This window comes from Arachis hypogaea, chromosome 11 (assembly GCF_003086295.3).
Source record: "Arachis hypogaea cultivar Tifrunner chromosome 11, arahy.Tifrunner.gnm2.J5K5, whole genome shotgun sequence".
Lineage (NCBI taxonomy): Eukaryota > Viridiplantae > Streptophyta > Magnoliopsida > Fabales > Fabaceae > Arachis > Arachis hypogaea.
The window spans coordinates 43,976,898-44,048,986 of record NC_092046.1 but is presented as its reverse complement, the minus strand read 5'-3'; the positions used below and the strand labels follow the sequence as shown (position 1 = coordinate 44,048,986).

General features: G+C 33.1%; 4 protein-coding genes, 1 long non-coding RNA gene and 1 other non-coding gene across 6 annotated transcripts in view; 3 read left to right on the top strand and 3 right to left on the bottom strand.

The window, feature by feature from the left end:
- Nucleotides 1-2,428: 2,428 nt before the first annotated feature.
- Nucleotides 2,429-2,536, bottom strand: LOC112724561 (small nucleolar RNA R71). The gene has a single exon (XR_003163718.1). It is a non-coding gene; the product is annotated as a small nucleolar RNA R71 (small nucleolar RNA).
- A 5,910-nt stretch (nt 2,537-8,446) lies between these two features.
- Nucleotides 8,447-9,481, bottom strand: LOC140176101 (protein FAR1-RELATED SEQUENCE 5-like). The gene is made up of 3 exons (XM_072205975.1): nt 9,425-9,481; nt 8,592-9,325; nt 8,447-8,495 (listed from the first exon to the last, which is right to left on the bottom strand). Exons 1-3 carry the CDS (start codon nt 9,479-9,481, stop codon nt 8,447-8,449), a joined length of 840 nt encoding a protein of 279 aa, XP_072062076.1.
- A 12,720-nt stretch (nt 9,482-22,201) lies between these two features.
- On the bottom strand, nt 22,202-25,608 carry LOC112720772 (ubiquitin carboxyl-terminal hydrolase 3). The gene is made up of 9 exons (XM_025771849.3): nt 25,514-25,608; nt 25,300-25,431; nt 25,144-25,182; nt 24,874-24,979; nt 24,712-24,770; nt 24,510-24,584; nt 23,742-23,790; nt 23,403-23,479; nt 22,202-22,837 (listed from the first exon to the last, which is right to left on the bottom strand). Exons 1-9 carry the CDS (start codon nt 25,586-25,588, stop codon nt 22,736-22,738), a joined length of 714 nt encoding a protein of 237 aa, XP_025627634.1. The 5' UTR covers nt 25,589-25,608; the 3' UTR covers nt 22,202-22,735.
- Nucleotides 25,609-47,069: 21,461 nt separating this feature from the next.
- Nucleotides 47,070-48,476, top strand: LOC112721307 (protein FAR1-RELATED SEQUENCE 5-like). Its single transcript, XM_072205974.1, has one exon. The coding sequence runs from the start codon at nt 47,070-47,072 to the stop codon at nt 48,474-48,476; it is 1,407 nt and encodes a 468-aa protein (XP_072062075.1).
- Nucleotides 48,477-61,557: 13,081 nt separating this feature from the next.
- Nucleotides 61,558-64,051, top strand: LOC140176520 (uncharacterized). The gene is made up of 4 exons (XR_011868130.1): nt 61,558-61,827; nt 62,823-63,022; nt 63,132-63,183; nt 63,592-64,051. It is a non-coding gene; the product is annotated as an uncharacterized lncRNA (long non-coding RNA).
- Nucleotides 64,052-71,450: 7,399 nt separating this feature from the next.
- The window catches only part of LOC112721306 (protein FAR1-RELATED SEQUENCE 5-like), a 1,027-nt gene continuing 388 nt past the window's right edge, over nt 71,451-72,089 (top strand). Inside the window, exons 1-2 of the mRNA XM_025772377.1 lie at nt 71,451-71,807; nt 71,895-72,040. Of these exons, the coding sequence (XP_025628162.1) occupies nt 71,451-71,807; nt 71,895-72,040 (503 nt within the window). The remainder of the gene's footprint in view (nt 71,808-71,894; nt 72,041-72,089) is intronic.

The following is a 72,089-nucleotide window of genomic DNA, read 5'->3' as shown; positions in this document are numbered from 1 at the left end:
TGTTGCTCAGATTGGGTAATTTTCTTTTCGTTTTCTTTTCAAAAATTTTTCAAAAATATTTTTCAAAAATTTCTCTTTTGTTTTCAAAAAAAAATAAAAATGTTTTCAAAAAAATTTTTATTCAAAGTTTTTAAGAATGAATTCTAGTGTTTCATGATGATTTGTTGAATCCTGGCTGGCTGTAAGCCATGTCTAATCTTTTGGACTGGGGTTTCAACTTACCATCACAAAAGAAGAGATTCTCACACACTTAGTTATTCTATACTTGAAAAGTATCCATATCTGCTGAAGCTTGGCTGGCCATTGGCCATGTCTAGTGTTTTGGACTGGAGCTTTCTTTGAAAGCTTGGCTGGCTAGTGAGCCATGTCTAATTCCTGGACTGAAGCTTTAGACTAACATGGCAAGATTCCTGGAATTCATATTAAAAATTTTGGAATCCTTATTTTTCTTTTTCATATAATTTTCGAAAAATATAACATAAAAATCCAAAAAAATTAGAAAATCATAAAAATCAAAAATATTTTTCTGATTCTTGTTTGAGTCTTGAGTCATATCATAAGTTTGGTGTCAATTGCATATGCATCTTGCATTTTTCGAAAATATCATGCATTCATAGTGTTCTTCATGATCTTCAAGTTGTTCTTGGTAAGTCTTCTTGTTTGATCTTGATGATTTTTTGTTTTGTGTCTTTTCATGTTTATCATATGCATTTTTGAATTCTTAGTGCCTAAGCATTAAAGAATTCTAAGTTTGGTGTCTTGCATATTTTCTTTGCATAAAAAATTTTTCAAAAATGTGTCCTTGATGTTCATCATGATCTTCATAGTGTTCTTGGTGTTCATCTTGACATTCATAGCATTCTTGCATGCATCACATGTTTTGATCTAAAAATTTCATGCATTGCATCTTTTTAGTGTTTTTCTCTTGCATCATAAAAATTCAAAAATCAAAAAAAATATATCTTTCCTCTTTTCTCTCATCAAATTCGAAAATTTGGATTAACTTTTTCAAAAATTTTTAAAATCAAGTTGTTTCTTATGAGTCAAACCAAATTTTCAATTTGAAAATCTTATCTTTTTCAAAATCTTTTTCAAAAATCAAATCTTTTTCAAAATTATTAGTTATTTTCGAAAATTTCAAAAAAATATTTTTCAAAAATCTTTTTCTTATTTTTATACCAAATTTTCGAAAATAACATAATCAATTAATGTTTTGATTCAAAAATTTGAAGTTTGTTACTTGCTTGTTAAGAAAGATTCAAACTTTAAGTTCTAGAATCATATCTTGTGATTTCTTATGAATCAAGTCATTAATTGTGATTTTAAAAATCAAATCTTTTTCAAAACTAATTTCAATCATATCTTTTCAAAAATATCTTCTTATCTTATCTTTTTCAAAAATATCTTTTCAAAATATCTTTTCTAACTTCCTAACTTCTTATCTTTTCAAAATTTGTTTCAACTAACTAACTAACTTTTTGTTTGTTTCTTAACTTTTTCAAAACCACCTAACTAACTCTCTCTTTCTCATTTTCGAAAATATCTTCCCCCTTTTTCAAAAATTTCTTTTTAATTAACTAATTATTTTTATTTTTTATTTTTGATTTCAAAAATTTTCAAAAATTACTAACATTTTTCAAAAACCATTTTCAAAAATCACTAACTCTTTTTCAAAAATATTTTCGAAAATTTCCCCTCCCCCATCTTAGTCTATTTATTCATTCATATCCTAACATCTCATTTCACCTCCTTCCATCCTTACAGTTGTGTTTCTTCCTTTACATCACATTCTTTATCTCCACATCTTTTCTTCCACTCACACAGGGATCCTTATACTGTGGTATAAAGGATCTCCATTATTATTATTATTTTTCTGTGCCTTCTTCTTTGTCATATGAGCAGGAGCAAGGATAAGAACATTCTTGTGGAAGCAGATCCAGAACCTGAAAGGACTCTGAAGAGAAAATTAAGAGAAGCTAAAATACAACAATCCAGAGATAACCTTTCAAAAATTTTCGAACAGGCAGAGGAGATGGCAGCCGAAAATAATAATAATGTAAGGAAGATGCTTGGTGACTTTACTGCACCTAATTCCAATTTACATGGAAGAAGCATCTCCATTCCTGCCATTGGAGCAAACAACTTTGAGCTTAAACCTCAATTAGTTTCTCTAATGCAGCAGAACTGCAAGTTTCATGGACTTCCATCTGAAGATCCTTTTCAGTTCTTAACTGAATTCTTGCAGATATGTGATACTGTTAAGACTAATGGAGTAGATCCTGAAGTCTACAGGCTCATGCTTTTCCCTTTTGCTGTAAGAGACAGAGCTAGATTATGGTTGGATTCTCAACCCAAAGACAGCCTGAACTCTTGGGATAAGCTGGTCACGGCTTTCTTAGCCAAGTACTTTCCTCCTCAAAAGCTGAGCAAGCTTAGAGCTGATGTTCAAACCTTCAGACAGAAAGAAGGTGAATCCCTCTATGAAGCTTGGGAAAGATACAAACAGTTGACCAAAAAGTGTCCTTCTGACATGCTTTCAGAATGGACCATCCTGGATATATTCTATGATGGTTTATCTGAGCTATCAAAGATGTCACTGGACACTTCTGCAGGTGGATCCATTCACCTAAAGAAAACGCCTGCAGAAGCTCAAGAACTCATTGACATGGTTGCTAATAACCAGTTCATGTACACTTCTGAAAGGAATCCTGTGAATAATGGGACGCCTATGAAGAAGGGAGTTCTTGAAGTTGATACTCTGAATGCCATATTGGCTCAGAATAAAATATTGACTCAGCAAGTCAATATGATCTCTCAGAGTCTGCATGGAATGCAAGCTGCATCCAACAGTACTCAAGAGGCTTCTCCTGAAGAAGAAGCTTATGATCCTGAGCACCCTGCAATAGCAGAGGTAAATTACTTAGGTGAACCTTATGGAAACACCTATAACTCAACATGGAGAAATCATCCAAATTTCTCATGGAAGGATCAAAAGCCCCAACAAGGCTTTAATAATGGTGGAAGAAACAGGTTTAGCAATAGCAAGCCTTTTCCATCATCAACTCAGCAACAGACAGAGAACTCTGAACAAAATGCTTCTAATTTAGCAAGTCTAGTCTCTGATCTATCCAAGGCCACTGTAAGTTTCATGAATGAAACAAGATCTTCCATTAGAAATCTGGAAGCACAAGTGGGCCAGCTGAGTAAAAGGATCACTGAAATCCCTCCTAGTACTCTCCCAAGCAATACAGAAGAGAATCCAAAAGGAGAGTGCAAGGCCATTGACATAAGCGCCATGGCCGAACCTGTGAGGAGAGGAGAGGACGTGAATCCCAAGGAGGAAGACCTCCAGGGACGTCCAGTGATCAATAAGGAGCTTCCCTCTGGGGAACCAAAGGACTCTGAGGCTCATCCAGAGACCATAGAGATTCCATTGAACCTCCTTATGCCCTTCATGAGCTCTGATGAGTATTCCTCTTCTGAAGAGAATGAGGATGTTACTGAGGAGCAAACTGCCAAATTTCTTGGTGCAATCATGAAGCTGAATGCCAAATTATTTGGCATTGATGCTTGGGAAGTTGAACCTCCCTTGTTCATCAATGAACTAAGTGATCTGGATCAACTGACATTGCCTCAGAAGAGACAGGATCCTGGAAAGTTCATAATACCCTGCACCATAGGCACCATGATCTTTAAAGCTCTCTGTGACCTTGGTTCAGGAATAAACCTCATGCCCCTCTCTGTGATAGAGAAACTGGGAATCTATGGGGTGCAAGCTGCTAAAATCTCACTAGAGATGGCAGACAGCTCAAGAAAACAGGCTTATGGACAAGTAGAAGATGTATTAGTAAAGGTTGAGGGCCTTTACATACCTACTGATTTCATAGTCCTGGATACTGGAAAGGAAGAGGATGAATCCATCATCCTAGGAAGACCTTTCCTGGCCACAGCAAGAGCTGTGATTGATGTTGACAGAGGTGAAATAGTCCTTCAATGGAATGAGAACTCCCTTGTATTCAAAACTCAAGGATCTCCCTCTGCAACCATGGAGAGGAAGCATGAAAAGCTTCTCTCAAAGCAGAGTCAACCAGAGCCCCCACAGTCAAACTCTAAGTTTGGTGTTGGGAGGCCACAACCAAACTCTAAGTTTGGTGTTGAACTCCCATATCCAAACTCTAAGTTTGGTGTTGGAGAGTCTCAACAAAGCTCTGCACATCTGTGAGGCTCCATGAGAGCCCACTGTCAAGCTATTGACATTAAAGAAGCGCTTGTTGGGAGGCAACCCAATGTTTATCTAATTCTTATTTTTGTTGTTTTTCATGTTTTCTTAGGTTCATGATCATGTGGAGTCACAAAATAAACAAAAAAATCAAAAACGGAATCAAAAACAGCAGAAGAAAAATCACACCCTGGAGGAGCATCTGCCTGGCGTTCAAACGCCAGAACAGAGCATAGTTCTGGCGCTGAACGCCCAGAATGGGAGCATCCTGGTGCTGAACGCCCAGAACAAGCATGGTTCTGGCGTTCAACGCCAGAAATGGCAGCAAAGGGGCGTTGAACACCCAAAATGGGCACCAACCTGGCGCTGAACGCCCAGAGTTGTGTGCAAGGGCATTTTACATGCCTAAATTGGTGCAGGGATGTAAATGCCTTGACACCTCAGGATCTGTGGACCCCACAGGATCATCTCAGGATCTGTGGACCCCACAGGATCCCCACCTACCTCATCATCTCTCTTTCCATTCATGATCATCCCTTCTACTTTCCATTTACCACTCACATCCATACACCCACTACCTTCAAAATTCAACATCTCTCTCCCACCCAATCCCACCCATATGGCCGAATACACACTCCCATCCATCTCCTCCATATCTTCTTCTTATTCTTCTATTCTTTCTTCTTTTGCTCGAGGGCGAGCAACATTCTAAGTTTGGTGTGGTAAAAGCATAGCTTTTTTGTTTTTTTTTTCATAACCATTGATGGCACCTAAGGCCAGAGAAACCTCTAGAAAGAGGAAAGGGAAGACAAAAGCTTCCATCAAGGGTCTATAGCTCAGTGGTAGAACATTTGACTGCAAATCAAGAGATCCCTGAGATACCTCAGGGGATACATTTTCTTCCACACCATTATTGGAAGCAACTAAGGGTGGAACATCAAGAGCACTCCATCATCCTGCATGAAATAAGAGAAGATCAAAAGGCAATGAGGGAGGAGCAACAAAGACAAGGAAGAGACATAGAAGAGCTCAAGGACATCATTGGTTCCTCAAGAAGGAAACGCCACCATTACTAAGGTGGATTCATTCCTTGTTCTTATTTCTTCTGTTTTTCGTTTTCTATGTTATGTGCTTATCTGTGTTTGTGTCTTCATTACATGATCATTAGTAGTTAGTAACTATGTCTTAAAGTTATAAATGTCCTATGAATCCATCACCTCTCTTAAATGAAAAATGTTTTAATTCAAAAGAACAAGAAGTACATGAGTTTCGAATTTATCCTTGAACTTAGTATTATTATATTGATGTGGTGGCAATGCTTCTTGTTTTCTGAATGTATGCTTGAACAGTGCATAAGTCTTTTGAAGTTGTTGTTTAAGAATGTTAAATATGTTGGCTCTTGAAAGAATGATGACTAGGAGACATGTTATTTGATAATCTGAAAAATAAAAAAAAATGATTCTTGAAGCAAGAAAAAGCAGCAAAGAACAAAGCTTGCAGAAAAAAAAATATAGGCAAAAAAAAAATAGAAAGAAAAAGAAAAAGCAAGCAGAAAAAGCCAATAACCCTTAAAACCAAAAGGCAAGGGCAAATAAAAAGGATCCCAAGGCTTTGAGCATCAGTGGATAGGAGGGCCTAAAGGAATAAAATCCTGGTCTAAGCGGCTAAACCAAGCTGTCCCTAACCATGTGCTTGTGGCGTGTAGGTGTCAAGTGAAAACTTGAGACTGAGCGGTTAAAGTCAAGGTCCAAAGCAAAAACAAAGAGTGTGCTTAAGAACCCTGGACACCTCTAATTGGGGACTTTAGCAAAGCTGAGTCACAATCTGAAAAGGTTCACCCAATTATGTGTCTATGGCATTTATGTATCCGGTGGTAATACTGGAAAACAAAGTGCTTAGGGCCACGGCCAAGACTCATAAAGAAGCTGTGTTCAAGAATCATCATACTGAACTAGGAGAGTCAATAATACCATTCAAAATCTGAAGTTCCTATAGATGCCAATCATTCTAAACTTCAATGGATAAAGTGAGATGCCAAAACTATTCAAGAGGCAAAAAGCTATAAGTCCCGCTCATATGATTGAAGCTCTGTTTCATTGATAGTTTGGAATTTATAGTATATTCTCTTCTTTTTATCCTATTTGATTTTCAGTTGCTTGGGGACAAGCAACAATTTAAGTTTGGTGTTGTGATGAGCGGATAATTTATACGCTTTTTGGCATTGTTTTTAGTATGTTTTTAGTAGGATCTAGTCACTTTTAGGGATGTTTTCATTAGTTTTTATGTTAAATTCACATTTCTGGACTTTACTATGAGTTTGTGTGTTTTTCTGTGATTTCAGGTATTTTCTGGCTGAAATTGAGGGACTTGAGCAGAAATCAGATTCAGAGGTTGAAAAAGGACTGCTGATGCTGTTGGATTCTGACCTCCCTGCACTCAAAGTGGATTTTCTGGAGCTACAGAACTCGAAATGGCGCGCTTCCAATTGCGTTGGAAAGTAGACATCTAGGGCTTTCCAGAAATATATAATCGTCCATACTTTGGCCAAGAATTGACGACGTAAACTGGCGTTCAACACCAGCCTTCTGTCCAAATCTGGCGTCCAGCGCCAGAAAAGGATCCAAAACCAGAGTTGAACGCCCAAACTGGCACAGAAACTGGCGTTCAACTCCACAAATGGCCTCTGCACGTGGAACACTTAAGCTCAGCCCAAACACACACCAAGTGGGCCCCGAAAGTGGATTTATGCATCAATTACTTACTCATGTAAACCCTAGTGACTAGTTTATTATAAATAGGACCTTTTACTAGTCTTTTTGACCATCTTTGGTCTCAGTTTTAATCTATTGTTCATCTTAGGAGACTATTGATCACGTTTTAGGGGGCTGGCCATCTCGGCCATGCCTGGACCTTCACTTATGTATTTTCAACGGTAGAGTTTCTACACTCCATAGATTAAGGTGTGGAGCTCTGCTGTTCCTCAAAGATTAATGCAAAGTACTACTGTTTTCTATTCAATTCTTCTTATTTCTCTTCTAAGATATCCATTCGCACCCAAGAACGTGATGAAGGTGATGATTATGTGTGACGCTCATCATCCTTCTCCCCTATGAACGCGTGCCTGACAAACACTTCTGTTCTACATGAATTAAGCTAGAATGAATATCTCTTAGATCTCCCAACCGGAATCTTCGTGGCGTAAGCTAGAATGATGGCGGCATTCAAGAGAATCTGGAAAGTCTAAACCTTGTCCGTGGTATTCCGAGTAGGATTCAATGATTGAATGACTGTGACGAGCTCCTAACTCGCGATTGCAGGGCGTTAGTGACAGACGCAAAAGGGTAGTAAATCCTATTCCAGCATGATCGAGAACCAACAGATGAATAGCCGTGCCGTGACAGGGTGCGTGAGCATATTATTCACTGAGAGGATAAGATGAAGCCATTGACAAGGGTGATGCCTCCAGACGATTAGCCGTGCCATGACAGGGCATTGGATCATTTTCCCGAGAGATGACCGAAAGTAGCCATTGACAGTGGTGATGTATCACATAAAGCCAACCATGGAAAGGAGTAAGACTGATTGGATGAAGACAGCAGGAAAGCAGAGGTTCAGAGGAACGAAAAGCATCTCCATTCGCTTATCTGAAATTCCTACCAATGATTTACATAAGTATTCCTATCCCTATCTTATTATATTAAATTCGAAAACACCATTATCACTTTATATCTGCCTGACTGAGATTTACAAGGTGACCATAGCTTGCTTCATACCAACAATCTCCGTGGGATTCGACCCTTACTCACGTAAGGTATTACTTGGACGACCCAGTGCATTTGCTGGTTAGTTGAACGGAGTTGTGTCCACACATAGAGCCACAATGAGGATTCAATACAATTATATATTGTTAATCACACACAAGTACAAAAAACGTGGAACACAATTTCGTCCACCAGTCCTCTTAATTGAAATCTCTAAATTGGTTCACTTCTGCCACGCATCAGGTAACCCCCAAGCTTGCTCGGTAACTTCTTCGTAATATGCTAGATGCACCATCGGTGGCGTGTGTCGGGTAATGTATTCCTGATCGCACGGAAAATGGACCGACATTGATCGGTTATGATACGCTGCGGAGCAGATCCCATGCACTTCACCCATTGGCTGAAAACCCACTCATAACTTGTGATTTCCTCATTCCCCAACAAAGCACAACCGATGAGGGTTGACTTACCATGGTGGTTGACCCCCAACGAACGACACAAACGATAATCCATGCCTACCGGAAAAACCAACCAGACATAAGAAATGCCGATCATGATTAGATAGAGTTTAAACAAATAAAGTGCACAACACCAATTGAACTACTTCTTACCTGTTTGTACTGTAGGTGCTATCAACTGACACGTCTCCGTAGTATTCATACGACGCCCTACATTTTGCATCCACCCATACTGCACTCTTAAATTTACACTCCTCGTCCAACTTCACTGCGTAAAAGAAGTTCGGATTGATGTCCTTCATTCTCATGAAGTAGCTCATCATCTCCCTAACATCCGCATTCACATTGCTAGTTCGGAGCCTTACTGTTATATAGTTTCTTAAATCCTTCTCTGAGAATCCCAAGTTAGAGGGGCCTCCAGCCTCATTTGACAAAGCAAGGAATGTCTTATTTGGTCGAATCTCAGCCTCATCATTATCCTCGATCACGTACTTTGCATGCATGGTCAACTGCCTATACTCATGGTAGTGCACTGTCTTTCTCGCTGAACAGGGGTGTGAGTGCGCCAAGTCAACCTTGAACAAAACCCAGTCTTGGATGTCTTTATCAAACTTGACATATATCCTTGCCTTGTACCCAGCAGCTGAAATTGTATTCTTTCGCGTTGGTGCTTTAACACGAGACTCGCGGTACCCGTCGCGATTACAGCGTATAGCTTGGTTAATGGGAGCCTTTGTGATCTTGTCATATGTTGTCGTCCTTATCTTAGTTGCAAATCCAACTTTCTTTGCATAGGTAACATAAAAGTCATGAGCCATCTGTAACTGAGCAAACCGCATTCCAACTCTTGGTATCTCGTCTTCTTGTAGGCAACCATGATCTGGTAACTATATTTTATATCAATCCGAAAGAAAAAATAATTACCATTAGTTATCAAATCAAACATGCACATTATGACTACACAAAATTAAACTAGATTCCAAAACCTCATCACCAAACTCCATCTCTTCACTTCCAACCTCGGTAACATACGACAGTTGCATGGCCTATAATTCTGAAACAAACAAAGTAACCAAAAGGGTAAAGATCCTTATCAAAACTCATTTAAATAAAATCTAAAACACAATCACCAAAAACACAGCAACAGCTACAAATCATGCCAACAGAATTATTTATTTCATTTTATCTATTATTTAAGGGCATGCACCACCATTTAGTTGCTTCTTTTTTCATTCAATGACAATCATGTAGAATTAGATACAAAACATCTTTTCTACACATAAAAAATATAAATAAAATATATAAATAAAAAAATATGCAGGCAAGCATAGTGTGCAAGTATCATATACGTACAAAATACTCATATAAGGATACCATGCCATATAAAACACAACCATATAAACCACACAAACCCCATATCCATATAAACCACATAATATGCAGAAAGTATGTGAGCATATAAAAAAAATATATGCAAATATCATATAAAGATACCATGCCATTACAAAGCACTAAAATAAGCATGTCATGATTAACATGCAGGAAATCCAAGTACCATACACTTTAATTTAGTCCTGTTTTTCAACCCCTGTATCACCTTATAATTGCTTTTTTAATTCATTGAATGACCATCATGTAGTAACAATATACGCATACCATACATTACAATGCATACCAACTAACTAATTTAGGCTATTTCAACATTCATATAAAATATATGGCCATCTGCATGACAAATAGACATATAATATGATGGTTAGCATATAAAACATGCCATATAATATGCAGGCAGCATACATTCATATACAAAAATAAGTATAAAATATGCTTCCTGCACATAAGTATACCATACCTTTAAAAACAATCATATACGCATGAAATGATTAATTAATTTATTCCAATTCTGCATGGATATAATCATACCATTCAATATAAAACAATCACACATTTAGTTCAATAACAATTGATTAATCACATATGGATACTGCTTTTATGATAAAAACAAACACCTTATTTACAATGTGACATAAAATCTGAATTTTCAAAAAATAAACATCCATGGCAGAATTTGTTCCTCAAAATTGCTCATCTTGTTCGACTTCTCAACGTCGACGACGACATCGTCGGATATGTTTTGAGGTTGGTCTGATGAAACCACTGTAACGGCAGACATATCACAGCCTAGGGGTTCAACGATATCGCACTCCATTAATGTATCTTTGTCTGGTGGTGTGCATGATGACCTTCGCTTGAAACGCGTTCGCCTTGAGATGTGGCCATTGGGAAGAAGGTCTTCCGGCTGCAAATACTCCTTGCTGCAGGTCTGGGTTGCTGCGCTAGCGCGAAGACCCCGCAAACCACCTGGACGCAGTTCGAACGACAGGGCGGTGGGAAGCGAGGTAGACGGCAGTCAATGATCTTGCAGGTCTGAGGCGGCGAGATTCTCGGATTAGTGGAGAGAATGGAGGTCACGCTGTTTTGTTAGAGGCAGTTTCTTTTTCTGATTCTATAACTGACGATAATCCTAATTTGTTTCAAAATTCAAATTAGAAAGAAATCAAAATTAATTAATTACCCATAATTTAATCTTAATTTCAATTAAATCCCTATTGTATGTATTATATAATAGGGATATTGTCTCCTCATAAATCAAAATATGTTACCAATATCATTATGATCCTAAATAAAATTTTTTCATAAAATTAAAAATGTCTTTTTCATCAAAATAGTAATAAAACCAATAACTGCTAGTAGTGTGAGAATGACCTAACGCAATCAGACTATGATTTTTTTTATCAAAACAAACTTGATTATTGGAAGAGCAAGAGTAATTTTAAGACAAAATTAGAGTATAATTTTTCTATCAAAGCACTAAACAACTAACTTGGAGTGTAAGTGATTCTAACATAAATTATATATCTTTTTTCTTGTCAAAATACTCATAAATCACTTTTTTAAAGAGCAAGAGTAACCATAACATGATATTAGAATATGTTTAATTTTTTTGTCAGAGCACTACTCTCCCATTAATTGATAATGCAGGAACAATTTTAACATATAATTAGAGTCTCATTTTTTTTTTATCTAAACACTAATAGTGACTAATAACTAGTACAATAATAGTGACTCTGATAATAAATTAGAATTTAACTTTTTGTCAAAACACCTATTGGGTACTAATCGGCAGAACAAGAATGATCCTAACATGAAATCAGAGTATGATTTTTTGTATATCAAACCGCAAATCAACAAATGATTGACCGTGTAAAAATGACTAACTTAAATTTGAAGTTTGGATTTTTTTTTTTAATCAAAATATTAATCCACCAATAGCTGGCTTATCAAGAATAACTCTAACATGATATTAGAGTTACACGTTTTTCAAATTATTATTATTATTATTATTATTATTATTATTATTATTATTAAGATAACTACTTTCAATATCAGAAATATAGATATGAGAAATACTAGAGAGTCAATAAAATTTATTATTTTTGGTCAATAATTAGTCAACAATGTTTAAAAATGTGAGCTAAAAATATATCATAATTTTTCTTATTTTTCTAAACGTTTGTGATAATGTATAACACTCAGAACAGAAATAAAAAAACATAGCAAAAATTGAACTGATGACTAAAAATACTAGCCAAAAATAATAAATTCTGCTAGATCTTAAGTTTTTTTGTGTTTTTTTCCTATAGATATATTATGACATGATATAATATTTGGAAAATAAAAATAGTATATTATTTATTATTTAAACTAATTAAAGGCTACGCTTATATTTGATGAAAAATGGTAAAAACAAATGTTTTCACTTCAAAGTAAGGTAATACATGTAATGTAGCAAGGCAAACAAAAATATAAAATGATTTTCTTACATGAATTGATCTTGATTATATATTATGGGATTAGTAAAATAGTAATATATGTTCTAAAAATATATTTTAAAACTGTTAGTTAAAAAACTTATTAAAAAATTATAAAATATAAGTTTAGAAAAAATTATTATACATTTATTTAAAAAATTTAAAATTTTTATTAATAATAATTTTCATATATATTTATATAACATATATTAGTTAAATTCATAAATATTATTGCAGCCTTGGTTTAAATTCGTGTTCGTAACTGTGAGTATTTTCTGAGACAAACAAATTGATGCTTGTATTTTTATTTATATTCTTTTCATAGTTTTGGGTGCCGGGTTACTAAACCTTCAAGAAGCTTGTTATTATGCTAAAAACTTAAAATACAATCTATATACAATATGCTTTGCCTTTTCATTTTGATCCCAATCTAATCAAGTAGTTCATATTGAAGTTAACCAATTGGACAAAGTATTCTCCAACTTTTTATGTCCACAAATTTTTGTTTTTTAAAGACGGCTTGGGCTATCCACTGTCCTAGATATTACATCAAAAGCTCAACAGATTCGCCCACATACACACACAACTATATAGGTTTTTATGTTCTACTACATACATTAAACTCATGTTTCAAACCCGAATGCAACTGCATCGAAGCCAATAAAATCTATCATTTGTACCGAACCTCGTGTGAAGGTCTACAAATTGCTAAACATGTATAAGTTTTTTAACGTACCATTATTGTGGCCCAAAAGTTGGATACTATAATCCAACATGTCATCATATTAAAAATAATTTTCAACTAACTTATATTAGTTGAGTGGTCAATTTATTTATCCATTTTAGCAAGTATTAGGGTTTAAATCTCACTTTGTGTATATAGTAACTTATTGGCAAGCAGCAAACTCTAAATAGAGCTTAGATTCACAACAGATTAGTAATTGACCTGTCAAGTTAAAAGATACTACTGTAAACAATAAAATTTTTTTTTTCATAAAAATATTCATCATTACATTATAGCTAAACCTTCTGTTAATCAACTAATTAAAACAACTCCACACCACTTGGGGTGAAAGCAATAATCCTATTTACGGATATCCAACCCAACCCGATCCCAACATAGTCAGGTTGAACACGAGCAGGTTTACTCGCGTGTCGGATAAGGTGTGGGTTGAGATTTAACCCTATCCGACCAATCCGCACCCTATATATATATATATATATATATATATATATATATATATATATATATATGGTGAATTCTAGTATGACTATATTTTGGTGGGTATGCAAGTGCTGTTAAAATTAAAGTTATATATTTTTTTAAATTTTGGTAACACTTTTTTGAAGTAACACTATTCAAAATATTGTTTAACAATAAAAAAACGTTACTTTAATTTTAGCCACCGTTTTTAAAACACTATAGTCATGGTAGTCACCATAAGGATTTGAATCCTCTAAAGTTTGAATTTTACTTTAGAGAGTAAAGTGTGATCTCTCACTATTGATTTCATAGGTAGGACCAAGAATAAATATGAAAGAGAAACTATTCAAGGATAGAAGATCACACTTTACTCTCTAAAGTGAAATTCAAACTTTAGAGGATCCAAATCCTCACCATAACATAGTCATACTAGAATGACCATATATATAACTCTGATACTGGAATGTCTTTCATCCGCTCCCTCTCACGATGTCTCACCATTAGGGGTTCTAGCTCCTCAAACTCCAATACTAAATCTAACTCTCTTATTGAGAAAGTGACTCAACTTGAGGAGCTCTCTCCAAAACATAATATCTTCAAAGAAGAAGTCAACTTCAAAGATATTAATCAAGCTATAGACAATTGGGAGATACTAAATATCCCCTAGGACGAGCTATATATTCCAGAAGAAACCAAATGAACCGCCAAATTAGATTACATAATTAAGACTGCCGAAAAATAATATTCCTTTAGGACCAGAATCTGGTGAGAAATTCCATCTCCTAAACAAACAATCCACACAAAAACATACTCGAAGGTATAAATACATTCACATAGGAGGTGTCCAAGTGACAGTCGAACCATTCATCATCAAAGAATGTTTAAATGCTTCTATACTCATGTGCCTAAGAGATATTAAGCATAAAAACTTCGACGACTCTCTTATAGGGATAGTTGAAACCATCTTAGCGGACACGGTCCGATATACTTAAATTGTTTTCCAAACAAAAGTGTGAGTCTCTTAGATAGAAATATCTTGGATTCTTTATTTCTCAATATCGGACTTCATGGTTCTAGACATGAAAGAAGGGTTTGTACCTATTGCCTTAATGTATAGAATTCAGTATAAGGTCATGAACACTTGTAATTCTAGAGTCCTATTAAAAACAAGTTATAGGAAAACAACTTTGTTTGTTACAGATATGACAAAAGCAAATGTTACCATACCACAACTTATCAAATGAGATGAAATTGATCTCCCTGAATCTTGAGCCATAGACAGAGCTATACCCACTCTACCTAGACAAGCGTCCCAATTCCAAGAGATTAAATAAAATGAAATTGGTCAAGTTGAAATCTTTGATGGAAGAAATTCATTCTCTTTGAAGTCAGAAGCAAGTTTTACCTTCATATCTAACTTCGCCTCGGCCAAAAGATTTTTTTTGTCTCTTTTCAATCTTCTTTTAGAAACCCACAAATTAGAACTACCAACTCTAAAATCAATCTTACAGAATTACAAACTAATTCAAACATTCTCATACTTATTTACCAAAAAGAAGAGGATATAGACCAACAGTCTATCAAATCCCCAACCTATTCTTCTTTGAATGATGATGTCAATGTTAACTAAAGAATTTTCGATCGATGAAGAAGCCTTATGTAAAAGCATTTATTCTGAAGAATGGAAACTTCAGAAAAAATGGTACTTACGGATTTTTAAGGCACCACAAATCTTAGATTTTAGGAAAAAAGATTATAACTTCCCCCAACATGTTAAAAAGCATATTCCGTTCTTTGAATGGTTTCATGCATATAATATCAAAAATAACATCGAGTATCCTTTCAAAGCTAACATGAGCACTACACCATCTACGAATGTCATAACAACCTGGCAAGTAAAAGATGGAAAATTAGTTAAATCTGAATTTTTTTCAACAGGACAATTTATCCTTACAAACGATGCAAAACATATCCCAATTATGGCTTTGCCTTTCAAACTAAAAACCTTGATGAACCCATTGGGTCTAAAGACAAAAAATATTATAGAATAGGCCAACTATACAAACAAATACTTGCAAACCTTGGGCTAGAAATTCAGGTCTAGAAACTTCAGTTCAGACGGAACCTCCTCATCTAAACCTCTAGAAAAAATTTTATTCAAACCTTTCAAGATTAGCCAAAAGGCTAAACAAAACCTTCAAACTTTCATACTAGAGCAAAATTTAGAAAAATCTAAAGTTTTACAAAAAATCAACCATCTTCTCAACTAAATTACTATCTCTGAAATTTCTCAAACTATGAAATCTTCCACAAAAGTCACTAGGAGAAGGCTTATAATTTTTTCTTGGCTTCTATTGTTTTGGGGTAAGATTGGGCCACTGTTTGTTTTGATGATACTATTTAGTTTTTTGTTTGTTATAGGTGGGTAAGCTGAATTGCTCACAAAACAAACCAAGGTCTCTTTTTTTTTTGGCCTTTTCGCGGGCTAGTTGCCTTTGAATTTTGTCATCTTGACTAATCTTTAAGGTCACATTTTGGACATAGGAGATTAATTGATCATAACTTAAGGAATCGTATAAAATGATTCTATTTGGAGTTAGGCTTCGAATTTAGTCCCTTACTTTATCTCCTAGAGATTTTGGAAGTCTGGGTAAAAATTTTTCTTTTCGAAATGGTTGTTAGCTATCTTCCCTTCTATAAACTCTTTTTAAGAAGGTATCTTTATATCATATAAATTCAGACAAGATTTTGCATTTAAGATTAGATAATTATTTAACATATTGATCCTTCCATGAAGATGGATCTCTAATGAAATGGTTTGCTATGGTGAAGATTAAAGTACTGATAGCATCGGGGATAGTTTTTCCATTCTCGTTAAGAATATATTCACCATCATTATTTATTTTAATAGTTGGAAAGATTGAAGATTTTTGTTCTTCCACCATCCTCTAAGTTGTCTTGAGAAACCTAAAACAATAACATTTGCTATTGCTTCTTCAGAACTTTCGTAGATAGTTTGATACGAAGTACAAATCATTGTCATATGTTATAACATATGCATGATATTGTACTCAGTTTTGCCATCTATGTTCTATCATAAATGTTGTTGCCATTGAAATTGTTGAAACCTAACTCTCTATTTTCAAGAGCCAAGTCAGGGGTTGTTGTTTGGAGATAATGTTGTGAAAAGGGTTTAGTAAGGCTTTTCTACTTTGTAATGGAGGTTGTCATGATAGGGTTGCCTTTTGGTGAGTCTAGGCTTCTCTTAGAGTCTTGTGACCCCTCTTGGATGACATTAATGGATGCTTTAGCTGATTACCTAGTGACTCTTGTGGAAGATTCAGTAATTTGAGGAGTTTTACCGATAGTCATTTGGCTGAGACGATGGTTGATTTTTTTTTTTTTTTGTAAATTTCGGATTTCCCTAAATTTTGTTTTACTACAGAAGTCTAAAGGTTTTGTTTAGCCTTTTAGCTAATCTTGAAAGGTTTGAATAAAGATTTTTCTAGAGGTTTAGATGAAGAGGCTTCGTGTGAGCTGAAGTTTCTAGATCTGAATTTCTGGCCCAAGATTTGTATCTATTTATTTGTGTAGTTGGACTCTTCCATAATATTTTTTATGTCTTTAGGCCCAATAGGTTCATCAAAGTTTTAGTTTTGAAAGGCAAAGCTGTAATTGGGTTATGTTTCAGATTGTTTGTAAGGATAAATTGTCTTGTTGGAAAAAAATTAAGATTTAACTAATTTTCTATCTTTTACTTGCCAGGTTGTTATGACATTCGTAGATGGTGTAGTGCTCATGTCAGCTTTAAAAGGATACTCGATGTTATTTTTGATAATATATACATGAAATCATTCGAAGAACGAAATATACTTTTTGACATGTTAGAGAAAGTTATAATATTTTTTCTTAAAAATCTAAGATTTGTGGTGCCTTGAAAGTCTGTAAGTACCATTCGTTCTGAAGTTTTCATTCTTCAGAATTAATGTTCTTACATAAGGCTTCTTTATCGATCACAAATTCTTCAGTTGACAAAGACGTCATCGTTCAAAGAAGAATAGGTTGGAAATTGGATAAACTGCTGGTCTATATCCTTTTTTTTTTTTTGGTAAATGGGTCTAGAAATATTTGAATTAGTTTGTAATCTTGTAAGATTGATTTCAGAGTTGGTAGTTCTAATTTGTGGGTTTCTAAAAGGAGATTGAGAAGAGACTGAAAAAGATATAGCTGAGACAAAGTCGGATCTAAAGGTAGAACCTGCTTCTGACCTCGAAGAGAATGATTTTCTTCTATCAAAAAAGATTTCAACTCGAACAGTTTCATCTTGTTTAATCTCTTGGAATTGGAGCGCTTGTCTAGATAGAGTGGGTATAGTTCTATGTATGACCTAAGATTCAGGGAGATCAATTTCATCCCATTTGATAAGTTGTAGTATGGTGACATTTGCCTTTGTCATGTCTGTAAGAAGTATGTACAAAGAAAACCTAGCAGATAATAAATAATAAATAATTCCAACTTCATGTGAATCAGAATTAGCCTAATGTTATTAAGAATACTCCTACTTTTTCATTAGACTCTGATACTAAATAACCCGAGGTGGATCTAGGAGAAAAAAGGGGAGTTTTGTGTAAGTTATGTTAACAAATTTTTTTATGATATGAAAGTATACAGATGATAATGCAGAAAAGTAATATTTGAAAACTAAAGCATAGAAAGAAAGTTAGATATGGTAGTAATCCGCTCACAACTAGCTTGAGAGAAGAGAACAAGACTGGAGCCGCGGTAAGGACTAGTCAGAAAGGGAGGAGAGAAGTTATTGAAATTGAAAGAATTATTAAAGAAGGAAAAGCTTATGAAGAATCTCAAAGCCTCTCTTTCTAATTGCTCTCTCTAAAGTTGGTGTATCTAAAAACTCTACCTTAGAATGTTGCTGAAGCGTGCTTTTATAGACCTAAGGATTACTATTTCTACAGTACAGGTAATATTGACCTAAACTATAGCTACAATACAGGTTGACAAGTTATAAGTTATTGTATAGATAGTACACTTTTCATTTCGTAAATTATTCCTACAGTATCTATAACACCTAATCTTCTTCTAGGTTAATTTCAAAATAGTCGTCTTCATTTCTTATTATAATCACTTGAAGATGTTGTTGAAGAATTAGGATTTTGTTTCCCTTCTTGGTCTTCTTGTGCTTGGAGCAGCTATAGGATTTGCTACAAATTTTTTTGTAAATGATTCTTTGGATTGAGACCCTACTAGAGTTGCTACAATCTGGGCCTTCTAATTGAGAAAAATAGATGTTTTATGGTCAATTTTCTTGACAAATTTAGGATGTTCTTTGAACCATTTCCTAACTTCATCTGGATGAGCTATAGTTGAATCGAATTGGGACCACTATTTGATGTATGCATTTCTTTGGAGCATTGGTGGTGTCCTTGGTTGATCTTGTTTGCCATATCTGTATTGCCAAGAGAATACATATGCTAATGCAAATGTAGAAAAGAATTTTATGTTGGCAGGGACACAAGTTTCCTGCTGATCGAATTTGTTTTTGAAAATTTTGAACCCCTCATCGACAAGTGGAGGCAAAATTTCTAGTAGTGGGCCGAAATAGTCCTACCATTAAGAAAATCAGTTTGAAAAGTAATAATTGATATTTCTTTTGAAGTAAACAAGCCAAGAGTTTGTTTTGTTTATTTTGAAACCGAAAAACCCTTGTCCACGCATCTATGTAATCCCAATAAGAGTATCCAATTGGGTTAAATGTCTGAGAAATTTTTTTAATATTTTTTGGATTTTTTTCAAATTGAGTTGGGTAAGGACTTTTAATATTTGGATTGTGTAGTGAATTGTGTTTGTGGAGTTTTTGGGATTTTTATAGTGTTTGATTAAAAATGGATTAGAATCTACGAGTATAAATTCATAGAATTGTTTGATTTTGTTAGGGGCTGTTGGTTTGAAATGTAACCCTGGTAGGAAGACATTGGTGATTATCTTATAAGGTGATTTTTCTCAAAATTCTGGTTCAATTAAGAAAATGGAGGAGAATTTGTTTTTTGGAAGGTATGTGGTTTGAGGTTTTGGAGGTTGGATATGAATATTTGGGAGCTATGTTTAGGTAAGAGATTGAGGATAACTTGGTTTTGGTAATTGTTTTGTCTTTTGAGTCTTGACAAATTATTTGTTGGTTTGCTACTTGGGTACTAAGTTTGTGATGTCAATCTCTTCATCTGAACTGTCACATAGGTCAGTCCAAGATTTGTCAATGCAGCATCTTGTAAAGCTAATAAGGTTTGAATTGGAATAACATAGTCTGCTTTTGTTTATCTAGTTATTTGAGTGGTTTGTTGTTGAGTTGATGACTCAACTATATCTTTGAGTTGGGTAGATGACCCAGTTGGCTGTTGGGTTGATAGTGTGGGTTGGTGAGTCGATGACCCTGTTGGGATACTTGACCCCGATCGTTTAATTAATCCTGGTAGGACTAAACATATGCCTCTGCCTCTCGACGATGTTATTGTTACCTTTTTAGGCATTTCGTGTCTATCCTTACAAGTATTGACATGTCTTAGAAGTTATAAAAAAAAACAGATTATCCCTTTCACGCTCATGTCACGGCGTGGTACTATAGAACTGAAAATCCATGATCCCAATTGCTACAGGAATTCCGTTTAGTTGACCTGTTCCAGAGCAACTAGAAAGAGATTCTTTAACCAGAAAGAATTCAGTTCAGATGTAGGATACCTATCCAGAAGTTTTCGCAACTCAATCAAGCCGTACATACGACTTTCATCAAATACGGCTTTCTACAGAATTCTATATGTATCCATATGTATCTATGAGATCGAGTATGAAAAAAGTCCTCTTTATTGAAAAAAAAATTGTAAGAAAAAGACCTTTCCCTTCGTTAGAAATTCTAAAAAGTCTATTCTAAAAAAGAGTCGTAAAGTAATAAAAAAAGGGGTTAAAATCTACACATTAATTTATTTTTGCGATCTTTTGTGAAATAGACCGATTTTATATCACCCTCTATATATATATATATATATAATGTGCTAGTGTAAATGTCAAACTATAAACTTTTCACCTATATAAAAAATCTACAACCACTAAGTTAAGATCTTCATTTAGAAATTTAACACTTCTATTCAAATAAAAGTCAAATCTATTTAACAATATATAAATACTAAATTACAATTCCAATATCTCATTTGAGTATTGAATATTACATTTTTTTATGACCCACAAATAAGATTGGATACCCACAAATTGAGAGCAGATAAAGTTAGAGTTAGAACTTTATAAACCTGCGGATAAAGTAGGATTAACTTTTAGTGAAAAAATCAACCCGCAGTTAAGGTTAGAACTAGATTTACCCTAGCCATTGCCACCCGTATACAACACTAGCTCACTTTTACCGAAAATAGGACTAACCTTGAGAAAACTAACAACACATGTCAACCAATGGACAGTTTCTTCATACGAAGATGCACATATCATCTTCATAGTAGAGTGCACCACTATCCAAACTCTAAAATATTTAGATTACATGTAGATTCAAGAATGTGTAGTTAAGTTTCTCAAGAATTAGTTTCCACCTTGAGCCCTTTTCTTTTAGATATTCTTGCATGAGAACATACAATTGTTCACCTAACCAATTTTGTTCTGCACTTCCTGTTATATTTGTGTTATTGTAGTTAGAAACTAACTGTTGATATAGAACTTAGTTATACTTAGGCCAGCTATCATAGGCTTTAGAATTAGTTAGTAACTAACCCTTCCATATATAAAGTGTGTGTTTGGATTTCATTTTGTAAACGGGAGTTTGCATAAAATTGATTTTGTAAACTTGATTTTGATGAAAAGTAAGTTTGTGTTAAAGTGATTTATGTTTGGTAATCTTTATATCAAAATGGATTATAGTAAAATAAATATTGTTTAGATTACACTACTCAAAATTACTTTTAGATAAAAAATTACTAAAATAGACATCAAGTTAAATAATTTTTTTATATTATTTTATCATTTTAATTTAGATATTTAAATAAATATTATTAATTAATTTTATAATAAAATTAATATTTACTTATTAAAATAAAAATAATATATAAAAATTGACAAAATATATTTTTATATCAAAATATACTTTATTAAATTATATTACGTATAATTTTTTTAATACTCTCAGTACTCTTTTATTTAATACTATTTTAAACTATAAATTTTAATTATTCATGACTTTATTCTTAGTTATAATTAGTTTTTTATTTATTTTGTTCTTTTTAATAGGATCAATAATTTATATTATAATAAAATTATAATAATAAATTAATATACAAAAATTACACTTACAAATTTTAATAAAGCCAAACAAAAATATTTTTTTATACAAAATCAAAAGTAAAAATTTAATAAAAAAATATAATTATATATTTGAAATATTTGAATTCTAAAAAGACTACAAGCAAGGAAGTAAAGGATAGAATTGATAAAACAAAATAAATTCAATCCTAACGTAATTATCTAAACGTAGAAGCTACAATTTCTAACTTCTTATAAACGCACGTTAAGAACGTAAAATCACGTTGGCATTTAAAGAAAAAAAAAAAGCATCCGAACAAAAAAGGAAGCGTTTAATGCACTCAAACGTGCTTCTCTTCCTTCTAACGCAAAACCAAACATAGTCAAAGTAGTTGTAGCTTAATAAAGGTGAGATTCACCATAGTAACTTTATGCTGAAGCAATCTAAATTCTTTGATTTAAAGAGCTCTCTCACACACAATGTGTTCTAGTTCTCCCTTGCTACACTCAACTTAAGCTCGAACCGCCATTTTCCACACATAATTTGCATGAAGTGTCCCTATATGAAGTTACAATATATAGGCTGTTACTGGTTGACAATCACAAATACATTGAAGAAGTGAGGTTAGCAGTTATGGTTGAGCTGGAGGTCCATGATTCTTGGAGGTCGTCTACACGTGCCACATAACGAGATCAATTTTGGAGAGGAATCATTTAAAGCAGCCAAAGCCAAGCTTCAGTCAAAGTGGTTGGAGAGTATTAACTAGAGAGACTAGGCTTGGTAGATCACTCAAATGAAAAATAAAAATCTCGGCGCACGCAAGCCAAGTGAACAAGGAGCTGCATAGGGATCATACTGCAAATAACTTTAAAAAATGCTTCATTACGAACCCAAAAATCCCAAATTGACAGCCTCAATTTTGTCCATCTGCGGATTTCTTTGATATTGCAATGACATTGAAGTTCAAGGATTCTGGATTTTTCTGGATCATGCTTTGGATGACTTTAGCTGCATCCTGTTGTAATTTTATTTTTTTTTATATAATGTTAGATATTGTGTAAAAATCAAGCAAGCAATGCAGATATGTAAGAACTAAAGGTAACAAACTTCGCAAGTTAAGACATGATTAAATAAGAAAATGGACTCGGCACAAACACTCCAACTTTATAGGGAAGAAAAATAATTACACAGGGACAAAGAAATCAGCATTTTACAAGCATGTATGTGCTGAACGAACACTGAGCAACAATGTATAGAAAGAATGTTGGCTTCCTAGAAAATATTGCCAAAGGGACGATGCTATTGGAGGCTTCCCTTGAAAGATTTCGAAACTCAAATTTGAAGCACAAACCAAAACATTTCTCCTATAACATGGATTCCTAAAACAAGGTGAAAAAGCATAAACAACTTCCCCGCAATAGAAACATCAACAAAATGTTTTTCATGCAGTGTTTAACTCGGTCTTATTCCTTTTCCATTATACGAACTTGCAAACTGAATCAGGTCCTTTTTTCAGAATGCATGTCTTTAAGGAACAATACAGTTATTGCCTGTACAATTTCACATGCATAGATTCTTACCTTCAACAATGTACTTGGTGAGGATGGGCCATGAGATATTGGTCCCGACTTTCTTCCATCAAGCTCATAGAGTTCACCTGCATATGAAACAATTATACAGAAATCAATAAACCAAAATGCAGGAAAATGCAAAAGGAACGAAAGAAAAAAAAAAAAAAAAAACCTAATTTACGTAGGATCAGAATTGCTCTGAGACAGGACCCATACTGGCTGCCTCCCATAATTTAAATACAATCACGCTTGCTGTTAACTTGCAATTTACCATTGTATCTTCATACTGTTTTGAATTTAACAAATACAGCAGAAGAAAGTAATAAATCAACTAGACAAAGAATTTACCGTCCACGCAAACAAAGCAGATGAAATGAGTGTCCACATTGTCTGATGCCTGCAGTACAAATTTTTTAAACGCAACAACAATGGTGAGATGGAGTAATAAAATAATTGAAATAAACCCCCTTTTATTGGGGATGTTGGCGTGAGCAACTGTATTATCAAAGAATCATACTGTCAATTCCACCCATGGCAGTAAAACATCATGGGGTGGTTGAATGGAAATTATATTATCAAAGATCAATCCACATTTCTAGCATACACATTACCTTCAAACCAAAATAAACTCAACTTCACGGTTCACTAGTTTTTCATTTTTTTTAATTCTTATTTTATTTTTTTTGTTTTAAGGATTCAAGGGCTTCAAATTCTCTACTAGAATCTACAGCTTCTCTGAAATTAACGCAGAGTATAACAAGGATCTTTAGTACTTCCTATAGTGAGAACAAAAAGCACTTATCAGAAATCCTAGAGAAGTAGATTCTACGTTTTGACCTACTCATTGATAACTTCAGTATGTGAAAAAGTTCCATTTATCATACACCATCCCGTATGCCGTCCAAATCAGGTAATTTGTATCCACTGTGCTCCATTGCATAAACAACGTTTCATTGCAAGATGCATTAACTATTTCTTCATAGAATACAAAATGCAGAATCTTTTGATGAGACAGCGTAGGTGGTCCTTATCTTATTAAATATGCGTCACTAATTTATCAATATCATACTCCACATTAACCATGACCCGTGTATTATCAATTTAATGAAAAACTACCTCTGTATCACCAGCACTTGCTGCCACTGAATGAGCAACTTCCATCTCTCTGTCATTCTCGAGAAATACACCACGCTGAAACACATAAATGTCCGAAAATGGCAAATGAGCATTATATTTCGATAACCATTAGTGTCAATCTCTATTATTTGTGCAATTTGAGAAAGAAAGAAAGGAAGCATTGGCAGGAAGAAATAATAACCTGCATTGGGTCCATGCTTGCAGTAGTTTTGAAGAACTTGTCAAAGAACGACTCCTCAACTAGCATACAACAAAATCAACAGAAAACAAATGAGAAAGAACAGTAGATCAATGCACCAATAATCCTATAACTAGGCAACTACTGTGAACGAAGTAAGCTTACCAAGCTTGATCTCAGAAGTTATGTTTCCAAGAGCATGAAGAAGCCCTATTGTACCACAAGCATTACCCACAGTTTGCTTCATAAAATACACTTTATTGCTATTTTCCTACACCGGAACAGCAGCTACATAATCAGTGACCTAATATATCATACATTTACATTCTAACCAATATTCAGATTCTTTGGTTCCATTATCCAATTTTGCGAAAAGAAATTCTCAAAGAACAGAAGGAAAAAGGAATAATCACACCAAGAGATATGTCCACTTACCCTTTTTTTATTTTCCTGTTGCAACCTCTCTTCTTCGGTCTGATAAAATGAGAAGCAGCAAAAATGAACAAGATTATAGTATAGAATCCCTTTTTTTAACTTAATGGCACAGAATTCAGCTCAAATAATGTTTTTTGAAAGAAAAAAAAAGTGAACCTTAGAGGTGAGTGGATAAAGGAAAAGGACGGCAAGAACAGGGCTGGGAACCATTTGAAGAAGGTCATCGTCTAAGCCATAAACATCGCAGGATTCAGCTTCGTCTGGTGGAAGCCCAAGACCCCATAGGAACTGAAATTCATGCAATTAACTCAAACTTTTTCCTCTTTTGAAGAAGAAACACAGAGAGAGAGAACAGATTAGCTGAGGTAACCTGATTGATCACGTCAGGATTAGCTTCAAGAGGAAGCCACCTCTTGGCAGAGGGTCTTTCGTCCAAGGTAGCCATTTCTTGCTTTCCTTTCCAGGAGAAAGACACGCACTATATATACTAACTCAAGTTCAATAACCCTTATTGGGCCTAGGGAGTGTGGGTTTGGGTGGGTTTTGGGTTTGGATCCTTCAGGTGTGGGCCGGGTTTGCCCGTTTCTCACCATGTCCAAAAAAAAAAAAGACTCCAACGAAGAAGTTGGTAAAAACTAAAAAGTAAGAAATCGAGATTCGAGACTCTAATTATCTTTAAATCAATATAGTAAAATTTATGCATAATTTTGGGCCTCGATTCAATGCTCCTATATGTTCTAGAGCACTGAAAAGTGAAAACTTCGTATGAAAAGTTCGCATCGAATTCGATGGTTGCAAGAACGTTTGGACTATTAAATAGTTTCATAATAAAATATATTTTTTAAATTTTTTTAATAACTGTTAAATAGTCTTTATTTAATTTTAAAGACAAATTACAATAATAAGTCAATGGGAGCAAAATTTTACAAGAATAAGTCAAAATAAAAACTGCTTCGTGAATCCACTAATGCACGTTTATATGTAGTTCGAACCAGCTAAATTCGAATTCCATTTCTATATACACAAACACACGCACACACTAATTCAAACTAGCTGGGCTCGAATTATACACGAACACACACTAATTCGAATCAGCTGGGTTCGAACAGTAATTCATGGTATAATTCGAATTATGTTGTTAAAAAATTAATAATTTATTAAAAAATTTATTAAAAAAACTAAAAAGTAAGAAATCGAGATTCGAGACTCTAATTATCTTTAAATCAATATAGTAAAATTTATGCATAATTTTGGCCTCGATTCAATGCTCCTATATGTTCTAGAGCACTGAAAAATGAAAACTTCGTATGAAAAGTTCGCATCGAATTCGATGGTTCCAGAACGTTTGGATCATTAAATAGTTTTATAATAAAATATATTTTTTAAATTTTTTTAATAACTGTTAAATAGTCTTTATTTAATTTTAAGGGCAAATTACAATAATAAGCCAATGAGAGCAAAATTTTACAGGAATAAGCCAAAACAAAAACTGCTTCATGAATCCAACAATGCACGTTTATATGTAGTTCGAACCAGCTAAATTCGAATTCTATTTCTACATACACAAACACACGCACACACTAATTCGAACCAGCTGGGCTCGAATTATACACAAACACACGCACACACTAATTCTAATCAGCTGGTCGAACTCGAATTATATTGTTAAAAAATTAATAATTTATTTAAAAATTTATTAAAAAAATTAATAATTTAAAAATTAAAAAATATATATTTTATTTCATACGTTAAAAAAAACTAACAAAATATTTAATTACGAGACTTCTTTAAAATATTAACGAGCTATCAATTCGAATTCTATACAATACTTTTCTGTCCATTTTTAATAGCTCATGAATATTTTTTAATAAAATTTTTTAAATTATACTACAAAAAATATTTTATCTTATGCAAAACAATTTTAAAAAAATGGCTTAAAAAATGTTAGGAGTACTATAAAAATTTGTAATGTTATAATAACTTGGGTAAATACATGCATGTACTCAAATTTTAAATAAAATACTTTACATAGTCAATAATAATTTAGAAATGAAAGAAAATATTTTATTCCATACAAAATAATTAAAAGATATATTTTATTCTATATAAAATAATTTTAAAAAATGGCTTAAAAGATGTTATGAGTACTATAAAAGTTTGTAATATTCCAGTGATTTAGGTAAATACATGATAAAAATATTTTTTCTTTAATTTCTAAATTATTAGTGACTATGTAGAATATTTCTTTAATGTCCTAAGTCATTAGGACATTACAAATTTTTATAATACTTCTAACATCTTTTAAGCCATTTTTTAAATTATTTTGCATAGAATAAAATATTTTTTTGTGGTATAATTTAAATAAATTTATTAAAAAATATTCATGATAATTTTTTAATAAAATTATTTAAATTATATGGTGAGATATTACATTATTCGAATTACGCATGGGAAGTTCGAATCACTAATTCAAATTATATGGTGAGCAATTCGAATTCTATATAATACTCTTCTGCCCATTCTTGATAGTTCATGAATATTTTTTAATAAATTTATTTAAATTATACCACAAAAAAATATTTTATTCTATGCAAAATAATTTTAAAAAAGGCTTAAAATATGTTAGGAGTACTATAAAAATTTGTAATATCCCAATGACTTATGAGATTAAAGAAATACAATAAATAGTCAATAATAATTTAGAAATTAAAGAAAAAATATTTTTATCATGTATTTACCTAAATCACTAGAATATTACAAATTTTTATAGTACTCATAACATCTTTTAAGCCATTTTTTAAAATTATTTTGTATCGAATAAAATATATTTTTTAATTATTTTGTATGGAATAAAATATTTTCTTTCATTTCTAAATTATTATTGACTATGTAGAGTATTTTATTTAAAATTTGAGTACATGCATGTATTTACCTAAGTTATTAGAACATTAAAAATTTTTATAGTACTCCTAACATTTTTTAAGCTATTTTTTTAAAATTGTTTTGCATAGGATAAAATATTTTTTGCAGTATAATTTAAATAAATTTATTTAAAAAATTTATTAAAAAATATTCATGAGCTATTAAAAATGGACAGAAAAGTATTGTATGGAATTCGAATTGATAGCTCATTAATATTTTAAAGAAGTCTCGTAATTAAATATTTTGTTAGTTTTTTTTAACGTATGAAATAAAATATATATTTTTTTAATTTTTAAATTATTAATTTTTTTAATAAATTATTAATTTTTTAACAGCATAATTCGAATTATACCATGAATTACTGTGTGTAATTCGAACCAAGCTGGTTCGAATTAGTTAGTGTGTGCGTATGTTTGTGTATAATTCGAACCAAGCTGGTTCGAATTATGTAAAAATGGAGTTTGAATTTAGCTGGTTCGAACTACATATAAACGTACATTGGTGGATTCATGAAGCATTTTTCGTTTTGGCTGATTCCTGTAAAATTTTGCTCTCATTGGCTTATTATTGTGATTTGTCCTAATTTTAATTACAAATTAGTCCTTTATATATTATTTAATTATAAAATCTATTTTTTATTTTATAAATTATTATTTTATCATTATCTATCATGTTTATTGAGAATAAAAACTAAAACAATAACAAATTAGATATTCCATTAATTGTAATAAATATTTTGCAATTTTAATCGATCATAATTTTATCATTAATCTAGTTACATACGTATTGGGTTGAAAAAATATATCGTGTTTTTTAGAAATTCAATCGATTAGATGCACAAATCAATCGATTGAAATTCAAACTTCCCAAAATTCAATCTATTGAATTTTGTAAGGCATGTGAGGTTTTTCTTATCCAATCAATTGGTCATATTACCCAATCGATTGAAATCATTAAAGCAATTGGGTTTAGTTAATTCAATCGATTGGTTTTGTTATTATTTTATCCATATTATTTTATCGGTAAATTCATCTCCAAAATCTTGTTCAGATTCATATTATTTTATCCATCATATCTTAGTCACATACTAGCTCTTCTTGTTGGTTAATATCATCGTCCTCATAGTATTACTCATCAATCTCAATGTCCGTAAATATACCTGACATCTTCAAAATTTACCAATGAAAAAAATTTCAGTACACTTCCTATAACACTAAAATCATTTTTACTTATCATTTAAAAAAATATCATTTTCTAAAATTCTATTTTTCAACTTTAATTTTTCAAATATGATTATTTTTATTTAGGGCGAGTTAGCCGCATTCTATATTTTTTATAGAGTTCGCCTGACCTCACGAACTCTATAATTTTTATAGAGTTTGCCTAAACTCGACAAATTTCACTCGAATTTTTTTCAAAACCAACGAAACTCAAATTTTTGCCATTATCATCGTCTACAAGAGTACACAAAAATACATCAATAACAAGCATGACTTTTTCAACATTAATGGCAACCATTATCAAATAAAAATACTATCTAGAATAAACTAGTAAAATGGTATCCCTGCACGCTCTAGTCGAAATCCTCCATTCATATATTTTCTTTTGCACAACCATTATCATCGTCTATAGAAATACACAGATACACGGGAATAAGGCATATTTAACCAAGATTTTTTCTCATTATAAATTAAAAAAAAAAACTATTATTTCTCCAATATTTTTGTGTACTCCTATGTACTCTAGAGACGATGATAATGGTTGTCATTGTCTATTGTGAAGTTTAAGAACTTGAGTTAGCCATTTTTTTGAATTTGAAGTGAAGTTCGTCAGGGTTAGCCAAATTCTATAAAAATTATAGTGCGGCGAACTTACTTTGCATAAAAAAAACTCGTATTTGGGGATTAAAATTGAAAAATGAGGTTTTCGAAAATAATAATTTAATGAGGGGTAACAGAACCAATTGATTGAATTAACTAAACCTAAATTGCTTTGATGATTTCAATCGATTGGGTAATATGACCAATCGATTGAATAAGAAAAATCCCACATGCCTTGCAAAAAATTCAATCGATTGAAGTTTGGGAAGCTTGAATTTCAATCGATTGGTTTGTGCATCCAATCGATTGAATTTTTAACAAACACGATTTTTCTAACCTAATACGTATGTAATTGGATCAATGATAAAATTATGATCGATTAAGATTGTAAAATATTTATTACGATTAATGGAAGATCTAATTTATTATTGTTTTAGTTTTTGATTCTCAATAAATATAATAGATGAATAATAAAAAAATAATTTATAAAATAAAAAATAAATTTTATAATTAAATAATATATAAAGGACTAATTTATAATTAAAATTAAATAAAGACTATTTAACCGTTATTAAAAAATTTAAAAAATATGTTTTGTTATAGAACCATTTAATGGTCCAAACGTTTCTGGGCCATTGAATCTTTTGCCTGAAAAGTTGAAAAAAAGTTATTATTTTTTATATTTTAAATTTATTTGGGGCAAAAGCTAGTGTACTCCAGATAAAGTAGAGAGTGCAGCACTCTTTAAGAGTTAACCTACTATCAAAATTTATCAGATAAATTAAATTTATTTATTATTTTTTTATTGTCATGGGCTGAACAAACAATTGACACAGACAAAAAAACTAATCCCCTCTTTCAAACACCAGAAAAGTACTCAAAAATTTGGAACTCCTTTATTACTCTGTTATTAGCGATGTGATGTCTTCAAACATCTTTACTGCTGGCGGTGCTTCCACTATCGTTGGCCAGCGATATATTTAAACGTTCTTGAACCCACTCCCTTTCACTTTTGCCATGAATGACCTTTCAAGCTCGAAAAATCGCTGCCATGGAAGAGGACCGTTGTTGGCTGACTAACTACAAACGTAAAAACTGATCCTAGAGAAGAATCCTTGTCTCCGTGAAAGCGCCATGACTCCATTAATTTTAAAATACTAATTTACACTTATAAATTATTTAAAATTCTTTGATTGCATTAAAATTTAAAAATATTAATTTAATATTAAAATAAAATTTAATCTTTAAAAAAATTAAAATACTCATTTTGAATAAAAATTAAAATACTCTTTTGAGAATAAATATTTTTAATTATATTAAAATTATAAATTTAAACTTAAAAAAAAAACTAAAATACGCTTGTAATTAACTTTTATAAAAACACAACAACGTCTGAATGTTACTAAAAATACTAAAGTAATTTTATAAGAACTAATTCGTATTATTTAATTATATTAGAAATTAAAAATTTAAAAACTAATATTGGAAATAATAAAATACTCATTTAAAATTAAAGTTATTTAATTATGTTTAAAATTTTGTATTATAATTTTAAAATATTAAAATATTCCTTTACAAAAGAATATATTTAACTATTTTTGTTTGTTTTATTCTTTATATTTATTTTAATAAAAAAGATATTAAGATATAACTCAATCTTATACACATTTTACACTAAATATAACACAAAGAATTCTTCATTGCGGCATCAGTTTTGACAGCTGGTTCTAATGATCCCTATGGTGTTCTAGGTGTCTATCTCAGTTCAAATGATCAACATAGAATGGCTCAGTTTGCTTAATTAACTTCAGTCACGCAACAGTTTGATGGTAAGGTTGTGTTAATGGGTGATTTTAATGCTATTTCTAGTCAATTGGAGAAAGCAGGTGGGGGTGCTAAATCTCCTTCTTCTATCGAAACCTTTAACAGTTTTATTGATGATAATTCTCTTATTGATATTGGTATGGTCGGAAGACCATTCACTTGGTCAAATAGACGGAGGGGTGATGAGTTGATACAGGAAAGACTGGACCGATTCTTGGTAGGAGTTGATTGGCAGCAACTCTATCCCAATGCAACGGTTCTTAGACTGTCAGAATCAGGCTCGGATCACTCCCCTCTTCTCTTAGACTCTAATCCGAGAACTGAAAGATCTAAACGCCGATTCAAATTCCAAGAAAGATGGTGTTCCAATGATGAAATAAGGCATATTGTTAGAGAGGTTTGGCACGAACAGATTGATGGTTTAGCCATGTATATCCTAACTCAAAAACTAAAGCATTGTCGACATAAGATTGTCAGATGGCAGCAAGAATACATATCTAATTCGAAGGTGGAGATTGATTTACTACAGTCTGAATTAGAGGAACTTCGTTTAGCAGGAATTCATGAAGGCGACATCATTTCAGAAATAGAGGACAAACTTGAAAAAGCATTGCAAAATGAGGAATCTTATTGGAAAGATAAGTCTAGAGTCAAATGGCTCAAATCTGGCGATCAGAATACAGCTTTCTTCCATCAGAAATTTAGAAATCAAACCCAAAGGAATAGAATTTGGCAACTAACTGGCAGTGACGGTGAAGTGGCTACTTCAAATGCTGGTATTGCTTCTGTGGCTGAATCTTATTTCAAGGACATCTTTTCCTCCACTTGTCATGAGAACCCTGAACCTTTGTTTACTGATTTTGAACCTAAGGTTACAGCTCACATGAACCGTAGGCTTCAAAGACCGGTGACTATGGAGGAAGTGAAACGTGCAACATTTAGCATTCATCCCCAAAGTGCTCCAGGAGATGATGGTATGACAGCAAAATTTTTTCAAAGCTTCTGGAACATACTTAGTGGTGATGTGTTTCGAGCAGTTAAGAGCTTCTTTTCAGGGGACAGAATTTTGAAGGGTTTTAATCACACTCAGATCTGTCTTATTCCCAAGATTTCTGATGCTAAAGATATGACTCAGGTAAGACCAATAAGCCTATCTTCAGTCTTTTACAAGATTATCTCCAAAGTATTTGTACATAGACTTCAGGGTATGATGAATATACTAATTAGCCCTATGCAGAGTGCTTTTATTAAAGGCAGATTAATCTCTGATAATATCCTAATTGCTCACGAGTGTATGCATTACTTGAAGAACAAAAAAAGGGGACTCGAAAATGAAATGGCGCTAAAACTAGATATGAGTAAGGCATATGATAGGGTGGAATGGCACTTTCTTTGGTTTATATTGGAGAAGTTTGGTTTTGACTCCCGGTGGATCATGTGGATTCGAGAATTAGTGACAACTGTTTCTTATTCTGTTATTGTGGAAGGACAACCTTATGGTTTCTTCAAACCAAATAGAGGTATTCGACAAGGAGATCCTCTATCTCCCTATCTTTTTCTTTTCTGTGCAGAAGGTCTCTCCTTCTTGCTACACAAGGCAGAATAAAACAGACTAATTCAGGGTCTTCAGATACATAGGCGATGTCCCAAGGTCAACCACCTCCTCTTTGCTGATGATTCCATCTTATTCTGTAAGGCTAATCCTGAAGCATGTTCAAATATCCTGCATTTATTGAATTCTTATGAAAGCATCAGTGGCCAGAGGGTAAATCTTAATAAATCTGCTGTATTCTTTAGCCACAACACTCCCTCCACTACTCGTACACTACTGGCTAACTCTATGAATATTAATCATATTGGGGCTCAGGATAAATACCTTGGTTTGCCTTCTACAGTCTCTAAATCGAAAAAGGCTTCTTTTAGTATGATCAAAGAAAAGGTTCGGAAAAGAATCCATGGGTGGAAGTGCAATCTTTTATCGTCAGGTGGTAGACACGTATTGCTTAAGGCAGTGGGAGAAGCTATTCCTATTTATACATTGTCTTGCTTCAAGTTGCCTGATGGTTTAATCTCGGAAATTCACTCTCTACTTTCTCAGTTCTGGTGGGGACAAAAAGGTTCTGAAAGGCAGATGGCTTGGATTAGCTGGGACACTATGACTCGCTCACGAAAAGAAGGAGGCCTTGGATTTAAAGATCTCAGAATCCAAAATCTGGCACTTTTAGGCAAACAGTTTTGGCGACTTGTAACACAACCTACTTCCTTATTATCCAAAATCCTAAGAGGTAAATACTTTAGCAATGGTAATGCTATAACGGCAGAAATTGGAGTCTTACCTTCTTGGAGATTGAGGAGCATACTAGAAGGCCGAAAGATTGTTGAAAAAGGTCTTAATTGGGCTGTGGGTACTGGAGAGAATATCCGAACCTTTGAGGATCCTTGGATGCCTCCTCCGTATCCTTTAAAGATTTCTGACATGCCAAATAAACAAGCTATCTCTAAGTTGGTTCCAAGAGTTAAAGATCTAATTACTGAAGATAGGAATTGGAATTAGAATCTTATTCAAGAATTATTTCCCTAAGACGTTGCAAACAGGATTTTGTCAGTTAAAATTCAGCAGAGTAGGGACAAATTGCAATGGGATTTGAACAAATCCAAACAATATGATACAGCTTCAGGTTACAGAATTGGCTATTTATTTTACCATCCGCCTCTGGAGCTTTGCCCTAATTATATGCAACAGAAAAAGCCGTGGATTGATCTATGAAAGTTGAACTTGCCTCACAAAATTAAGCTATTTATCTGGAAAGCTCTCCATGGCCGGCTCCCGGTGCTTACTCAGATTCATCACCGCATCCCATCTATATCACCAATATGCCGCTGCTGTCATGAAGCAACCGAAACAGTCACTCATTGTTTGATCGATTGCTCTAGAATTAAAGATGTATGGTCTCAGAGTTATTTTCGTAACTGTCTTCCCCCTCAAAGTCCTAACGACTTTTGGACATGGTGGATTGCATCAACAGAGATGCTTAACCCGTTGAAGAATGCTGACCATAATCCTCAATTACTTGCCATCATTTGCTGGAACTGCTGGAAAGCTCGCAACCAGTTGATTTTTGAAGGTTCTACTTCAATGGCGTCTGCCATTCTAGCAAGCTCTGTCAAGTTGCTCCGTGAAATCCAAAGAACTCCCAGTTTAGGTCGTCATCTCCATGAGGCAAGCTCTTAGTTGCATTCAATTTGATTTATCATTCTTTCTTCTTTAAGATTTTTTTCGTTTTTCGACCACGCACCGTTGGATGAATACCTTCAGTGTAATGTTTTTGGAAAATCCCCACCTTTTATTATGCTGTCCTGCTTTTGGACATCTTTGTATTTCATTTTTCAATAATTAATGAAATATAACCTACTATCTTCTGAAAAAAAAAAAAGAATTATGTAATTTATGTCGTCTTTCAGTTTTTATCTTCCAGCTCTCAGTATATAATTTTATTTATATTTAAGAAGTTACGTTTAGCTTTAGATAGATAAATAACTAATGAAATTATTATTATTATTATTATTGTTTGCTTTTTACCTAAGTATAATATATATATTAATTAAATTTATATAATACAAAATTTTTTATCATTGTGTTTTTTTTAGAATAAAATACGTAATTAAATTAAATCCAAAATAATATTACACAATTCACCCAAAAAGAGAAACGTTACATGGATCACTCCGGTGCATATTTCTATTTAAATCGAATGAGATGCATTCGGTTTATAAATCCCCATAGTAACGTATGCAAATCGAATTAGTTAGAGTCGATTAATATTGTTTTAGGTTTGGTTTAATTATACATTTTATACTTATATTTAATAGTATAATTTTATTTCATACAAAATAAAATTATTATATGTTTATTTTTTAAGTGAGTATATATATTTTTTAATTAAATTTATATAATACAAAATCTTTTATCATTGTCTTCATATTTAATGTTATAATTTTGTTTCACAAAAAATAAAATTATTATATATTTGTTTGCTTTTTACGTGATATATATATATATATATATATATATATATATATATATATATATATATTAATTAAATTTATATAACACAATCTTTTATCATTGTGTTCATATTTAATATTATAATTTTTTTACACAAAATAAAATTGATTTAAATTTTAATATTATATACATAATATATATTTAATATTATTTTTTCTAAGGTTCTAATATATCTTTTTTTTTATTTAGTGTATGAATTTTCAACTTATTTCTTATGTATTATTTATTTTAATTCTAAAATCCAGTAATTTTTTTTTGTACAGACATGTTATAATTAATATTTATATGCTATTTTTTTGTTTTGAACTTTAGTCCAATATCTAAAATTTACAAAAAAAAAATTTTAAATTTTATAAAAAAAGTGGTTAACTTGATTAACAGGTTGCCTTTTTAAATTCAGACTAAGAATGATCAAATTTAGATTGTTTAAAGTTGTTTGTTTTAAGGTTTGGGCTCAAAATTTTTTCCTTTAAGTTAGTGATTTATTTTATTTATTAGAATAGAATAAAAAATTCGGGTGAGTCTCATTTTTGGACGGTCTAAAGTGAATTTAATTTGGAATTTTTAAAAAAATCTTATTAGCACAAAAAAAATTCTCTATTGTAATTAGCTTGAGAATTTCCTTTGCATTTCTTCCACGAGTTCTATGAGACTATGACAGCAGCATAAATGGCATCCGACGATGAAGATTCATTCTTAAAAATTAGCAAGTTTCGGGCGTCTCATATCTTCCAGATGATCATGACGAAAAAGAAAGAGCAAGACTATAGGAGGTATGACCAAGGTTGCGAGAACCGGACCGGTCAATAAACCAGTCAAGTAACTGGTTTATTGGTTCAATGGTTCAACCGAGGTCGAACTGTGGTTGAACCGGTTTAATTAAATATAACATAAAATTATTAAAAATTCAAAGTGGTATATATTGTGAGATAAGGTGCAGAGCAATTAAAGCATTGTATGAATTAAAATTGGTGGAAGCTTGGTTCTTTCATTTAAGTTTCTCAATCTTCATGTATATATAACACATTAGCAACTTCTAAGCTTGGTCAAACAATATCAGTTCCAGATATAATAGAAGATAATGATCCATTATAGGCTACCTAAATTTGAGGCCACAAATTTTAGTATAGTGCAGGGAGAAAAAGAAATCAGTATAGTCTTCAATTTGAACAAGAAGAAGCAATTCCACAGCACAGTAAGAAGCTCAGAATACACAAAAACTGAACAATTAAATTAACTAAACAAAAAAACACAATATAAAAGCATGAATAACCTTTATAAATTAGGTTTCCATTCCTGAATTTTCCATTTTCATAAATTAGGTAATCTTTTTGTTCTTTATTTCTTAACTTCATTCTCTTTTCCTATGAATAAACTATCTCCTTGTCTGAACTTCATCCAACCCTTATTTTAAAGCCATATAGTAAATCTAATGCAGAATTGTAGCAATGTTTCTCTTTTGAATCAATGACAGCAAAAAAACAATTTACCAAAATAACAAGGAAAACAGATTGGATTTATAACCCAATCTCAGTAGAATTAATTCAATATCAATCTCAGCAAATATAATCTCAGCATAATTAATAAATTAAACTTAAAAAAAGTAAATTTATAACTCAATCTTAGCAGAATTAATTCAACATCAACTGACTGAATTCAAATAAAACTTCAGAAAATGAATATCTCAAAACTCAGCAGAATCATCAATAATTTATCATATGTATATTCAAAACAAAATAAAGAAGAAAACAATGTAATACAATTACAACAAATTGAACATTATTGAAGAGGATAAATGGGAGGTTTTACGTTATCTGGATTGCCAGTGAAGGAGAGGAAAAGACAGCATAGAGCCAGCGAGATAGAGAAATTCAAATTGGGAATTTTGGTAACGTGAAACAGAAAAGCGACGACAGTGAGACACGGTGCGGAGCAGAGAGGCAGCGACGACAAGACTGGCGGGGAGACGAGAAGGGGCCACAGCCAAAAACGACGAGGAGGTGAGAAGAAGAAACGACACGGCAAGGAGGGGAGAAGCAGTGACGACCCACGGCGAGGAGTGGAGAAGCGGCAACGACCAACGGTGAAGAGCAAAGAAGCAGCGACAAAGAGAGCTCGGACAGAAAAACGGCGATGCCAACAACAGCCCCGAACCGATCTTAGCTTCTGGCGACGCGAGGAGCAGAGCAGAATGAAAGGGGAGATGGTGATGGTGGCTCTAATAGGGTTTCGCCGTTTAGGAGAATTTAGGGTTGGTGAGTAGGGCTGGAAGTGAGTCAAGCCAGCTCATGAGCCAGCTCGAGCTCGACTCATTAACAGCTCGATAAGCTAAGCTCGTGAGCTGGTGAGCCAAGCTTGAGCCTGAAATTGAGCTCATAAATTAAATGAGCCGAGCTTGAGCTTGGATAAGCTCAACTCATTAGCTCGTGAGCTGGCTCAATTATATATATATATATATATATATATATATATATATATATATATATATATATATATATATTATAACAAACTTAATTATTTAATATTTATATTTATTTTTTACATATAATTTTAATATAAGACATAAATAAAAAATTTATAATTTATTGATAGATAAACAATATATAAAATTGATCTTTTCAAATATTTTTAAAAATATATAAGTTATAATTTATTGATATAAAATTATAGATTATGTATTTATGTTTCTCTTATTTGAGCCAGCTCGTGAGCTCGTGCCAGCTCGTGAGCTTTTGGTGAGTCGAGCTTGAGCTTAAGAAATAAGCTCGATTGTTAATGAGCCGAGCCGTGAGCCAAGCTCAATTTTCGTGAGCCGAGCTTGAGCTTGGTCTAGCTCGACTCAGCTCGGCTCACTTCCAGCCCTATTGGTGAGGGTGTGTTTGTTAGAGAAAGAAAGGGGATAACTCAGCATTGGGTTTTTGTTTTTTCTCTGGAATCAAAACGGCGCCGTTTTGATTGTTGGATCAGCGAACCGAGACTTGAAGAAACCCGGCCGGTTCGCTCGGTTTGCCGGTTAACCACCGGTTTTGTAGAACGGTTCTAGAGGCTAATCGAACCGGCTAAATGACCGGTTCCCGGTTAATCCGGTCGAACCAGCCGGTCCGGTCCGATTTTCAGAACCTTGGGTATGACGAAATAGATGCGGTGGACAGGCGACGACTCAGCAGAACGGTGTGTAGACATGACTAATAGAGATACTGATGGATTGGATCATATACGTAAATCTGCGGTAAATATTCGCATCCGATCCGAAAATTGTGGATACGATTCGATCTGTACTTTTTACAGATCAGATCGCGGATATCAGCTTTACATCCGCGTATTCGATCCGCGGATCCACAGATCTGCATAATAATAATTAAAAAAAGTAAATATATATATTTTGTATTATATTTATATGTTTGTACGTTTTAGTTAGTAGTTATTATTCATATATTATTTTATTTTATATTTGTTATTTAGAAAAAAATTGATTAAAAATATTTTAAGAATAAATAGGTTTAAAAGTGTGAAAGAAACATGTTTATTGAACTTCTTTTACATAGAAATATGATTAAAAAGAGAATGTCCAATTATGCGGATATACTCGATATCCAATGCGATCCGATCCGCAAATGTGCGGATTGGATCGAATCTGACACTAAATAATGCGGATATCATATCCAATCCGATCCAATCCGATCTGTGTATACCCTAATTACTAAGAAAAATTAAAATTTAGGATTTGTACATTTTAGATAAAAGAAATGAATGGAAATTTGCAAGGAATTAAAAATGAAAAGGAGGATTAAAATAGAATTTTCATAAAGAGTTTGTTTTTTGTAAGATTTTATGGAATTTTAAAATTCCTAACAACAGAGAACTATTATAACATCTACCAATTAAAATTATAAATTTAATAATAATTAATTATTTACTTTATTACTTTATAGTTCTTTTCATTTTAGAGAATTTTTTTTTTTCATACGAAAAATTTATCTTAATGTAAAAATACATTTATAAGTTATAGGCCTTAGATTGTTTTAAATGATTGGGATAAAATCACCTCTTTTAAAAATAGCATGTGCCTAGTCATAAAAAAAAAAAAAAAAATAGCATGTGACCAACATCTCCAATAAATGACCTGTTACTAGCTATTGTTCAATCAACACTATTATTATTGGAAAAAAAAAATTTATTCTGACCTAATCCTTTTGACATCACTCTTCGCCTCTTCAATCCCTTTACAAGTTCTCCAAGTAAAATAAGAAATACTTTATCTTTTCTATTTATCCCAAGTAAAAGAAAGAAAGTTGTACCTGTAATCTTATTTTATTTTCAACGCCACAAACTTATACTTTAATTTCAATACAGAGGGGGGAGTACTTCTACATGATTCCAATCTTTTTTAAAGACGTTGTTTGTAGTCGATTTTTTAATTATATGAAGTTTTTTTTTATAGTTATGTGAAATTTAATTAATTACTTTATAAAAATTTTGTTAAACTAATTAAATTTAATTAATTTTCTACACATATTAAATAGAATTAAAAAAAAAAGTAAAACTACATTCAGAAACAAAAAATAAAAAACTATGTGTATGATATCAGATATGGCTCGAATCATAGTTGTCAGAACCGAACTGGTGAGGTTATTGGGTCACTGGATTACTGGTTCAATCGGTGGGTCACTGGTCGAACCGATTAACCCGGTATAATTAAATAATTATGTAAAATTTAATTTTTTTAATATAAGTATTTTTATTTTATTTTTATAAAAATAATTATCATTTTCAAATTTTAATATTTTATTAATTAATTTATATTTATTGTATTATTATATTATTATAAGTAAAAACTTACATACAGTTAATTTTCATGTGAAGTTGATATTTAAAAACAGTTAGATAATTTGACAAGTTTAACTAAATATCATCTAACGATTTTCAACTATCAACTTCATATAATAACAATTGCATGTGAGTCTTTACATATTATTATATACTACAAGTATTTATTGAAAAAATAATATTAATAGATATTATATAATCATGAAAAGAAAAAATAAATTATGATTAATAATTTTTTTTATCTTTTTAATATATATATATATATATATATATATTTTAATAAAATTTATATTTAAATAAAATATAATTGATTTAAAAATTAATGACTTTAAAATTAAAATTAATTGAATATAAGTAAATAGAAAATTGCTATATGTATTATAATTTGGATATGTATTAGTCAAAAGCAATGTAGCTTGGTGGTCAAATTGTTCTTCTTGCAACCTTGGAGTGAGGAGTTTGAACCCTATGTGAGTTATTTTGGAAAATTTTTCAAAAATCACACAGCTTTGACACCTGCCTTCAGTTGGGACCAACCGGTTCGGTTCGGTCTGAATTTGACCGATTTTAACCGGTTCGTTACAGGTTCAACCGGTTCGTTTCGATTCTCTGTCTTGAACGATCCTAATCTCGGACCGGATCGATACAGGATCCGGTTTACCGGTCGAACCGGCCGGTCCGGTCCGGTTTTTACAACTATGACTCGAATAGTTATCTTCTTCTTTAGACGAGTTTTTCTTTATAAAGATTAATATCTCTTTTTTAATGCTGGAATAATTTCTTTTTTAATCAAGTTACTCGTTGTACATTCAATTGTTGTAGCCGTTTGGCATTAAAGAGGAAATTCTTCCATTTTTAATATGATATATAATAATGTGCGACAATTTCCTTTTGTATTTGATCTGATTTTTGTTTATGATTGAATTAATCATCAATTGTTTATGTTTGAATAATGATAAATAGCTAATCTTTGACGTCAATCCTACAATGTTCACAAGAAAATAAGTTATAATAAAAAATTATAAATTATGTTTGTCATTACAAGATAATTTATTAATTCTTGATTTAACACATACAAGATTTTGTGATAGATGGTCATAATCAAAATTATAGTGATAAACTGAAGGTGTTTATTTCATTGTTCTGAAAATCGAATCGGATCGGTCGGTTTAACTGGATTAACCGGAAATCGATCATCTAACCGGTTCAGTTGAAGTGTAAAATCGTTTGGCAGAAAACCGGTGAAAAAACTGGTCGAACCGGCGGTTAATCGGTGAACCGTTTGAACCGAACAGTTTTTTTCCGGTTTTCAATTAAAAAAATAAAAAAAATAAAAAATATATAAACCCTTTACCCTCCCCCATTTTCTCTCTCTCACTCACGTACAAGACCCACCCCCTTCCTCTCTCTCTCCACTCCACGGAACCCTAGCCCCCTTTTCTTTCTTCCTCCAGCCAACAACAGCAGAAGCCACCGCCCAATGCCCAACGCCGTCATCTCCGACGAACTCGTCTCTTCAGCCAGCGTCCAGCCTCGTCGTTGCCGATCCTCTTCTCCTGGATCCCATGCTTCTCCTCGCGTCGCTAGGTCTCGTCGCGGAACGGATAGAGGGTGCTGTCGCCGCTGGGTGGAACTGACCGTGGTGGCATCAAGAATCGTTGCCTCTGGAAGGTGAAGGTATACTCGTCGCTGTCATCGTTTCTCTTCCCCTCACCGTCGTCTCTCTCTGTCGCTGTCGAGCCCTCTCTCTGTCTTCGTCGTCGTTGGCCACCCTCTGTGCCTGAGCTCACTTCCCCTCTTCCATCGCCATCACTTGGTTCCTCCTTCGCCGCCGGTCTTCAATTTAATTTTGCTTGTTTTTGTAATTTTATTTGGGTTCTGATTTCTGATTCTAAGTTTACTAATTTCTTCTTAGCTTGAGTTTATGAATTTCTAAGTTTGTAAGCAGATCCCTTCCCTGCTTCAGTTTTCAGTTTTAGGAGTTAATTGCTATTTTTTTGGATTTGATATGTTGATTGTTGCTTGTTTGTCTGGGTTAATTGTTGTTCTTCATTGCTGTCTTCTGCATTTAATTTCTGTTGATTGCTGCTGTCTTTTGCTTTTTAGCTTTTAATTTTATTCATTAAATGAATTAATCAAGTTTTTTTTATTCTGTTTTTGTTCTGTTTTTAATTTGTTACTGCAATTTGATTTCATAATATTTTTATAATTCTGTTTGTTCAAAATTTAAATTATGATTATGTTTGTTCAAAATTTAAATTATGATTATGTTTGCAAATTCAATGGTTAGTGGTTATTACTGTGTTTCAATTGTTTGTTATTTTTTATTATTAAGTTATAGATTGAAATTTTAAATTTTAAATTTTATTAGGTTAAATTTTATTGAAATTTAAATATTTAAAATTATATATTAAATTTTTAATAATTTTATTTAATATTTAATTAAACCGGTTGAACCCCGGTTAAATCCTGGTCGAACCATTAAACCAGTGAACCAGTCACCTCACCGGTTTATTGACCGGTCCGGTTCTCGCAACCTTGGTTTATTTCGGTATGATGATAAATTCATGCGTACCGATATGTTTAAAATATGGACAAATAACAATAAGTTATGTAAAATTTATTTTCCACCTTAGTACCTAATTTTATTTTAAAAATGTATATATTAGGCCATGGATTCCTTACTCCTACTTTTTTATAGGAATATCATTAACCTGCATCAAAATAATTACAAAATATACCCCTTTTTTTTAAAAAAAATTACTAATTAGATTTTGATCCCTCAAAGTTTTAGTTTTTTAATTTTTTCCCTTTTTCTTTCTTATTTCAGATTAGAAGCATTCAGAGAAGAGAATGTTTGTTACGTTTTTCATCCAATTTCAATTCCTGCCTTTATCTCATCCTCTTCATCTGCTGTAAATCTCGTTCGCATATCCTTGCTGCCGTAACACGCCTCCGCAGCCGCCGCAACCTGCTGTTGCCGCCGCGCAAGACGCTTCCCCCTCCATCACGCAAGACGCTGCCTCAATGCTTGGAGGTTAGTTAATCATTATGCCTTTTCAATTCATGGATCCCTTTTCTTCCTCTCCCTCTGTCATTAAAAAATCTAAATACTGGCTTGCATTTTCGGCTACTGTCTCGCCACTCGGTTTTAGCACTTACTATGTATCTAAAGCTAAACAAGCAGGTTAATCCTCATGGGTAATCCAATTCTCAGAACATGATGAGTCATGCTTATAAAAGCAACTAAGAAAAACTTTTTTTATGTGATAACTGATAAAATTATTATTTTTACTGCTATTGCAGCTACTATTTCAGAGACAAATACACCTTACAAATCAAGGAATCAGAAGGATACAATTGAAGTTGGTCCAGGAAACTTGAAACTGATTTATTCCGAGAAGGAAGAAAAACTCACTGAATACATCAACAGCAAAAGCAAGGTATGCAATTTGGATGGAACCTTACTTTTCCACTTCATTCCCTTACATTTGTCACTTTGAAAATCTAGTATATCATTGTACATAGATACAATTTATATCCAAATACATTGATCTAAGAATTTACTAGATGTTCAAATTGTGCGGTTTTTTAATGTTTTGTTATTTGCTTACTGAATATTGTATCCTAAATTGGTATTTGAATAATTTGTTCAAGTAGTTAGTAGTTGAGTTCAAGTTGTTAGTATCTGAATACTATATTATGAAAGTGTGGGTTGAATCGAAAAAGAGATTTCCTTCAATGCAGTGTAGACATCTAAAATTAAATTGTATTCATTGTAATTAAGAACTCAACTACTTTTCATAATATTTTCGATTTTCTTGATATATCTGATACATATCTTAACTAGAGATACTTGATGTGCTTGTGCTAAACAAAAAGAGCATTTTTTTTATGATAATGCCTGTGATTGAATTTTTATGCAACTTTATTAACATATTTTGTATGAAGCTAGCTTTCACCTTAACTTTTGTGATTTTTATGTTTAATATTCTTTATCTTTGCTTTAATATTTCCGGTTGAATTGTTAACTGTTTGTAAATTTGTTGAACACTGCAAATTCTTGTATATGACCTTATTATGTTTGATTACTATCTACTTCCCATTCCTTTCCCCATTATATATTTTACTATGATGCTTACGCTAACTTCTCATTTGTTAATTTTCACTTAGTAAAGGCTTTCCACTGGCAATAAATGCATAAAAGTCTAATATTAAAGGGTCCATACCAACCTCATAAAAGAATAGAAGTAAATATTCAATATACTATTTATGTACATATAAGGATAAATGCCTAAAGACCAATAAGCGCGTGTAAGCAAACTTTGCGGGATTCTCAAAGGGAAACAATGTGTTCTTCGGTGGCCGCGAGACGCGAAGAATTTGTGACATGAGATCAGAAATATAGATAGATTGATAGACAGAGGATATATACTCATTATTATTTTTTTTGTCCTTTGCACCCACCGCATCCATAGCTGGCATTGACATATTATATACAATATTATATTGCCTTTTATGTCAATACCCGTCTACTGCTTCTGTTGAATGTGTAATGGGAACAAATGAAAAGTTTAAGCATCTATGGATGAAATTTGACCAAGTTAGAGTCCATTCTTTTTTTTTATACTCATTTGATCTGTGTAGCTACTAGATTTTTCTTTTTTATTAATTGTGAATTTGTGATGTAATTGTGTAGCTAAAGTAGTAGTGACTGGATTTTGTTGTACGATGTATTTTAAGCTTCTGTTATAATAAATAAAGTTGACAGAGAAATCCCAATGCATTTCTTTGAGATAAAACTTAGAGTTTGATTTGCTGAAGATTCGAGGTATAATTCTTGAGTTTTTTGGGATTTTACTGAGGCAGCATTATGCTAAGATACATACTCACATGTAATGTCTTATCGGTAAGGTTATAAAAATTCGATAAGTAGAAGTTCAAAAGTTCAATTGAAATTCAATTTAGGTATAATAAAATAATATATTTATATATAAAATGTATAATTTAAAAAAATGATTGTTTATTTATTATTTTAAATCGGTTAGTTATTAAAAAATTATACAAGTTTGATTGGTTAACTAATTTTGATAGATTTTTTTTTTAATTTTTGATCAATTTTTTGTCAAGTAATTTTTATTTTGAACCGGACTCGGGGTTAGAGGGTAGTATATACTTTTGGTGGGGGGGGGGATGTCCCTCTCCCCAAAAATAAAAATTTGAGTGTATAAAAGCCTTTACTTTGTTCTTGTGTTTCTATTTTTACTCTTCTAATTCCACCATTAGATTTTGGATTCACGCTTCTTCATTTTTCCCCTTAATACAATAAATGAAACTTGTGTCCAATTCCATGATTCCTAAGATTGACACTGTTGGATTGTTTTTAATTTTAAAAGATTGTGATTTATGATGGCTGGTACTCGGTGTGTGGACGATATCAAGTTCAATGGTTCTACTTCTACCATTACTATTTGGTCTCTATTTTAAAAATATTTGTTCTTACCATGTTGGGCAATTTATATACAAACTTAAGTTTCATTTTGAATTGTATATTAGTGTTTAGGAAGTAATGGGTCAGGAATTTTCTCATGAGGGAGTTAGTAGCGAGCATATATCATATGATCAGGATGAGCAGGAGGAAGACATGGAAGAGGAAGTTGACGTGGATTATATGGATGAGGACGACTCAAATGTGGAACCAATGTTCGATTATCACGGCTTTGATGAAGGGTATAACATTGACTCACTCAAAGACATTGGGATGATTGAATTTTGGAACATCAAGGACGAAGATGTATGTCATTTTCACATTTTTGATGTCGACATTGCATTTGAGTTCTACAATAGATATGCAAGGACAAGAGGCTTTAGTGCTCGGAAGAACAGGACTAGGAAGAGTCGTGCGGGCGTACTTAAGTTGAAGAATTTTGTATGTCATTGTGAAGGATTTAGACCGCAAAATAATTATGGCATTGAAAACTTTAAGAGAAAACCTACTCCCGAGACAAGGTGTGGCTGCAGTGCAATGATGGAGATTCGTCTAGATGCACCTAGTGATCGTTGGTTTATTTCTTATTTTTCTGATGAACACAATCATCCGCTTCTGGATCCTTGTTTGACTGGATTGCTTCGTGGGCATAGATTCATGTCCGAGGCTAATATTGGCCACATGATTAACATGAAAAAAGGGTGGAATTAGTGTTGGACAGATATATCGGGCATTAGCGAATCAGGCAGGTGGCTACGAGTATCTCTCTTTCACGCAAAGGAACATGTACAATAAAATAGCAAAGCAAAGGCACCAGTTAGCTGGTGATGCATATGCAGCTTTGAAGTATCTAGAAGATCAAGCAACAAATGACCATTCTCTCTATTTTAATCATCACATGGATGCCGATGGTACTTTGCGCAATTTATTCTAGTGCGATGGTATCAGTAGGGCAGATTACTCATTATTTGGCGATGTGATGGGTTTTGATGCTACCTATAAGAGGAATAAGTATATGTGTCCATTGGTGGTATTTTCTGGTATCAATCATCACAATCAAACAATTATCTTTGCTGCTGTTTTAATTTGCGATGAGGAAAAAGACACATATAGGTGGTTGCTACAACAACTGAAGGTGGCAATGAATGGGAAACCACATGTTTCGGTTATCACGGATGGTGATCTATCAATGAAGTTCGCCATTGAAAAAGAGTTTCCTAATGCACATCATAGATTATATGCATGGCATCTGATTCGCAATGCAACTAGTAACATTGGCAAGCCCCAGTTTACCTCCATGTTTAAAAAGTGTATGCTATGTGACTTTGAAATTGATGTATTTCGTCAAAAGTGGTTTGAAATGGTAGAGGGATTTGGTGTAGAAAACAAGAATTGGGTCCTAGATATGTATAAAAAGAGACATTCATGGGCAACTGCACATATAAGAGGGAAGTTTTTTGCTGGTTTTCGGACTACTTCTCGGTGCGAGGGATTAAACTCAATCATTGCAAAGTATGTCAATTCAAGGCACAATCTGGTTGAGTTCATTCAACGCTTTAATCGATGTGTCGACCATATAAGGTGGAAAGAGGTCCAGGCTGACCTCACATCTGTGAATGGGAGACCCAGTATGCAAACCTATTTTCAACAGTTAGAGAGGAGTGCTGCCAATGTTTACACCCTATCAGTATTTTATATGTTCCAACCAATCTTTGTACAAGCTGCATCAATGAAGGTAATAAATATGAAGCAAACTGGCTCTTATGTGATTTACTCTATCGGTTTGGACCGAATGCCAAATGAGATGTGGCGTGTATTCTGTTGTGACATTGAGATGGAATTCAATTGTTCATGTATAAGAATGGAATCATTTGGCATACCTTGTGAACACATAGTTTGCGTGTTGGTGCATGAAGATATAGAAGAGTTGCCAAGGTCATTAGTCTTGCCTCGGTGGACCAAGACTGCCAAAGTAGGTTTGCAAAATGCAGTCGGATTTCAGTGGGATTCTTTGATGCTAAGTCAATATGGTTGTTTGATGGATTGGTTTAGACAACTAGCCAACTTTGCTTGTCAAGATAACAAGAGATTTATCTTTACACGGGAAATGGCTATGAATTTGTTGAAACAATTTAAGGAGGAAGATGCAGCACAAAAAGAGTTGGTCAATGATGCAGATAGTGTAAGAGATGATGTGCAAGTGAATGCTTTTGGAACTGGGCTTGCAACCAATGATCTGGGACATAGTATGCCAAGGGACCCAAAAAAATGTAGGATAAAAGGGGGGCTTCATAGTCCAATAAAAGAAAACATCGATGTGGACAGTGTGGCATGGAGGGCCACAATCGAACAACTTGTCGTGTTCGTCGTGGCATTTCACAGTTAGAAGGCCGTGGAAATGACGCATTTGATAATGACTTGGATGATCACATGAACATTGAAGATGATTCACTAGTAAGTATTTTTACCAATGAGGTATGACACTATTTTAATTGCTACTTATTAGCTAGTACTAATGATATTATATTGCTGATATTGTAGGTATATGATGAGAGTATTTCGTACAATAGCAATGAAGTGCTGTAATAAGGTATAGTTAATGGTTTAAGTTACTGGTATTCTCTAATTTTTATTTTATTTGGGATTGAGGTTTGTACTCTTGTTATGGCTTGATGCTAGTTTATGTTGAATCCTTTCATGGTTCTTTTGCCTTCAGGGAGTGATTGCCAAGAAGAGTTCACAGAGGTGGCAAAGACTCGAAATTCATCCCAAAAAGATATCGGGTGGAGTGAGGGGCTCATTCGGTAGTGTTAGTGATTGCTAATTCATAGATGGGTAAATCGAATTGGGGAATTTGCTTTGCATTCTCTTTGGTGTATTGACGAACGGATTTCCTGCTAGTAAAGAAATTCACAAAAAAAGTCTCGTTGATAGTATAGTTTCTAAACCAACAGAGAATCCTTTCGTACAAAAGTTTGGTTGTCACAAGTAACAAACCCCTAATAAAATTAATAACCGAAGTATTTAAACCTCGGGTCATCTCTCAAGAAATTGCAGGGAGGTGTAATTTATTATTGGTTATGGAAAGGTATCTTTTTGGGTTTTTGAATATGAAACAAGAAAAAAGTAAATTGCAAGAAAGCAAATTAATAATTAAGAAAATTCTTAGCAAGGTATGAAAACTGGAAATCCTATCCTAGTTATCCTTATCAATTGTGATGAGAATTGTTCATTACTCCCACTTAGTTAACCTTTACTAAATAAAGAAAAGTCAAGTGGACTAATCAATTGGATTCCTCAAGTCCTAGTCAACTCCTAAGGAAAGACTAGCTTTAGAGGAATCCAAATCAACCAGCAAATTCCAATTATCAATCGTCAATGGAGTTTGATAACTCAAGTGTCACCAATTAATCAATTCAAGCTAAGAATGTAAAAAGCTAAATTAAAATCATAAATCTGAAATGCCTCAATTTGCATTAAATATAAAATCAATTCTAACATTGAAAGGTTCATAAACCAAATTGGGAAAATAAATAATTAACAAGAGAAATAGATGAATCAAAGCACTAGAATAAATAAAAGTAGAAGAGAACTAAATAAAAGGAACATTGAACCTGGAATGCAGGAAAAATCCTAAATCCTAAAACCTAAGAGAGAGGAGAGAGCCTCTCTCTCTAGAAAACTACATCTAAAACCTAAATTGTGAATAATGAATGAATGATTGAATGTATGAGTGATTCCCCCATTGTGCAGCCTCTATTCTGTGTTCTCGGGCTTGGAATTGGGCCGAAAAGGAACCCAGAAATCGCCCCCAGCGCTTTCTGCAACTTCTTGCACGTGGCGTCTGTCACGTGTGCGCGTCCTTTGGCGATTTTCCTTGTCATGCATACGCATTAGTCACGCGTACACGTCGCTCGTATTCTGCGCTAGGCACACATCCGCGTCGTCCATACGCGCGCGTCGCTGCCAGTTTCTCAAAAACTTTATTTCCTCGCGTCCCTTCCACTTTTGCATGTTTCCTCTTTGTCCTCTAGGCCATTCCTGCCCTATAAAGCCTGAAAATACTTAACATATAAATCACGGCATCGAATGGTAATAAAGGATAATTAAAATTCGCAGTTTTAAGGTCTAGGAAACATATTTTCACATATATCACAGGATAAGGAAGGAATTGTAAAATCATGCAAATTATATGAATAAGTGAGCAAAGACTTGATAAAAACCATTCAAATTAGCACAAGATAAACCATAAAATAGTGGTTTATCATGTATCATTGAATTGACTCTGAACTGGACTAAAATTCATGTCATTGACACCCGTTCTGAGGATAATATTTGCGGCATTACTGTAACAGCCCAGACCACCCGCTAGCACGATATTGTCCGCTTTGGCACACAAGGCCTCACGGTTTTGCCTTTGACGATAGGGATGCTAGCCGAAGCCCCCCACACTCACTCGTCAAAACGCGTCATGCTAGGGAGAGGTATCCACACCCTTATAAGGCATGCTTCGTTCCCCTCTCCAACCGATGTGGGCCTTACAATCCACCCCACTAAGGGAGCCCAGCGCCCTCGCTGGCACATCGATCCGGGTCCCGGCTCTGATACCATCTGTAACAGCCCAGACCACCCGCTAGCACGATATTGTCCGCTTTGGCACACAAGGCCTCACGGTTTTGCCTTTGACGATAGGGATGCTAGCCGAAGCCCCCCACACTCACTCGTCAAAACGCGTCATGCTAGGGAGAGGTATCCACACCCTTATAAGGCATGCTTCGTTCCCCTCTCCAACCGATGTGGGCCTTACAATTACAGTTTTTTGGTGGATCCAAACTATTCTAGAAGTTTAATCCTGTTGTCCATTGAATAGAATCATGTAGATTGCATTATCTAGTTTGCATATATTGGGAGCTGCAGCATTCATTGGGTATAGCTAGTCCGCCGGTTTGTGGCAGCCAAAGCCTCTATTTGTTGTGTTCTTTGTCACATTGATCTATTCAAATATTATGTTTGTTACATGTTAGACTATTGCTATTTACTATTATGAACCAAAGTTTGAAGTCCTGCTTGGCTGCTTCTATCACATCTGTTTGATTATTGGTGATTGTCTTTAACCTATCACCTCTGTTTGATTACTGGTGATTGTCTTTAACCTATGGTTATTTATATTTTGAATGATGAATATGCCTTATGTTACCACCAATTTTTGAGTGCCGAGAATATGTTTGAATTAAAGGTAGTTACAAGTATCCATCACCTTTGGTGTGGCACGTAATATTGTTATTGCTGAAAGTCAATATCTTTACGTAATTATGTATGAAATGATGCAAGTCTAATCTAGAATTCACTGATCAGAACACATGGGTTCCACGAACTTATATTTCCTCAGATTATGTTTAGAGTATGATGCGATGGTTCTGCTGAAATCCTATTAGGAAAAGAAATGTTTACTTTTTAATCCCTCTCTCTAGCTTTGATAGAATTATAGCTTAATCTGTTAAAAAATTATGACACATGGGTTATAACACATGGATTCAGGTGCTTGGGTGTTACTGAGAGAGAAAGGGTTCAGAGCTAGTTGCTAATGAAGATGTACCCTTGTGACATTTACAGTGTTAGGAATCATTCAAGTTAGGCTCTCAGTGTTTGTTGGATGGAGATTCCTTTGTTCATTGTTTCAGTTGGGCACCTCTTGATGCTGCAGGAACCTCTTCATCTGTTTCTCAGCCAATTTGATTTCATTTCTTTGTTTCTATACACACAAAGGGGAGGTAACATTCTTTAATTTGTCTAGGTAGGGGGATCAAATACCAAAGAAATTTGTTATTATTATTCTTTCATTCTTTGTTGCAGATAACATTTCTTTCTTTCGTTAATTAGATTTATCATTCTCATATTTGTAGCAATTCAATTATTTTTATAGTCCAATTCTTTGTTTGTTTCTGGAGTTGATCATAATTCCAAGTTTTACTCATTTTATATGTGAAAAAGTGAATCCTATTGATCTGTGTCCACTTCAGGTCTGTCTAATCTAGCTTCTATATTTTTGCTATTTCATTTTATATGCTAAATATTGTAATAAAGTTCATGACAGGTCATTTTACTTAAATATCAATCAGTCTAATATAATCATATAATTGTAATAAACTCTCAAAACTCAACTTGATCTGCCTAAAATGCTAATACAGATTTTAGAATAAGGACAAGTTACTCAAATAAAATAGTTACAAATTTATATTATTAGATTGCAATTTTCTTAAACTGAATACACAATTATTGTAACTTTTATACATCTATGTAAACTGTGCAGTTTCTAGATTCATATAAACTGCTATTAGTAGCCGCAATTTATATTTAAAATGGTGCATACAGAAACCGCTATAGATAGCAGTGGTTTCTAAACGATTGAGGCAATGCATAAACCACTTTAAACAGTAGCGATTTATGTGAGATTTATGAAAAACTTTGCGTAATCCATAGGAGACCCTAACAGTTTTACATGGAACTGATTTCTCTCTCTCTCTCTCTATATATATATATAAATGAAATTGAAAAAATGTGAAGATATTTAGAGATTCAATTAATGGAACATAAATTAAAATACTAGTTTTGACAAATTAAGGTAAAAAAATTTATTAAATAGATTAAAAATATATTAGATGCAAATAGAGGGTCAATGTGGATCGTCAAAATTTCAATTCGATCCACACTAAAATATAAATAAATATAATTTAAATTATAAAACTTTTAAAATATAAAAATAATACCAAGTATGCTATATGAGTACACTATATTAATAAGTATTGTCTATTTAAATTTAATTTTTAAATAAATAAATTTAAATTATAAAATTTTTAAAATTTAATAAATCAATACCAAACTTGTTGTATGAGTAAAAAAATGAATATTAAAGGATAAAGCAATGTATGCTTTATTGAGTATGCTAGTCAATTTAGATAGACTCCTATAGGCGGCTGAGGTATTTGCCAAGATGACTCGGATCCACATCATTTTTTTTGTTTCTACTGATTTAACCAAATCTATTCAATTATTGGTCTAGCACCATGAATGAAAATGTGAAGATTTAAGAATTTTAAGTTCTTAATAGGATAACGAAAAAGTGATACACAACGAGAGAATTAAAAAATACATAATTAAAAAATTCATCTAGTTTAGTAAGTCTAACAAGAAGACATGAATAATTCTTCCCAATCTCAGTAAAGATGCTATGAGTGTATCATAAGCCACCATAATTGAAACCTCTCGTTAACATCTGCCCGTATCTTATTCCAATCTCTGGTGACGAAATCCAATGCTAAATACATTCTACTGCTTTTCTCATGTAGCTGTAATTTATTTTACTAAATGTTAACACATGTATTAGTGTAATTAAAGAGCGAAATTCTCTATGTTAAAAGTTACCTTTGGGGGGACCACATGAGTGAATTCCTGTTGCACATCCATCCATTGCATAACCCATACAGCTGAATCATTGCTATGTGAAAACGTATCATGTAATACAATATAAGGCCGTCGAAAGCAATATATATATGTGTGTGTGTGTGTGTGTGTGTGTGTGTGTGTGTGTGTGTGTGTGTGTGTATTAAATTAAATAACCAACAATTTGAATATTTACCTATTTGTGCAGCTAGGAATGCCTATTGCCCTACGGACGTCCCAACCCTTGAAATTCACTATTTCTTGTATACCACATTCTGCATACTTCTCTAAAAATATTATTTCAGAAAGAGCCACTCCCTGTAATCAGAATATTGTGCTTTATTATTCGAAGTAATGTTGTTATTAGCTTTGCTTCTATAGTAGGAGAACTTACTATATTTCTAATACGATGCTTGCGTGGTTCATCATCTTCAACCTCACAGTGAGAGTCTAAATGATAAAGTATTTTGTCAGGAATGCTCATTACCATTAGATACCAGTGATCATTCTCTTTGATTGGGATATATATATCTGTATAACAAATAGGATGTAATATGTATAAGTACAAGTATGAGTACTTTTTATTATAATAAAAATATTCCAATAATTAATGAAAACTTACAAATTGAAGATCACGGGTTGGTGGTATATAATGTGCATATTTTTTCAGTAGGTCATGATCCTCCATATGAAACGACATGTCATCCTAGGTATGTTTGAGCACAATAGTTATTTATTTTACTTAGTTAAAATGAGCAAATCAAGATTTTGACTTACCGTAAATGATGGTGGAAGGAACCAAACATTCTTTAATTTGGTCATGCTAATATTTGATGTTATCTTCAATGCCATAAGCTTTATTACCAGTTCAGACACTTGCTTTCCAGGTACGAGATAGAACAGATCTTCTCTAATTGCAGTTGTATCGTGAATATGAACCAAATTCTCTTTAACACAAAGCCAACATGTTAGCCACAGAGATAACTAAAATTAAAAATAAAAGATAACAAAAAAATGCTCACGCTATATCATTATCAGCTGCAAAGATATACATAGCCATATTGACCAAATCCTCACTCAACCTTATATCTTGTGGTGGTTTGAATGAACAGTTAAGATTCTGCACAAAACATAAAGGTTATCCACAATATACGTATTTGAATACTATGACAATAAATTATTTTTAACTAAATCAAATACCTTTGGGATAGAATTTGACTTGAAAGCCATTTTTTTTGTTTCGCAGAGGTCGTTAACCGTGCATTGTCTATGGCGAAAGTTAAAGGCCCTTTGCGTACTCTAGTTTCCGCCATCTTGCTTGATAGTTGACCTTTGTGCTCAAGTTTTGGTATTTTAGCTGGTTGTGCAAACGCTATGTTTTGGGTAGATGGTGGACTATTGACTCTTGCCAATTTGTTCTTTTGCCTTACAAACGTACTCGGATGTTCTTGCACAGTTTTATTAGTTTTGCTATTTTTTTGAAAACCCAATCTTGACTTTGGCTTCGATTTTTCTTCTCCATCCAGGCATGTTTGCATTCCTTTGTAGAATGATGGTGGCAGATTGTGTAAACTCTCAACGTCCTTATTCTCGTCGGATAAATCTGTAAACACACAATGTTCGGACTTTACTTGCAACGGACAAGAGTTTTTCTTTGTTACATCACCACAGGATTTATTCTTCATCTCATATAGGTCCGTATTGTCGAATTTCTCATGCTTTTCATCAGTTTTACATTGAAGGGCGGTTAATTTATCAAGTGACTTCTTCGCCATCTACATTGCTTTCTCCATCTCATCAACTCTCTTGGATAAAGACTACATTTTAAAAAAGAAAATTAGCATTGGTATATATAAATAACATTGTAATTTATCATGAGTTGGATATATTACCTCTATTGTATGTAGTATTTGTTTCAACGGAGAATTTTCAATAATTTCCATCGAAGAAGATCCAATGTGATCGTCTACTACTTTTTCTTCCATTGCTCTACTAGATTATAATTTTAGTTTTAGCAGAGATAGTTAATAGTGTTCTATGCTTGAGTGTTTATATATAAGAATAAGATTATGTTTCACACAACTAATTCTCTTTTAATAATTTAAATATGATAACCAATAATTAATCATTTAACTTTAAATTAAAAATCAAAATTTATCCAAAATTTAATAACTTCCCACGGCATAAATTACTATCCCTTTATCTTGTATTAAAATAATAATAAATTTGAGATTATATTTTAAATATTAGCTTTTTAAAAAAGATAAAATTAGATTATTTTATATAATCTTATTATTCTTAACTTCTTATTTTCTTACTCTAATTAGATAATTTTTTTTTAAAGAAAGATAGAAATAAAATATTTTAAAATTTATATTATTTTTATCTTATCTTATCTTTTATAATCGAATTTGCTATATATTCATCCTAAGGGATTATATGGTACCGTACAAGACAAAATACTATCTGAGTGAGTAGTAAAATATTATTCCAATGAAAAATATGCAGGTCAAGAGTATGTTTAACGATATAACAAAAAAGATAGAAAACTTAGAATCAGTCATGCATGTTCTACACTAAAAAATTGATGTGATCATGGCACAATAGATAACTTCCACAAATAGTAGTTCGATATTGGATCCTACTATAGTTGTGCAATCTTCGGAAAGTACAAAAACTAGTGATCTTACTAGTATCATGCCAATTCAACCCAAAAAGTTATTCCACTCGGATATTACTCGTGAAGCAACAACTCCACCTAATGGACAACCACATGTTAGAGTAGTAGCTATACTGCCAAAGGTAACCTTATTTTTTTCTTCTTTCTTTTACTTTTTTTTTCTTTATTTTTTAGTGTAATCTTGAAACTATTTTTTTTAACTGCAGTGGTGGATACTTATTGTATTTGAGCCTACACCTTCGATGATGTTAACCGATTCTCAAGCTGATATTGTAGTCTATATTTTTTCGGATACGTTAGATCCATACGTGTGGTTTATGATTATGTGTAATATATAATGGTTTAAAAATTCTATGATTCTCCCAGCTAACCATTTTATGACTTTGGCAGTTCTGAAGAGTTGGTAATCTAAGATGAAAAAAGGTTATAGAAGTACATTTAGATGTTTTATGCCGGAGAGATATGTCGAATCACGAGTAAGTATAGAGGTCAATGCATATTATACTTTTTCTTATAATTATATTTTTAAGCCTCTATTTACCTATAAACATATTTTACATATAATTTTAACATATTGTAGTTTATAAACCTGGTGGCACTTATGATGACACGTGTATTTCGACGTAGGAATGAAGATCCAATTTGCTGGTTCATGCCTGAACATTTTGCAGTAAAGTTTATCCCTATAACATTTCTAAATTATTAGTTAATATTTTTGTCTAATAGTTTGAGTGGGTATACTAATTTATAAAGAAGTTTTTTTATCTAGACTAAACCATGCTATGTACTCACACGAGTAAAGTGTATAATTAAATTATCAATTCAAAAATAGTTATTAAATTGAAAACATATTTTCATTTAACAATATTTTTTTGTATGCAGCGATATGCTTTAAGCGATAAATACACACCGACCGAGGTTATCTTTGATTTTCTTGGAGCATATATGTCACTGAAAATTAGCCACGTCATTAGGGTACAAGTGACCAATTTGTTTTCCATTAATATACTATTATATTTTTCTAGTGTTTATAATGGTTTAAGGTTTATAGCAGGTTTTTATCCCTATCTGTGAGGAACTACATTGGTATTTGGTTATTGTTGACTTTACAAGTCTTTGCTTAATCATATTGGATTCACTGCCTTGTGTCAGAAAACGTCAACAACGCAAAAGGAACGCAATTAAAGTGGTAATTATTTGTTCTAAATCAGTACTCAATCATCTAGAATCACTTAACAATTTAACAATTTAAATAACCGTTTGTTGTAACTAGTACTTTTAGTCAATTTAAATCATTTACAATTCACTCTTTTTTTTGTCATGAATTCACTCTTGTACAGGCAACTTATTTAGAAGCGATGTTAGATGATCATATTTTTTATGATAATAAGTCTAAAGTTGTAGATTGCTCCACTTTTTGGCCTATCACACCTTTTGGCCTACCCACTCAAAGAAATAGATCGTAAGTCTAATATTTAATTTTTTTAAATATCATAACTCGTTCAATAGTTTATATCTTATATGTATATAATAACTATTTGTTGAATGCTTTATATCTTAGGAATGATAGCGGAGTTTGGGTGACCAGTTGGATGAGAGAATGTACTTTACAAGATGACTTCAATATTCAGGTCATATTTATAACAAAGTATTTTTAACATAATTTTTTCAACACACTTTTAATTAGAATTATATTGTTGGTGCTCTAAGCAGATTAACGACTCCACACGAATGAGACTTGCCGTGGATCTGGTTTTAGAGGAGTACAACGATTTGTGTCTCGTAATACAAGAAAATGCTTGGTAATATAGGACCAAGGTGGAAGCAGAGCATGAAGACATTTGGGAATGAGGAATTATCTTTTTGGATATTTTTAATATTTTCTTTAAAAGACAAATTACTAAGCTATGTTTCATTAGTTTTTACACTAATTTATCCTTCTATATATTACAATTCTATATTACTAATTTTCTTTAATTTATCGGTTAATATAAATTATTCATAACCTATATATTCCCGTAACTAATTATTGTTGAGCATGATAAATACAATATAACTTAATCTAAAAAATGAACAAAAGCAAAGTTCAAACATATCCTGAATTTATAAGATATAATTGATCTATCTTAATCCAAAAAATGAACAAGAGCAAAGTTCAAACAAAAGGAGATTGGAAGGATATATTTTCTATATGAGCATATGCACTAAAATCCTTCCTCCTACTAATCTCTCCCACACATAGAAGGGTAAGGCGCTGCTTAGCAGAATTAGAACTGCTGTCATCCTTGAGAATGTCTGTCAGCATTTTCACTGTGGACGAACACTCCTAATCCCCAACAGCAAGGCACAGAACAACCACACATTGAGCTATTAAATGCAATGCCTGTTTGGCAATGCCACCTGACTGTGGTGAAGGCTTGGCGCTGGCAAGCAGTGACTCCACTAAGGCTCACCCTCAAGGATAAATATTATATGTATAATCCAAGAAATGCAACCATAACAATGTAGTTTTTCAGTAGGAACTCCATCTAAGCAAACAAGAAACTCTTAGGAACTCCATCTAAGCAAACAAGAAACTCTTAGGATCCAGTTACAACTTTACAAGGTGTAGGAGTTGAGTCCCACAATGAAAATATGGGATGATAGTGGATGATTTATAGGGTAGGCAACTTTTGTAGTGTGATTTTCCAAAGATTCTTATCAGTGAGATAAGTTATAACATGTTAGAAACTTTTATCAATAAAGAATAAATGAGGATGCCTCCAGACAAGAAAATGCAATCACCTCTTAAGCACTGGTAGTGCATACGGCTCTTCATTAAGAGAAGGAATAAGTGGCCCAGGAACCCATTCATCACATAACTTGTCAATTTCCTGCAGATATTAAGCAATTTTTCAAAGAAAGTCAAAATACCAAAACATGATTATTCTCAGATTTACTTGCTCTAGAACAAACATCAAAACAATAAGCATAGGGATTCAACTTTAAAGCTCATTATTATTCATGCAAAGAATAATTTGAGTATGGCTTCAAAAACAACAATAAACTTAGATATTTCATAGTATCAGAAAAAAGAAATTTAACAAAAAATAAATAAATAAATAAATAAAAATACACCACGGGGTACTGTTGAACAAACCTTGTTTGTTAAGGGTCATTTAGGAGGCTTGTAACTTTTTTGGAAAAGCAAGAAAAGGATGACCACAAGGAGAAAAACCTCGATATACAAGTGTCCTTCAAACACAAGGCAATAATGAAGGAAAAAATCAAATTAATCAATCTCATTAGTAATGAAATATATTATGCACTCTGATAAGTTTCTAAAAGAAGTAAGACAAAGAGAAGAAGGAAAAGATGATTCTAACCCCCACTTCTCAAAAAAAAAAAAAAAAAACAGAGAGAGGCTTTCAATCTAGATTTTGATTAATTTCAATGCAAGCTTCAAATATTTTCATACAATCAACAAATCATAAATCTTTACATTAGCAGAAATAGCGTTTGCAGAATAGACTAAAGTAGCAAAAAAATTCTGTAAAGCCAAAATGGCTTGCCCCTACAGCAAGGAGCTTTTAATTAATGTCAGAGCTTAAGGAAGAACTTTGTTTCTGAAATCCAGACCAACACTATGACTGGACCTCTTGTCACTCATTAACGTGCAGCAGAGTTCAAGGGCAAGAGCTGTCATATGTAAATCAGAATCACTAATTAGTCCCGAGAGTTCTACAATAATAACTTCATATGCAGAAGAACCAATCTTATCACCATATGCAACTATAAGTGAATTTAAGGTTCCTAAGGTTGCCTGCCTTAGTGCTCGATTAGCTTGCCGTAGAAATGCAGCCAACTCTGCTATTACATGCTTCAGAACATGACAGATTCACTTGAAGTGGAGAAGCAGCAATGACAGCAAATGCCTTGACAGCTGTAAGACGAGTTATCTCATTTCTCATTCGTTTAACATGTACAGGAAGGCATGCTGGTAGTTCTTCATTTAGATGATCACCAAATGTTGACACAATAAGGCCAATGCAGGAGATGGAACACTCCTTAACCTCCTGATGCTGATCTTAGTTTATTATGCGCGACATAATGCCATTATAAATGAGATGGACGTACGGCCTGAAATCAAATCCAGATCCCTTAATGCTTGGGCGGACAACACGTACGAGTTATAATATCACTCACCAACAGCTGATAGAACAGGAGTAGAAAGAGAAGTAATGAGGTAATAATGTGCACAAAGAAAGTAGAGAAGTGAAAAAAAATTGATACTCATCTCTGGTGCACAGAGGGCAATGTCATTGTTCTGCTTTATGTGCCCCTGCATCAGTAAGAAAATTAAAATTTCTTGAAACCAAAACCAAAATTAACAATCAAGTAGTGGCACAATCACAAAATTAACAATCACATGGAGTGGACCAAAATCAGAATTCGCTGGAACTAAAACCAAAATCAAGAAGAGGAAAATCCTAAATTTAGTAATTTGATAACAGCACATCACAAGAAATGAACCGAAGTAGAACTTCCATGAAATTACTAGGAAGAAATAAGCAATAAAGAGCACAAATAAAAGAAGCATAGTAGCAGAAACCTAATCAAGAACGGGAACGATATACTACAACTAAGTTAATTGGAACATCAAGTTCTTATTTAATTAAACCCAAATCATATAAGACTTATTGCGCTGCGAAGATGAGCGGACGAGAGAGACGACAGAGGGAGAGGAAGAAAAGGGATCCAGGAATTGAAAAGGCATAATGATTAACTAACCTCCAAGCATTGAGGCAGCGTCTTGCAAGGCGGCGAGGATATGCGAACGAGATTTGCAGCAGATGAAGAGGATGAGATAAAAGCAGGAATTGAAATTGGATGAAAAACCTAGCAGACCTTCTCTTCTGTAAATGCTTCTAATCTGAAATCAAAAAGAAAAGGAAAAAAATTAAAAAACCAAAACTTTGAGGGATCAAAATCTAATTAGTAATTTTTTCAAAGAAAAAAAGGGGTATATTTTGTAATTATTTTGATGATAGTTAATGATACACCTACAAAAATGTAGGAGTAAGGAATCCATGGCCTATATATTATATCACTAATTTTACTAAAATATCTTTATAATTTAATAAAATAAAAAATATTTTTTATTTAATTTTGTAAAAGAGTTAAATATTCTTTTTTATATGTTAAACAAAAATTACTCTTTTAGATTAATCAAATTGTTTAATTTTACCGTTTCAAAATTTAAATAATCTAAAAAACAAAAATAAAAACGCATTTAACAAAATTATTTGTCTCTCCATAAACCCTAATCAATCATTTATACAAAAAAAAAAAAAAAACATATGTGGATTATACTAAAAATAAAGTCACTTTGTTGTTTGGTTTGCTGGGTTTCTCACGTATCCCTTCATATCCCTTCATATCACTTTGTATCTTCCTCTCCTCTCTTCAATCTCGCCTCTTTTCCCCGGTAAAGAAGACAAAGAAGCTTCCTCCACGGTGCCTGCCAAAGTCACCGCAGCTTTTGCACGTGCCTCACCGGCCGAAGAGAACGTCGTTGCATCAGAGAGCATCGCTGTCTTCCTCGTTTTTCATCATCGTCGTCAGCCTCTTCCTTCCGGTAACATCCTCTTTGTGATTTCTGTGATTTTAATTATTATAGCATTGTTGTGATTTTTGTAATTAATGTAATTTGGTTTGATTTATGTGATTTTATATTAGTTGTTATTAATTTTGACAAAATGAAAAACTTAAGCATCAATTTGAGGGATTGCTGCTGCCTTGCTGGAGCTTCTAGGGTTGCTATTTTGCCTGGAATTGGGGCCTCATTAGGGGAAGTATTAATGGATTGTGTAAAGAATATACTTGTTCCTTTCAGCTTTTCGATCGTGGCTTTAATGCTGGAGTTGAGTACGACCAATTGAACTTTCTAAGCAAATGATAGGATCAACTTAAAAATGACTTTTTAAAAAATGCATAAATGCTGCCAATCAGATTTCAGTTACAAATGTGATAAAAGAATGATACCAGATATGAATTTCTTGCAACATAATGTGCTTTTGGCCTTGTTTATTTCATCATAAAAACAAGCAGAGAACATTCCTAACGACTTAATATTAGTTTTGTATTGACTTGATGAAGTGCATTTGTTGATGAACTTCAAAGGCTAAATGTTATTTTTGGGATGAGTATATATGTCACACACACTGGCAATGATTTGGAGCCATATTACTTGCAAGAATTTGCTTATGCTTATTTCTTCTTTTTAGTCTTTACCTCCATCAAGAGGCGTCATTTTGAGCAAGTACAAGTGGCTATTTCGATCATTCTGAATGTGTTGAAGGCTGTGGCTTTAGATTCAGATGACGCAGATGATGCAGAACCTTATAGTGTATTTCACAGAGTTATTGGGATTGCAAATTCTATATATGAAGTTTGCAATAAGTTGGTCTGTTAATTTGAAAGATTTGTCCCTCTTATTTGATAGGAAAATTTTAGCTATTGATTCCAATATTTGCCGACAATTTATTACTATTATTATTATTATTATTATTATTATTATTATTATTATTATTATTATTATTATTATTATTATTATTATTATTATTATTGCAGATTGCCATTTTTATCGATATTGTCCAGAGGGAAATGCACATGGAATTTTGCAATAGTACATCCATAAAAGAATCCCCAGACTCTAATAATGAAACGCATCCCGATATCCATTTTGGACTCCAAGTGTTATTGAGTTGGTGGAGTTATTTTTAAGGCCCCCACGGGGTGGACCTCCTTCCCTCCCTGACGCGAGGGATGTGGTATTATTCCTTCATGTTTCATCACTTTCATGTGTTTTATTTTGGCAGCTTGAATGAAGTGCATCTACCTTAATAGCATTCTTACGGCATTACGTATCATCCCAAACAGGTTTTGTCAGCTCTCAACCTATATAGATTTGTATTGATGATAGAATCTACAGGTATGTAACATCAAAATGTATAGAATATAGCATAAGTTTACAATGTATTATTTTGAAAACAAAGTAAGACTGCTTATATTGTTAGCGTGCCTAACAATGAGGTGTTAAACTAGTAGTTTGTAAGAATTTCTCTATAACATCTATGATTTATTAGCTAATGCTCAGAGAGTAGTAGTTAATGAGTAGCAAACTATAGTCAATAAACCGCTTGAATGATGGATTTTTCTATAACGGGAGATAAGATTAACTTTTTATTAAAAGAGTGTAAACAATTTATGATATCACTTCATTGTCTGATCACGTTGTTGATCCTGTCTAGTGGGACAAAATTTCGCTTTTTGCACATCTTTGTCATTGGCAGATTCAATCAAACTTAGAATTGAAGCTTTTGGTCCTTATTTGTATCAGGAAAGACAAACTGCACTGGAGTATTGTCTAGGAGCAATTTAGTGAAGGCCTACAATGAATGGCTGCATCCTTTCCGCACCTTGGTGAGTGGGATTATGACAGAGAACAAGGATGATTATGATCAGCTTGTAGTTGACATTGTGTGTACTTTGAATCCACTAGAGGCCAGAGCCAGCACAACTAACAATAATAGAGCTATGACGAGTACACACTTAAAAGTGGAGCATTTATTTATACCAAATATATTCTACAGGTGATAAGAGTTAGTGTTCTGATGTGAAGTTATTTACGAGGTAGAGTGGTATGTACAAGATACAAGATACAAAAGAAGTTGGTTGCTTGATAAACATTTCACGACAATAGGGAGTTGTGTTGTCCAACTAATTTATGTTCTTGCTCCTCTTATTGATTAGATGGTATTATTGATGATTAGTGAATTGCATGGAACTTCATGTTTTCATTGTTGGTCGATTATCCTCTAATATCTCAAACAGGAAAACATCATTATATCTCATGGATGAGACATGAACTTGGACAATTTAAGTGTAACCATCAAATAAAACCGAGATATTTGACCTACAAAGAATGATACATTTTATATGGTTAAAATGTTTTGAAATTTCAAAAGCAAAGAGGTCAAATACCCCATATGAAAATTAGTAATAAAGGAACTTGCTACTTAAACATCACCTATATAGCGGTCTAATTCTAGAACTAACAAATAAAAAAAGAATTAAAAAAAAAACTTAATTCATGACTGCCGCTTCTTCCTTCAGTAGAGCTAGCAGACAGATCAAGTAAGTCTGCCCCCATTCAAGACTTTCTTCATAATTTTTGCTATTATTTAGAGCCTCATAAAAACTCTTGGGCTGTACAGTGTTCCACAATTGTGGACTCCTGAACTTGATTTTTGTGGACTTTCTCCGATAACAGTAGTGCTCAGCTTTGAGAGATGAGATCCTCTGCGGCTAAGCTTGTGATTTGCTGTGTGCCTAGATCGCCCTATTGATGAGCGAATAATTTATACGCTTTTTGGCATTGTTTTTACATATTTTTTAGTATGATTTAGTTAGTTTTTAATATATTTTTATTAGTTTTTAAATAAAAATCACATTTCTGGACTTTACTATGAGTTTGTGTGTTTTTCTGTGATTTTAGGAAATTTCTGGCTGAAATTGAGGGACTTGAGCAAAAATCTTATTCAGAGGCTGAAGAAGGACTGCAGATGCTGTTGGATTCTGACCTCCCTGCACTCAAAGTGGATTTTCTGGAGCTACATAAACCCAACTGGCGCGATCTCAATTGCGTTGGAAAGTAGACATCCAGGGCTTTCCATCAATATATAATAGTCCATACTTTGCCCGAGTTTAGATGACGCAAACTAGCGTTCAACGCCAACTCTCTGCCCTATTCTGGAGTTAAACGCCAGAAACAGGTTACAAAGTAGAGTTAAACACCAGAAATAGGTTACAAACTGGCGTTTAACTCCAAGGAAGACCTCTACACGTGAAAGCTTCAATGCTCAGTCCAAGCACACACCAAGTGGGCTCGGAAGTAGATTTCTGCATCATTTACTTATCTCTGTAAACCCTAGTAACTAGTTTAGTATAAATATAACTTTTTACTATTGTTTTTACATCGGGAGACCTTTTGATCATTTTTAGATCATTTTGTACACGTTTAGGAGGGTGGCCATTTGGCCATGCCTGGACCTTGTTCTTATGTATTTTCAACGGTAGAGTTTCTACACACCATAGATTAAGGTGTGGAGCTCTGCTGTTCCTCATGAATTAATGCGAAGTACTATTGTTTTTCTATTCAACTCAAGCATATTTCTTCTCTAAGATATTCATTCGTACACAAAAATATGATGAATGTGATGATTATGTGACGCCATCACCATTCTCACCTATGAACGCGTGCCTGACAACCACTTCCGTTCTACATGCAAACAAGCTTGAATGTGTATCTCTTAGCCTCCTGATCGTGAGATCAGAGTCTTCGTGGTATAGGCTAGAATTATTAGCGGCCATTCTTGAGATCCGGAAAGTCTAAACCTTGTCTGTGGTATTCTGAGTATGATCTGGGAAGGGATGGCTGTGACGAGCTTCAAACTCGCGAGTGCTGGGCGTAGTGACAAACGCAAAAGGATTACTGAATCCTATTCCAGTATGATCGAGAATCGACAGATGATTAGCCGTGCGGTGACAGCACATTTTGGACCAATTTCACTGAGAGGACGGGATGTAGCCATTGACAACGGTGATGCCCAACATACAGCTTGCCATAGAAAGGAGTATGAAGGATTGGATGAAGGCAGTAGGAAAGCAGAGATTCAGAAGGAACTAAGCATCTCCATACGCTTATCTGAAATTCTCACCAATGAATTACATAAGTATCTCTATCCTATTTTACGTTTTATTTATCTTTTAATTATTAAAACTCTATAACCATTTGAATCTGCCTGACTGAGATTTACAAGGTGACCATAGCTTGCTTCAAGCCGACAATCTCCGTGGGATCGACCCTTACTCACGTAAGGTTTATTACTTGGACGACCCAGTGCACTTGCTGGTTAGTTGTGCGAAGTTGTGACAAAGAACTAAAATTATGAACGTGCATATCAAGTTTTTGGCGCCGTTACCAAGGAATGAACAATCACAATTTCGTGCACCGCCTATAAATATCCTAGATACAAAGAATTAATAGATCGAGAAACACATGATCAAACATTAGACACAGGTTTTTTTATGAAATCTCACAAGAACCCAATAAGTTGAACCAAAGAATTGATAAGAAACACTCACGTACCGGAAAATCAAATTGAAGAAAGAACACAAGGAATGAAATATATGTTTAGCTACCTAATTCAAAAGTAAAATCCAACTGTCAGGCAATTAAAATGAGCACAAACCAGATGACCAAAGAGGAGAACCACATTACACAATACTCTTTTCCTCAAACATAAACTGCAAATATCTTCAGAAGTCTTTCTCATACTCTTTTCAAAACTCATATCACATCTTCCAACCATATGGCATGAGCATCAATACTAAGAATTCTAATAAAAACAAGGAATTAACAATGTTTTGTAGGCCAACACAGTTACTGAAACAAAATATGCACATTAAATGCATGGAGTGCTATCTACAATATAATGTGACAAGAGATATCTTCCAAAAATAATGCCACTGAACCAAAACCATTTTAATAAAATCAATTGAACATCTTCATAATAACTAAAGAAGCAAGTAAGCAACTGCTTCAAAGTAAGATAAGATACCTTCCAAGAGCCAACCATAACTGCGGCGAGAGACAACAAGCACGAAAGTTATCAGTTTGAATAGTTTGACATTTTGAACTTGGCAGGGCAACTGAGATGGAAGGTTTGGATAGTTTGGAATCTGAGATGTTGCTGGTCTTCTGGTGGAAGCTACCACCTGTTTTAGATTCACAACACAAAAGGGTCCACACCAAACACACATGGCTTAAGTCAACAAAACTATGCTCAACCAATCAGAATTGAAAAGTTCCTAAGATAAACCAGAATCTTGAATGGTTAAATTCACAAAAGAAGCTTGTGACACTAGTAACAACTAGCAATTCTTCTGCATCATTAATATTTTTACCCCAAAAGGGAATCCTCCTCCCTAATATGAAAAAAGGAGACTAATGAAGATATTGTGTCTTTACTATTATGCCAGCATCCTTAGTGCTTCATTCAGATTGATTGAAGCACTAATGAAGATTTAGCATTAGAATTAGCACTGAAAATTTTATCAGAAGAAGAGATGTACCTGCTCACTATGTCCTTGGGAAAAGTAATAAACAAGACTTTTCACTTGAAGCAAAGAGATAAGAGGTCCAGCACAAGCATGCCACAACTCTGAATTCAAAATTTTTCTCACAGAAAAGCAACATGTTGACTTCGGAGCTCTTCTGCATTTTCTATAAAAATATTTGGAAATCCATCAGCAAAAGACTTGGAGAACCATAAAATTAGTCAGCTTTTAAATTTTCTTTTCCTAAACGACGCATGAAGAAATATCAAAACATAATAACATATGTTAAGGGGAAGACAAGTAAAGACTAATACACATTGTTAATAAGCTAAAATTGGAAATAAAATGAATGTTCATTCTGTTAAGTTCAGAGCATAGCCAAATAAGAATTGGAGTGAAGTGATGAATATAGATGAGAAAATGAGAGGGAATAATATATAGGTAGTTCATTGTTTTGCAAGAATTCAGAGAAATTGGGAATGAATTTGTATTTGAACTACAGAATTTTGAGTTTATGGCTTTATGCAGATTAATATATCATTTAATTTATTTTCTACCTTTTATTATTCATATAAGAGGTAGTTTCCACTATCACATAAGTGAAACTCAATTCCAATAAAAACCATTCACTATTTTAATATATAAATGGTTGATTTGCTGAAAGCTTGTTCATGTAATATAAATTTTAATGCTGTATTTGCTTGCTCTTCTCGAATCAAAGATGCGAATAGAGTTAATTAAAAAAATAAATGAATAAACTAACATGATTCTTCTAATATGTTAAAGTAAGCTATAGACTTTAGATAGCTTAAAGAACTTCTACAATCAGTTCCTTTTTTTTTTGGGTAAAGTATACTTTTTGTCCTTGAAATTTAGCAAAAGTTTTAAAAATACTCCTAAGTTTTATTTTGTTTCAATTTTGTCCTAGAAGTTTTCGATTTGCATCAAATATACCCTTGACGGCTAAATTTTCAAAAAATTTAAGACGAATCTAACAACAATGCATGAAAATTATGCTTGATTTGCTTGTGTTGAGAGGTTGTTCTTATGAAATTGCTGTTGAATCAGTCTTAAATTTTTTGAAAATGAAAACTTTTGAAAAAAACAAAATAAAATTTAGAGATATTTTTGATACTTTTGTCAAACTTCAGGGACAAAAAATATACTTTACTTTTTATTTAATCAAAGTTCCTTTTCATCATATCTGTTAATTAAAAAACATGATTCTTTTTTTTTTCCTTTTTTTCTTTTTCTTTTTTCCTTTTTCTTTTCAAGAAAACAAAATAAATTACATCCAAATATTCAGTTACCATTGAAATAACTGGAATAGGAGCCAATACGGCAATACACAATCTATTAATACTTCCCCTAATGAGGCCCTAATTCCAGGCAAAATAGCAACCCCAGAAGCCCCAGCAAGGCAGCAACAATCCCTCAAATTGATGCTTAAGTTTTTTATTTTGCCAAAATTAACAACAACTAATATAAAATCACAGAAATTAAACTAAATTACATTAATTACAAAAAATCACAACAATGCTATAATAATTAAAATCACAGAAATCACAGAAAGGATGTTACGGGAAGGGAGAGGCTGACGACGGTGATGAAGAACGAGAAGGACGGCGACGCTCTCTGGAACGCACAAGATGGCGACGCTCTCTGACGTGACGACGTTCTCCTCGGCTAGTGAGGCGCGCGAAAACTGCGATAACCTTGGCAGGGCGCTGTAGAGGAAGTTTCTTTGTCTTTTTTAACGGGAAAAAGAGGCAAAATTGAAGAGAAGAGAGGGAGATATAAAGTGATATGAAGGGATATGAAGGGATACGTGAGAAACCTAACAAACCAAACAATAAAGTGATTTTTTATAGTATAATCCACATTTGTTTATTTTTTTTGTATGAATGCAAATTGATTAGGGTTTATGGAGAGACAAATAATTTTTGTTAAATGTGTTTTTATTTTTGTGTTTTAGATTATTTATATTTTGAAACGGTAAAATTAAACAATTTGATTAATCTAAAAGAGTAATTTTTGTCTAACATATAAAAAAGAGATATTTAAGTCTTTTACAAAATTAAATAAAAAAATATTTTTATTATTATTAAATTATAAAGATATTTTAGTAATTAGTGATATAATATATATATTTTTAAAACAAAATTAAGTGCTGAAGTAAAAAATAAATTCTATATAACTTATTGTTATTTGTCCATATTTTAAACATATCAGTACGTATGAATTTATTATAGTATCGAAACAAACACCTAAACTGAATTGTCAACATTATTATCGTTTTCATTCTTTGACTCTAGAGAATCGTTTACCCAGAGTTTATATTATTATCTTCAGACTCAGTCTGATGATAGTTTATCATCAACATTCTGCATAATAATTAAAAGGAAAAGTATAGGAGAACAATAATCCTAGTGAACAATATGAATAATGGGATTACAAATATAAATTACTCATAAATTTAATTAATGATATAATTAATTTAATTATACTAATAACCATTTTTCAAAATTTAAAAGGATAAGTCAAAATGGATTTAATTATACTAATAACCATTTAATTATACCAACCTGGGAACTAGCACACATTTCATATCCTCACCATATCCCCTATCTCTTGGTTCCCAGCCCACCCACCCACAACCCACACAGCCCTCCCTGTTCCAACGTCCGGCAGCCTCTCAAGTGGAGAAAAATTTTTTTTCACTACACCCGTCAACCCGTGCACCGTGCAGCTCGGCATAGGTCACCATGATCACGTCCTGTGCAGCCCTTGCAGCCCAAGGCCTCCACCATTGCAGTCCCTATAGCCCAAGGTCTCCACCTATCACAACCATTTTAATGGAGCACAATTCCGTTGAACCGAGTTGTCTCGTGCCAGTTTCTTTTACCGGTGATTCGTTTGACGGAGAAAGTGAACAGTTGGACAAGGTAAATAATGTATCTTATTTCTTTTAGACGTATGTTTATTTTCATATAAATTAGATAGTTATTAAAAGCTCAACATTCTTAATCCATTATGATATTTTGTTACAAACGGAACAATTTGGATGGTGTTCTTGTTCATTCATGTGGTTATTAGTTAAAGTGTAATATATAAGTGGATGATCCGGTGAAAGGATTAGTTTGAATTTTTCTACCTAAAAAGAGAAAACAATTACATTTTTAGAATGGTGGAATGTTATAATACAATGTACTAGTTAGTTGTTACTACTTACTAGTTACAGATTAGGTTCTTGCTAAGTTTTCATAACTAGTTTCAATGAACCATGTGAAAAGTTCTAAAGAAGATGAAGTTAGAAATTTATTTACTGGATATGATGAAGTGTTACAATACCTCTTTAATAGGTCACCCTGACATGTTTTGAATATATGTATAGTGTTAAATATGAAAATTTTGCACATGGTTGTGACTAAAATTGTTACAATCCCCATCTGTATGCTATCAAACCATGCATGCACTAACAAGTTTGGATAAATATGGAAGAAAATTATAGGAGCTAATAACGAGACTGTGTACATGGTAGTAGAAGACTCTATTTTAGTTTGTGTAGTGATACTTGATATGTGGTGGATTTATGCATTCTGTATATAAATAATAGTTAACACAATACTAACTCATTAGGTTCCACTTTAGATTAATTCATGCATATTAATAAATTTTAATATCATATTTTTGGATATAGTATTAATAAATTCTATTTAGTTGATATTTTATTATAGTATCTACTTACGTTGTGTATGTTTGATTGTAGGCCATAGAATGTACGGAAATTACTGAGTTGGAATGTAATAACACGAAACTTGTTGATGAGGTTCGGATTCTATTTTATTGTTGTTTTTTTGTTAACCGCATGTTTGAATAGACCATTTATTGTCGTGTGGCTGAAATGATGATTATTTTGAACTGATTTGCAGTTACCAGACCATAGTTGCCTTGCTGATGATGAAATACCAAGTTGGGATACGGTTTGAGCATTTGAAGTTGGCCCAGAATTTTTATGCGACCTATGCAAAAAAAGTTGGTTTCATAAGTAAGATAAGGGCCACAAATTTTGACAGGATGACAAAGCAACCAATCAACCAATCTATCCATTGCAATCGGGAGGGTTTCCGGGCGTCTCGTGTCAAGGCACCCATACGGAAGAACACAATGGCAGGTGTGGGATGTAGAGCAAGAATATATGCAAAGTTCGATAGGGAAAAGCATGATTGGGTCTTGTTGAAGGTTGAACTAAATCACTCGCACCCGTGTTCAACTAGGAAGGCGGTGTACTACCACGAGAACAGGGAGTTAATAATGCATGCGAAGTGTATCATTGAGGTTAATGATGAGGCGGGCATTCGACCCAACAAGACCTTTCTAGCATTAGCCAATGAAGTTGGTGGGCCTTCGAACTTGGGCTTCTCAGAGAAGGACGTCAGGAATTACATTTCATCAAGACTCCGATCCACAAATATAAACGCAGATGTCAAGGAGATGCTAAATTACTTCATGTGAATGAAGGAGTTAAATCCGAACTACTTTTACGCAGTGAATATAAATAAGGATAACAAGTTTACGAGTGCAGTTTGGGTGGATGCAAGGTGTAGGGCATCTTATGAATACTATGGAGAGGTGGTCTCATTTGATACCACATACAGCACGAACCGGTAAAATGTATTTAAGTTCTCATTGTTTAATTATTTTATTTTTTTATTA

Coding starts and splice junctions, on each gene's coding strand:
- LOC112721307 (XM_072205974.1), top strand. CDS start 47,070: ATGGGTTTTGATGCTACCTATAAGAGGAATAAGTATATGTGTCCATTG.
- LOC140176101 (XM_072205975.1), bottom strand. CDS start 9,481: ATGCAACTGTCGTATGTTACCGAGGTTGGAAGTGAAGAGATGGAGTTT. Junction 9,326..9,424: donor AGATGGAGTTTGGTGATGAG/GTTTTGGAATCT, acceptor TATAAAATATAG/TTACCAGATCATGGTTGCCT. Junction 8,496..8,591: donor AGCACCTACAGTACAAACAG/GTAAGAAGTAGT, acceptor TTTTTCCGGTAG/GCATGGATTATCGTTTGTGT.
- LOC112720772 (XM_025771849.3), bottom strand. CDS start 25,588: ATGGCTACCTTGGACGAAAGACCCTCTGCCAAGAGGTGGCTTCCTCTT. Junction 25,183..25,299: donor TTTATCCACTCACCTCTAAG/GTTCACTTTTTT, acceptor TCATTTTATCAG/ACCGAAGAAGAGAGGTTGCA. Junction 24,585..24,711: donor CAAGCATGGACCCAATGCAG/GTTATTATTTCT, acceptor TATGTGTTTCAG/CGTGGTGTATTTCTCGAGAA.